This window comes from Vitis riparia, chromosome 4 (genome assembly GCF_004353265.1).
Source record: "Vitis riparia cultivar Riparia Gloire de Montpellier isolate 1030 chromosome 4, EGFV_Vit.rip_1.0, whole genome shotgun sequence".
NCBI classification, from domain to species: Eukaryota; Viridiplantae; Streptophyta; class Magnoliopsida; order Vitales; family Vitaceae; genus Vitis; species Vitis riparia.
Window position 1 is genome coordinate 22,178,263 of NC_048434.1, and position 72,089 is coordinate 22,250,351.

Genomic DNA, 72,089 nt, shown 5'->3' on the forward strand with positions numbered 1-72,089 from the left:
ATTAATTTGGGATATTTAGATTGAATCAATTGCATACTGTTTATTTGGAGTTGGGCATATTGTTAATTTGTTATTTGTTTGGGCTCATTGGATTGGGCTTAGTACATTATTATCTTTGGCTATATATATTATTAATGTGGGCTTGTTAATTGGATGCTTGTTTGAGCTTATTAGATTGAGTTTAAGATAATATTTTCTTTTGGTTATGTGTATTATTAATGTGAGCTTGTTAATTGATATGAGTTTTGGGCTTACAGCGTGAATGAGGTTTGTTGGATAACTTGAATATTTGGTGTGGACTTAGCAAATTTGGACATGGGACAATTGTGGTGTATATTAAAATTGGGCTTAGATTATGAGATATTAAATTTAGTCCTAATGAGATTTATTTTAATTTATCATGTTTTGGGTTTGATTAATTGAACTTATATTTTGGCTATTAATTTGAAAATTTTATATTAGGGCTTATGACATGTGAGATACTTTTTATTGGGTCATAGTCGTTAATTTAGGCCCATTTTTTTAAATTTATTGAACTAATTTGAAACTTGAATAATTGTTTTGGACTCCACATATTTTTTAATATTTACATTTGTACTATTCTTGTTTTTGCATGAACTCACTCTGCAATCTTGTTGGCTGAGTACGAATTGATGACACGTGGAGCTTGTTGTAAGTTTATTTGGGTACATATTTTATTTCTCACTTTTATTTGGTTTTATTTTTATTAGTTCATGTAAATATTCGTTCGTATGTATTTATTGAGTGTGTACAGAATTGAACGTCGAACAAACTAGAAATTTTGTTTAAATGAGAGGAAGAATTTAGTAAATGTGTTTTGATAAAACAATAATTTTAAAATATTATTTTTAATAAAAGAAAGTTTTTTTACTTATTTATAAAAATTCAGAAAAATGCATTTAGAAAAATCCAAAAGAATTGTTTTTAATAGAATTCAAAAAATTGTTTTTAATAACATTGTCCTAAAATTTATTTGTTTAATAAAAATTGTCCAAAAATTTTTTTGTAAATAAAGTTGTCCCAAAAATTAATTTTTAATAAAATTGTCCAAAAATATTTTTTTTAAAATAAATTCTTTTTCCTTAATTAAAATGGAATTAAAAGTATTTTTTTTGAAATAGATGATTTAAATATTTGTTTTTCTTTTTAATTAAAATTTCTTTTGCAAATAAAGTTATGTCACTTTAAATAATTTGTAAAAATCACTTTTTTTAAATGAAAATGAATCAAAATACTTTTGTAAATAAAATTATAAAAATTCATTATTTTCTAGTAAAAGCAAGTAAAAATAATTTTTGTGCCCAAATTGAAATTTTGTAATAAATTCTTTTGATATAATAAGTGTAAATAATTTTTTTTGAGAATTGAATACAAATGAAATTGAGAAAATTCTTTTTTTTTTTAAATAAATAAAGTGAAATCGTTAATTCAAAATCATTTTTAATAAAATCCTTTGAAATTTCTTTAAAACTATTTTTTAATATCTTTTATTCATTTAATTCAATAAATCATTTTGCATAATTCTCTTATTATTTATTTTGTGTATTCTTATAATTAGATTTCGTCATTATTTTTGTGTATATTAATTTTCACCATGACTTCTACATTGATTATTTTTCTCGGTATCCATAATTAATTAATTAATTGCTACAATTCCCTTAATTCGTTTAGTAGAGGCCGTATATATACGGACTTAGAGGGGTGCTACGGCTCACCACCGTACCTTCCTAAAGTAACCTGACCCCCAAACCCAAACTCGATTTTTCACATACTTGTTTTTCCTTTAGGAGTCACACTTAGGGTTTTTCTTTCTTATTTTGTTTTTCCCTTTAAAAATAAAACAAATATAAGTGGTGACTCCAAGTCTTTTTCTAAAAATCAAAATTTCATCAAATAAAATAAAAAACAAGTTTCGCTATCGAGTGGGAACGCATCGAGTAAAAATGCGGGGTCCACAGGTAGTCATGCAAAATGATAGCTTAATCAGTTGCTTGCTTAATTTTTGTGTGGTTGAAAAATTAGTTAGATTTTTCTAATTTACTTGGCTACTATAGAAGTCATTTGTCAAAAAAGATTGGAAAAAGTGCAAAGAGATGGGAACTTGAAGATACTTAGGATGATTAGTTGAATGACATGTAGCAGTAGCTAGAGATGAGTAAGCTGCTAGCCTAAAGATATATTTTTAATGGATGGTTCTTTGCATTAAAATTTGGTTTCATAAATGAGAATTTTGAATCACATGTGAATTGTGTAAAGTTAATATGCTAAAGTTATTTATTATTGAGAAAGTTTTGATCCTATGTGATGATTGAATAAATTTGGTATTATTTAAAATGTTAAAATTTTTGTATCATGGCTGATACATGCTTTTTGTTATGAAAAACTTGAATTTGCAGCATGAACAACACATAAACTACTAAAAGAACTAAAAATTTCAAAGACATCATGATGGATGACCTAAAAACAAAAAATAAGGGGGAGAGGGGAACGTTTCCATGGGAAACTAAGGTTAATTTTCCTATTTTAAGATTTTTGACTTTGTATATTTTGTAAAATAGAATATTGGTAGTTAAATTCTTGATTTATAGAGATTTGATTTAGGATAGTTTCCTCTTCTTATAATATGCCTAAAGTATATCATATATAACTTTTAATATAAAAAGTTGCTTCTTGTATTATATTGAGTGAAGTGAATAAGATTTTCTGCAGTTTTTCCATATGGTATTAAAGCCTTAAGCCCTCTTAGATTTATAGTTTTTTGCATTCTCTGTCATTCAACATTCAAGTTCAAGCTAATTCATTTTGCTTAGGTCTTCTCAGTTTTCTGCTTACCCAATCTTTCCTTTAATCTTATTTGTATTCCTTTTTGACATTTGTTATCCTTTATACCCATTTCTAATTCTTTGAACTTCATTTAACCTAAAAAAATTGACCATGTCTATGATATCTAAATCCATTATCACTCCACAACATAACAACCCTTTTGTATCAGTCCATAGGGGAACTCCAAAACATTCAAGTTGCATACCAATAGAGTGGAAAAAAAAATATTTGTAGTGGTCCCAACTTGTGAAGATGTTCTTGAAAGGGAAAGGAAAGCTCAACCACTTATTAGGCATTGGACTAAAGCAGAGTGATCCAAAATTCCAAAATTGAGACAAGAACGATTCCGTGATTATGTCATGGTTGTGGAATTCAATGCTACCCGAGATTAGTAGCACTCTTATGTTTTTGTCCACGACTAAAGAAGTTTGGGAGATGGTAAGATAGACTTACTCAAAGGTACATGATGCTACACAAATATTTGAAATCAAGACTAAGATTTCAGGCACCAAACAAGGTGAGTGATATGTGATTGAATATTCCAATATTTTGAAGAATTACTGGCAAGAGATGGATTATTATCAATGTATTCAGCTAAAGTGCAGTGATGATGTAACTATGTTGAACAATTTGTGGAAAAAGAGAGATTTTTTTATTTTAAATTTCTTATTGGTATAAACTTCGAATTCAATTAGGTTAGAGTTTAGATTTTGGGAAAAAAAGACCTGCCCTCATTAAACAAGAATTTTTCTATGATTCATGCAGAAAAAGGAAGAAGAGGGGTGATGATGAATAAAACCTTTATTGTTAAAAGTTCAATTTTACTCTCAACTACTAGAAATATGAAGAATTCAGGCATGGAACATTAGCCCAATGCTGATAACTAATGACTAGATTTTTCTCAAACCACAAATAAGAATCCTATGTGGTGCACTTCAAAAAATAGTGGCACACTAGGATATGTGCTGGAAACTACATGGTAGACCATCACAATCGAACAACAACAATAAGGGTTGGAAGCCTAACAATGGACAACAACAAAGAGGTCAAAGACATGCAAATTTGATCAATAGTAATCAATCGAACAATGAGAATGAGATTCAGGAGCATGAAGTGTTTAAGAAAGAAGATATTGAGAGGCTAAAAAGTTTGGAGTCTTTAGAAAAACCTCCTAGTGCTTTCTCTTTAGCACTCTTAGGTAAGTATTCTATTTCTCATGCATTTAATGTCTTGGACTTTTTCTTTTTAGGTTCCTGGGTCATTGGCTTAGGAGCCAAATTTGTTTCATACACACGATGTCCAAGCAACAAGAAGATTTTCACAATAAATGGTTCCTTGAAAACTAATCCTTATAAACCCATCATGTATCCTAAAAAATGTCCTTTATCTATTTCAACTAATCTTGTTTCCATACATCAAATCACCAAAGACATGAATTACAATGTGATTTTTCAACCTCCTTATTATGTTTCCCAGGACCAAGGTTTAGGAAAGATGATAAGAATTACTAAGAAAAAATATGGGTTCTACTACCTTGATGCATCAAGTGATCAAAATAAGATTGAGAATATATTTCCTTTATCATACTTCACCGAAAGCTCCATCTCAAATAAAGACAAGATTTGACTTCATCATCTTCGATTAGGACACCCTTCATTTAGCATTCTTAAAGTCTTGTTTCCTTTGTCATTCAAAGAATTGGATGTAGAAATTTTTCATTGTCAAATCTATAAATTTGAAAAGCATCATCGTGTTTCATTCCCAATTAGTAATAAAAGAGCTTTTATTTCTTTTTTCTCTCATTAATAATGAAATTTGGGGTCTCTCTATTGTTCCTAATATTTCAGGGGCTAAATGGTTTGTTTTATTTATTAATGATTGTACTCATGTGTCTTAGATTTTTCTTCTCAAGCAAAAATATGATGTGAGTAATGTCTTTCCAAACCTTCATAACATGATCAAAACCTAATTTGGTGTGAGAATAAAAAAGTTCAAATTTGACAATGCTAAATATTACTTTAATCAAGTTTTGTTTCCTTATTTTCAAAAAGAATGAATTATTCATGAATCATCTTATGTTAGTATTTTTCAACAAAATGAGGTGACTAAAAGGAAAAATGGCCATCTTTTTACAACTACTTGTACCTTTCTGTTCCAAAAAAAAAAATTTTCAAAACACTGTTGGACAAAGGTAGTTCTTACAACTGCCCATCTTATCAACATATTACCTTCTCAGGTATTAGGATTCAAAAGTCCTATGCAAGAGTTTCTCGTATTTTTTCTTGAATTTCATACTTCATATAGTCTCACTCCTAGAATCTTTAGTTGTGTCTTCTTTGTTCACAATGATGCTCACAACATGGGAAAATTAGATCCATGGGCACTTAAATGCATTTTTTTTTGGGTATTCTTTGACATAAAATGGTTATAACTTTTATCATCTACCTTTTAGGAGGTTTTTTTTGTCTACGTCGATATGACATTTGTTGAAAAAGAGGATTATCTTATTGGTCTTATCTTCAAGGGGAGATATCATTCATGGAAGAAAATGACAAAGAATTTTTTTTTTCTACTTGATTTGCCTTCCACTTCCCCATTGTAGACCCTCAGTTTTATCCTCTAGCACATGTTATTCATCATATTTGGTCATCATCACTTGTCATTTTCATGTAGTACACGTATAGGGCAATCAAACCAAATGTGGAGAATCGATTCAACTAGTCAAACCAATTGATTCAACCAATCAAACCAACCTATTCATCCTATTGAATTGGTGAAACCAACCGGTTGAGCTTATTTCAACCGGTTGAGTTGGTTCTCTTGACCAATTCATCGTGTTTTGGTTGTTTCTCCTCGTTTTAACTCAAAATCGAGTGCCACTTTTTTGTTGGTTTCCTTACATTCCTAGGAGTGTTTTGGGATTGTTTTGGTAACCTTTAACCTTGGTTTAGAAGCCCTTTGATTTTAGTTCTTATGTAAATGGTCTTTTGGTTATTTTGAGCGTAGGATGAGATAAGGATAAATGTTTAAATCTTAGCCCTCTTTTGCTTTATAAAAGGGGGGCTTAGGGGCTTGTTTTGGGGGGACTTTTTTTGGAGAAGTTCTAGAAGACTCCATAAGAGATAATTTTTTGTTTGAATAGAAGGGATAATTGACATACATGTTTTGGGAGGTGAATATTTTAGAAACTTTAGGATTCTTCAAGGGAAGCAAGCACCAACTTGGAAGAAGTGATGAACCAGTTAAGGAAGGTGGCTTTAGAGGATCACCATGGCCATGTACAATGGTGACTAAAGAAAAATCTCCAAGAACACAAGCATCATCTATATATACCAAGACCTAAGTTTTGCTAGAGAAGGTCATCAACATCACAAAATGGAGGATATAAAATAGTGAAGAGTGGAAATGTGCCATGAGTACTAAAATGGAAGCACTAGAAAAGAATAAAACATGGGATATAGTGGAGTTGCCAAAAGGAAAGAATCTAGTGGGGTGTAAGTGGGTCTTTGCTATGAAAAATATAAGGTAGATGAGTCAATCAAAAGATACAAAGCAAACCTTGTTGCTAAGGGATATGCTTAGACTTTTAGAGTGGATCATTCAGAGACCTTTGCACTTGTAGCCCAGATGAATACTTTAAGGGTACTATTATCCTTGGCTATCAACTTTGAGTGGATTTTGTACCAATTTGATGTTAAGAATGCCTTTTTTATGTAGCAATCTTGAATAGGAGATTTATATGGAAGATAGAAAAGTGTGTAAGCTCAAGAAGGACGTGTATGGCTTAAAATAATCCACTTGTGCATGGTTTGGAATATTTTGCTATAATGATGATTATTAATTGATATAAGCAAAGTGAAGGAGATCACAATTTGTTCCTCAAACAATCAACTTTTGGAAGAGTCATTGCCTTGTTATTTTATGTGGAAGATAAAATTATGATTGGGAATGACAAGGAGGAAATAGATAGTTTGAGGAAGTGTTTGGCAAGAGGATTCGAGATTAAAGAAGTTGGTAGGTTAAAGTACTTCTTACGCATTTAAGTGGCACAATCACAACAAGGATTTTTTCTATCTCAATAGAAGTATATGCTTGATTTGTTGAAGGAAACTGGGAAGTTAGGTGTAAACCAATAGACACGCTTATTGAACCCAATCGTAAGCTCAAATATAGCAATGAAAATGCTAGTGTGGATCTAGGAAATTATTAGAGATTAGTGGGTCATCTGATCTACTTGTCTCACTCAAAACCTAATATAGAATATGCTATCAGTGCAGTCCGTCAATTTATGCACAATCCCAAGGAGACTCATCACCTTCAAGCAATGCACCAAATACTACGTCATCTTAAAGGAACACTAGGAAAAAGGATTTTATTCAAGAAAAGGACTAGTTTGACACTTGAAGCCTATATGGATACCAATTAAGTAAGTTTAGTCATAGATAGAGGCTCAACGTCGGGTTATTGCATATATCTTTGTGGAAACTTGGTAACATAGAGGAGTAAAAAAATAAAATGTTGTTGTGAGATCAAGTGTTGAGATTGAGTTTAGATCAATGACATTTGGAATTTGTGAACTACATGCTATGGTTGAAAATAATTCTAGAAGATTTGAAAATTAAATGAGAGGCACCTATGAGACTCTACTACGACAACAAGTCAACCATCAACATTACACATAATCCTGTGCAACATTATTAGACTAACATGTGGAGGTAAACAAATACTTTATCAAAGAGAAGTTAGATAGTGGCCTTATTAGCACACTGTATGTCTCCATGGTGGATAACTCATAGATGTGCTTATTGAAGGATTGAATAATACCAGGTTCGAAACAATAATTGACAAGTTGGGAATGTATGACATTCACTTACCAACTTGAGGGGGAGTGTGAGAAAATAAGGTTTTCCTACTTTAGGATTTTATACTTTGTATATTCTGTAAAATAGAATATTGGTAGTAAAATCCATGATTTATAGGGATTTTATTTAGGATAGTTTCCCTTTCTTATAATATGCCTAAAGTATGGTCTATATAGTTTTTCATATAAAAAGTTGGTTCTTGTATTCTATTGAGTGAAGTGAATAAGATATATATATATATATATATATATATATATATATATATATATATATATATATATATATATATATATATATATATTTCAGTTTTTCCATTGTTCTCTAGGTAAGAGTCCCTGAAGTAAGAGTCCCTAAAGAAAGAAGAATAAAGTACTATAGGATGATCCATGAGTGGGTATAATAAGAAACACAGACATATGTCCTTGGGTAAGAGCAATGATGAAAATATCGATAATCATAGATATATCGGTAATTTGATTTTATGAATATATCAAAGATATATCAGCGAATATTATGAAAAAAAAAAATCAGTAAACCTAAAATTGATCAAAACTCATAGAAATGTAAAAAAAACCTCATATAAATGTAATTAAGAATATAATAGACATTTTAAAATTGTTTTGTTCAAGAATTTAATATATGTATGATATAATTTATCATATTTGATAATAATATCATATGCATCGATAAAAATGTGGATTTTATAAGTGTATATTTATTATTAAATTACATTTAATATTATTCCACAATAATATTGTGATATTTAATTAAAATATGTCTAATTTTAAAATATATTTAATATTAAAATTATGATCCATTTAATTCAATTGTATTAAATGATATAAAATAAATGATGATATATGTATGGTTTTTTAATATTTAATTAATATATTAATGGTATTAAAACACTATGAAGAAAATTATGTTGATAATTTTTTTTTTAATTTTTGGTAATCAATTAAATGAAACTTTTTCACTTAATTATAATTAATTTGTTCTTTAAAATATTTCTTTTATATTTTGTTTATATGATTAGTTTTAAATATGGGTGCTTCATATTTAATAAGGGGTAAAGTTGCCCTAGTGGTTAGCCTAGGTGCAATGTGAGCCTTTTGTTTGGGATTCGAGTCCTTCTATCAATAGACAACTTAAAATTTTTGGAGCTTTGACCACGTTTGACCATCCTGACACCAAAAGTTTAGAAAAAAATCCTCGATATTTCTCCACCCGATATCGTTTTCATAGGTCTCGATTCATGATATATCATCGATATATAGCGAAATTTTTGTCCTTGGGTAAGAGTTCCTAAAATACAAGTACCATAGTTGCAGAAGAAAGAAGTGCTATTCATTAAGGTACATGGAAGCCTTATGAAAGGTATATGGTGAGTTGAAAATGAGTTGTGAAAATACATGTATGTTTTTGTGAAAACTCATGTCTTTGAATGAATTCTTGTGTTCTAGTAATGAAGAATATTTGAAGACTATCTAGTAAATATTTTTATTACACTTAAACTCTTCTCAGTTGTAGCTCATCTTTTTACTATAATTGATTTTATTTGATTTGATTTTATCTTTGTTTAGACCACGTTATAGGTCTATAAGAAATGAAGAACATTTTAACATTTATGTGAAGCTTGGGGAAATTTTTGTTAGTTGTGTTTGGTGTAGTTCCTTTGTGTATTTTGAGTGTTTTCTCCCACTTGGTTGTTGTATTGTGAAAGAAACAAAGGATGGTAACCATAACTATGTCAAATACAAATATTTCTCTTATCCATAATTTCATGTTTTTGAAGTTGTATATATTTAAATTTCAATTCTATGAATTCAATTTTCAGTTGTACATTAGTTTCTAAAGTTTGAAAGTTTATAATGGAAGTTTAAGGGTGAATTTTAAAGGTTTTACATGCAAAGAATGAGTGGGGGAATAGGAAAAATTGGTGGAAAATAAGCGTGCTATAAAAGGTGTGCAATCTGCTATTATGTGTGCCTTCTTCTATTAGGTGCACTAACTTATGTGGCACATCTTTCTTCTTTTTCTTTTAAAAAGTTGTGTACCACTTTTTTTAACACTAAGTGCGCCAACTTAAGTTGCACACCTCTTCTTTGTAAGGTTTGCAAGGTGCATTACCCTTGAATGCGCCACTTAAGTCGTACACTTCTTCTTTATAGGGTGTGCAAGGTTACTATTCTCAACACTCCAGTACCCCAATATTTTTTCTGCAAGGTGGCACTACTTAAGTTGCACACACCCTACAAGGTGAGGTACCTTTGTGTGTGCCACATCCCAATTCTCAACATCCCAATACCCCAATATTTTTACTCTAGTACAATTATACTCTCAATGTTATATTTACAGTTTTACTTTAAGTAAATGTCCTCATTTATCATGTCATTTATGTATTATTTTTTTTATTTATATCTCCATCTACTTTAGTTTTACAATGTAAATAATGGAATACCTCATATTTAAATACAACAAAAAAGACTTTTCAAAAAAAAGTTTTTGCCTAATTCGAAGCAAATCAAAATCTAATTAATTCTTCAATTTTAGTTATAAATTGACCGTTTTTGCTAAACTTTCTTCAAAAAAAAGTTTGCCTAAATAAAATTAGCAAAGATAAAAATCCTAAAAAAATGATTTCAAATATTACCAACATGAAAAATAACAAAATTCGTCACTTTTTACCTTAACTTTTAAAACATTTAAAAATAAACCTAATTTTCATACTTCCTACTTCCTACTTCCTACTTTTAAACATCCCATGAACAGCATTTGAATTTACTTCCTACTTCCCTTTCCCGCTTCAACGTTTTTCTCCATTTTTCCAAATCTTTTCAATTTTAAAAATCATATTTATGTTTACTAACAATTGGCCTAATACAAAAATAAAACAGTGGCCTAATACATCATCAAAAAACACTTTCAGAAATATCTATCTTTTAGTACATATAAATACGTACAATTGATTCTTCATGAAAATATTTATGATGGAAGTATTATCAATAAAAGTGTCATATATATGCTTCTTCATAAAGATGTAGTGTAAAAATATTTACTATAGAATTGGCATGGATAAGAACATTACAAATTGGAAACATTTTTACCGAAATCATTCCAAAATGGGCATATATAAACCTAATCCATGAAGAATCAAGGTTCTTGGTCAGTGATGCCCGCCCTCCCACCCTTGTCTCCTCTAAGCAAAGCCATAAGTGAAGAAACTGCCCCATGAGTTTCGTCAATTTGCACGTGGGCATATGAGGCAATACAACATCCAAAGGCCACGATTACCTGATATATACCTTTTGAACGTCTTCCTTACTATATTAAATCATTTTCATCTTCAATATCAAATTGTACTAGTCTTTCTTTATGCATGTATGGGGCTAGTAAATGTGTTTCAAGTGGATTTAAAAAATAAAGGCAACCCAAGCCCAGCCAATTGGGGTTGGGTTTCGAGTAAAACTAGTATACATACGTCGTACGTGTCCTTTTCAGATTTTCCTCTCTGGTGACCTACCCACCGAGGACCACAATACGTCTGCACATAAGTGTGCAAAAAAACTCATTATCTAATCGTGGATTCCTCTCTCTCGCTGTTGACTCCACCACTATCTCTATGCCTATAAAATACTCACTTGGTTTGAACCAATGTCCACAGAGCAGATCGTCATTTGGTGTGAGCTTGAGAAAATTAACACAGAGGCAGCTTTTGAGTTAATTTGCAGATTACATGGCCACTGGAAAGTTGAGGAACCTTTTGGAAGGGCTGAAGCCAGCCATGACAATGGTGGTAGTTCAGATAATATTTGGAGGGCTAAATATTATGTACAAACTGGCTAGAAATGATGGCATGAGCATGAAGATTTTGGTCGCCTACCGAAATATCTTTGCAACAGCTATTATTGTTCCACTTGCTCTAATCTTTGAAGGGTGATTCTTATTAATCTTGTCTTTTTTTTTTCCGCATCTTTAATTTAGTTTCATCACTCAGGAACCAAATGATATTAGTTTTATCTTTCATTCACTCTTTTCAAATTTATGGTGAACTGTAATTAAAAGTGTATTATAATTTTAACAGGAAGAGTAGGCCAAAACTGACATGGATGATCTTCCTCCAGGGCTCATTGTGTGGATTATTTGGGTAAGTCTAATGATTAATTAGAAAATATCTTTTTATGTATATATATACACATTAAGAAATATCTTTAATTCCTTCAATGCTCTATCTTGTTTGTAAATGACTTTGCAGGGGTGCGGTTCTTATAGAGTAATTTTACTCCATGTCTTCATATTTATGATATGATATGTTTTCAATAATATTTTATCGTACCCTTCTTATAGATAAAAATTTATTAAATATTCTTATATTTTCTGACATAAACTTTGATTGCAGAGGGTCATTAGGTCAAAATTTATATGCCGAGAGCCTAAGCTTAACGTCAGCAACATTTGTAGCGGCAATGACAAACCTGGTTCCAGCTATGACATTTGTCATGGCTGTTTTCTTAAGGTATTTTTTTATTTATTTATTTCCTACTGATATTTTAGTACTAAAATTTATAGTATTACACATTTAAGTTTCTTAAGGAACAAATGCTAAACCCTAGTCGTATTTTCTTCTAGGATGGAGAGATTAGCAATTGGAACAATTGCGGGAAAAGCTAAGTTAATGGGGACTATAATGAGCCTAGGTGGTGCAATGATTCTAACATTTTACAAAGGAGTAGAGATCAAGTTATGGTCAACCAACATCAACCTACTACATCATGGTGCTGCAGCATTACAAGAGTCGTCTCCTAATCAAGTGTTGGGCTCACTATTGGCTGTGGCTAGTTGTGTCTGTATTGCAGTTTGGCTGATAGTCCAGGTGATCAAGGTTCAGGTTTTCTTTTTTCTTCAAATGATAAATTAAATACCTTTACTGATAGGGAAATTGCTCTCGTATTTTGGTTTTTCTTCTTTTATTTGGACAGACTAAGATGAGCATGGTGTATCCAAGCTACTCCGGAACTGCTCTAATGTGTGTTTGTGCATCGATTCAATCGGTTGTATATGCCATGTGCACTGAGAGGGACTGGTCCGCATGGAAACTTGGTTGGGACATTAGGCTTCTCACTGTTGTTTACTCAGTAAGATATTTCTTGAAAATTTTATATAATTCAATGAAATGTGAGAAGAATAAAGATTTTTTAACAAAGTATTGATTGACATTCAATTTCTCTTCCATTCAAACGATATTGAGAAATCGTTTATGAATATGTTAACTTAGTGGATGATTTTGAGTTATAACAAGTAGAATTTGTTGTATTGCAGGGAGTGTTGGCCTCTGGATTAATGGTTACACTAATGACCTGGGTTTCAAGGATGAGAGGCCCATTGTTTGTATCTTCTTTCTTTCCCTTAATGCTTAACCGTTGCCATACTTGGGTCGCTCTTACTCCACGAACAGCTACATATAGGAAGGTTTGAATATTCAAATTAAAACCACCTTAACTTCAAAGATTTCATTTATGCTCTGACATTAATTCCTGGTACGTATTTTTATAACAGCATAATTGCAGCAGTGTTGATTATAGTGGGCTTGTATATTGTTTTATGGGGAAAAGGCAAGGAAATGAAGCAGACCGCCCAAATCCATGCAGCACAAAGCTTTAGCGAACAAGATCTGAGACATATTGTCATAGAAAATTCAAGCAACAGTGAGTGTAAACCAGAAGCAAGTGGTATTATTGGTCATAGTGATATCTTCCATTTAAAATTGGAAGAGATAGCAGTAAACTAGAAAAGGAAATTGATTTGTGTTATTAATGTTGTTCAATGTATATTAGAAATTCATTTCAGTTAACTAAAATCTTTTACAAACAATGTTCCTCTATTTTTTTTCTCTAAATTCTGACATTTGCTGGCAGCAAATGAGTACTATATATTACTGCAATGTTCTTCACCTACATTGCTAATTCACTCTAGTTGGTGAATGAATTTTGCTGATGGAAGGACAACTTCTCCATCTGCAAATATTGAAATCCATTTACAGTGTCTTCAATGAATAAAACGTAAAAAAGATGTGTGAAAATAAAGCTAAGAATAGTGGGATCATCAAACAACTCTAATAGACCTTACATGCATGTAGTCTGGATGGTGAGAATGACGAAGGAACCTTCTAAGACTTAGGTGATACTAAGAGTGCATTTAGCACTAATTTTAGAAAACATTTTTAACTTTTTGAACACAATCATAAAAATTTATGAATGTTGGAAAGATTTCCTAAAGTCACCGTCTCTAAATCATTCACATTTGGTATCTCTGTTTCTGACAAGGGAAGCGCATATAATGAGGCAGATCTTCGGGATCACAGTATGCGGAAAATATCTAAAGGTTTTGATATGGCAACCTTTGACGTTGATTTTGGGCAATATCACAAGGTCTCTCTACCACCAGATTCATCCCGTATAGAGGGTGTGATAAAATATAGGAAAGGAAGAAGCACAGAATTAACACCTTCCATCCACTAAGCCAAGCCATGACTAATGAAACTCCCCAATCATTAATCTAGTTCCTCCACTAGTATGCATGAGGCCAACCACTGTGTGACAATTGTATGTGAGATCTTAAGGCCAATTTTGACCTAATGGACTAGGTTCCCGTAGTGGGATTGACAACTACTCAAGCCCATCGAAACTAAGGTTGCCCTTGGGGTGAAACTTTCCTTTTCAGACCTCAACACGTCTGAATTAATGTTTGTAAGCATTCGCAACTTCAATGGATGCCTCTTTCGTACTGTACTCAACATCTGCTTGGGCTACTCTTAGGAATCTTTGAGTTGCACCGGAAGTTTTAATACTATACATTAATACAATAATCCCAAGATGAAATCATTTACTCATAACCATATGTTTGTACCAACGGATGAAGCCTTGATAACTTAACTTATTGTGTAAGTAAAAGTTTTAATCCTAACATATTCGAAAAAGAAAACAAAGATAAAATAATCCTCGTACATAGATATACAAGGTTTTAATGTGATTCAATATCATGCCCAAATCTGTTGATAAGAGAAAATCATTCCAATATTCCATAAAGAATATTATATAGGATGGAAGAACACATACAATTAAGTCTTGAAACATCCTATGTTTCTACATTCCTTATGTTTATATCATGAGTCATGAGTCATGAGTTTTATAGGTAGAATCATTAATACTAATATAATAGAAAAAGAACACGAAGATGAAACAATCACACATAAAGATACGTAAGGTTTTAATGTGGATTAAGCAACCATGTCTAAATCCATGGATGAGAGAAAATAATTATACTATACCATAGAAAATATTATAAAGGACAAAAAAATAAAGCTTGAAACATTTCATGTCTCCCATTCATCTCTATGTTATTACTATTTTTTTTGTCATGAATTATAATATTTATAGAGATATTTGTAATATACTTATTAGATAAAAAAAAAACAAATAATACAATGACAGATATATATATATATATATATATATATATATAGATAGATAGATACACACGCACACACGAAATATATATACAATGTTTGTTACAAAAAGAAATATATACCATATAGAACCTCAAGTGAAAGAACATCAATTCACTACACTATAAAGATATCATAGAGAGACAATGAAATAGATACAACTTATAGATCTTGAAACAATTTCCTGTGTTCTTACTCTCAATATCTAGACCTTGAATGGAAAACTTTCACTCTATTTGGTGTTTTATTAAGATAATAAGTTGCTTGAGATCAACTTGAGTTCTATAACTTATAGTTACATCTTAAACCTAATTTTTCGACGTAGGATGGACAAAAGTCCAATGACCCACTTCAGTTTATTACTAACATTGGTTGGGCCTCATATGTAGCCTCTACTCCCTACTAGCTTAGGCTTTTTAGAGTGTATATGGTCGCACATCATTTGGTATTAGGGCGAGGTTTAACCTAGCTCACCCTATACTCTCTAATGTAGGCATCAACAAATGAGTGGGGAGTTTCTAATGTAGGATGGACAAACAATGACCCACATCGACTGATTACTAATATTGGTTAGACCTCATATGTGGGGTTGCCTCTACCCCCAACTATCTTAGATTTTTAGGAGTGTATGTCTTGCAACATGTTTGAGGCATTCTTGTTTATGTGAATCTTTTTCAACTTAGCTGCATTTTCTTCAACCATATCTCTCAACCACTTGAACACTCATTTGTTTTTTTTAATGATTTTCTTCCTTTAGGAAGTTGTACCAACTCATAGTTTTCATTTTTCTGCAAGGAATCCATCTCATCTTACATTGCTTCCTGAAAACTCTATGGCTCCCCCTCATCAATTACTAACATATACTCAAAAGAGGGATATATAGTAGAGGGACGATGCTCTCTAGTAGACCTCTTAACTTGGGATATCAAATCATCCTACTCCCCTTGCTCCTCATGCTTAACTAGCTCCTGTGCAAGTATGTCACTTGCACTATCATCTCTTGGTAGCTTATCAATTTACTCCTCTTCATTTCTGAACTGCTCTAATGATAGAGGAATAGGTACCAACTCAATAAAGTCATCACTTATACTTTTAAATTGATTAGCTCTATCAAAATCTCCCAAGGTTTGATCCTCTTAGAAGACCACATCTCTACTTCACACCAATTTCTTCTTAGTTGGATCTCACAATCTAAATTCTAGCTCTTCATCACCATACCTAACAAAGACATGTGGAACTGCCTTATCATCAAGTTTGGATCTTTATTTATTAGGAACATGCACAAAAGTTTTACACCTAAAGACCCTTAAGTAGGAATAGGAAACATCTTTTAATGTCCATGCTTTCTTTGGAACCTCAAAGTTCAATGAACCTGATGGAGATCTGTTTATCAAATAGCAAGCAGTTTGAGTAGCTTCACCCCAGAACACCTTAGGCAACTTTATAGTCTTTAGCATACACCTAACCTTCTCAATGATGGTATGATTCATCCTTTCAACCACACCATTATGTTATGGAGTGCTAAGAACTATTTTCTTATGCCTTATACCATTCTCAGTGCAATAAGTTTCAAACTCCCTTGAGGTGTACTCACCCCCATTATCAGACTTGAAACACTTCAATTTTCTTCCAATCTCTCTTTCAACCATGGCATGAAATTGTAGAAAATATTGAAAGACTTGATCCTTTGATATGAAGAAATAAATCCATACCTTCTTGGTAACATCATCAATGAAAGTTACAAAGTACATGTTTCCTCCAAGAGTTTCCATATCCATAGGGCCATAAACATCAGAGTATATGAACTCCAACTTCTCTAACTTCTTCTTAGATCTGCTACTAAAGGAAACCTTATGTTGTTTTCCAACCAGACAATGATTACAAGAAGACAATGATTCATTTTTGGCCAAGGGAATTAAGGACTTCCTTGTCAAGACTTGCAATCCTTTCTTACTCATATGCCCCAACCTTTTATGCCACAACTCCAAGGAAGTACCCTCTATAACATGTAACTCATCATTACAAACTTTCCCTTGGGTCTTGTACAAAGTGCAGCATGCTTCTCCTTTTTCAACAACCAATGAGCCTTTAGTGAGTTTCCATTTTCCTTTGCCAAAGTGGTTTCCATAACCTTGTTTGTCCGGCAAAACCTGACATCAGATTAAGTCATAAATCTGGAACATGCCTTACATCTTTTAAGGTCAACTTACACCCCATATTGGTTTCAAGGCAAACATCACCCATCCCTACAATCTTGGAGTGACTAGAGTTTCCCATTTTGACTATGCCAACGTCTCCAACTCTATAATAAAAAAACAACTCCAAATGGCGAGTAGCATGGTAGGAAGCTACAGTGTCTACAATCCACTCAACTCCTTCCTCATCCACATGCAAGCACTCATTTGAGAGCATTAAAACTTCATTATTGTTGGATATAGAGGCTATGACATTCTTGTCATCTTCTTTTTCTTGATTATGTCCTATCATGTTCCCTTTTCCAAGTCCGACATTTCATTTTCATATGTTCCTCTTTTCCACAATGGAAGCATTTGATTTTATCTCTGGATTAGGACCTTCCCTGAAACTTGTCATGACTTTTATGTCTTCTATTCCTATTTCTTCCTCTACTTTATGTGATGAGGGTCTATGCATTTTTTGTCTCATAAGCCCTTCTTCTTGTCTCTTCATTGAACAAATTTCCCTTCACAAGCTCCATAGACAATGCACCATTCAAAACAAAGTTGTTAATAGTTACAACAAAAGTTTCCCAACTGTCTGGTAGTAAACACAACAACATAGATGCTTGCATCTCATCATCGATAACCATTTTCATAGCAGCCAACTGATTAACAATACTCTAAAAAACATTCAAGTGATCTATCATTAGTGTTCTTTCCTTTAGCTTCATATTCGCCAACTTCTTTAATAAGAAAATTTTATTCCCAACAGTTTTTTGTTCAAACACTGATTCCAATTTCTTCCAGAGATTATAGGCATTTGTTTCATTTTCCATATGATGATGTGAAGATGTGTCAATCCATTGCCTAATATAGGCAATTGCCTTTTGTTCATCTTATTTCATTCCAAATCAAAAATATCTTTGGGTTTGGCTTTTTCACCCTCAAGATTATTTGATAAATCTTTAATAGTGAAAAAATCTTCCATCATGGACTTCCATATAGCCCAATTTGAATTATTAAGCTTTGTCATGGAGGTTGAGTTCCCTTCTATCTCCATTCCTTTCAAGAATAAAAGTTATGCAACCAGACTTTGATACCACTTGTTGGGAAGATAAAGGGAGAGATTTAGAGTATTAACCTGCCAAAGTTAAAAGATTCCTCCACAATAATAACCACTTCTCAAGAATAATAACCCAACAAAAATCAAGAATGACAATCAAGAACATTCAACCACAAAAGAGGACATCAATATAACATGGAAAAACCCTCTGGATAGAGGTAAAAAAACCATAGAGAAAATTTCTTCCACTTCAATAAATGGGGATACATTAATTAAGTTTTGACTTGAGGTGGGAATCCATCATCCCAAGAAACATGAACAGAAAAAAAATAAGGGGGAAAATATACCACAAGAATTCCCCAAAAGTTTGATGAAAGGAACCTGTAACTTCACCCTTGAGCCCTAGAACAATGACTAGAAAAACAACCTTGATCTTCTTTCCTTTTCTCAATCAAATGCCCTTCTCTCTCATAATACCAAAACCCTAATGCTATTTATATATCCATATTTGGGCTTAGGGAATACCCAAATATAAAATAGCCTAATATATGGGCTCATGGGCTGGACAAACATAGTCTAACAGATCATAGTGGGCTTGTATATCGTTTCATGGGGAAAAGGCAAGGAGATGAAACAGACCGCCCAAGTCCATGGAGCAAAAAGCTTTACCGAACAAGAATTGAGACATATTGTCATAGAAAATTCATTTAACAGTGAGTGTAAACCAGCAGCAAGTGGTATTATTGTTCCCATTGAATCTGCTCACCTAGGATCTGGTGTGACATCTGCAGCTGCAGTGGTGCCTGAATAATGTCGCAGTCGTAGCTTCTATACAAAATTAGCAGAGAAAAGGAAATTGATTGTGTTGTTCAATGTATATTAGAAATTCATTTCTGTTCATTAAAATCTTTTACAAACAATGTTCCTCTATTTTTTCTCTAAATTCTGACATTTACTGGTAGCAAATGAGTAATATTAATGCAACTATCGCTATTCATTAACAGTGTCTTCAATGAATAAAACGTAAAAAGATGTGTGAAAATAAATTAAGCTAAGAATGGCGGGATCATCAAACAACTCTAAGAGACAACATGGTTGAGTCAACAATAATGATGGGTACACACCTAACGGTTCCTTGGTATAATGGCCGAGAGTGTGTTTAAAGGGTGGAATATGCTTATCTTCAAAAGCTAGTTGGTTATTTTCGGCCACCAATTTTCTTAAAAGCTTAAACTTTTCGGATTTTGGCGTACAATGAATTTATATTATGCTTCTCCACCATTCCCCTCTTTCTATGATTTTAAGTTTTCAAGAAAATTGAAACTCAACATCGTATCAGTGCTCTAATTAATTAGATATATCATATTGAAGTTATTATCTCAATCTATTTATTTGTCCAATTATTTGTGATTATAAATGTACAATTTTTATGTAGCTTTTTTAATGCTCATGTCTAATTATCTATAATTAAACATGTGATTTGTATAGTGAGTAATTATCTTTAATCACATAAGTACAATGGATATAGAGTCGCACATAAAAGGTGAATATGCCTAATTATTTGTGATCACAAATGTGTGATTTAAATGGTGTTTATTTTTTTAAAACTTTTTATAAAAGGAATTTACTTTTAGATTTTATATTGTTTAATCTTTTACTTTTTGTTGACTTAATACTTATTTCAGATTTTTTTATTGAATAGAAAAAGATAAAATATTTAACTTTTTCTAAATATTAAGAAAAATATATTGATTTTTTCACTGTTTCATATTTAATAGAAATAAAATATTAAAAAAATAAATAACTTAATTATTAATATTATTAAATATTATTTAGTTTTAAATTCTATTTAAGAATTGAGTGAAAAAAGCAAAGCAACACCTTACTACTGTTAGCGGCCTGTGCACAGCTATTACTATCTAGGCCACATGTAATAGTTGTTGAGAGTTCCAACAAGAAGAATATCTTGTAGTGATTTACCTCTCTTAAAAGGGAATATCTTTGTAGTAGAGAAAAGCACTCAAGCAAATTCAAACAGATTTATGACAACCTTGTAGCCATCGACAAGCCAACATTCGAGCTTGATAAAGTAAGTCAATTTGCTAGAGCACTGGAGGCAAAGTATCAAGAATTCCAATGGACGTTTCAACCCGATGGACAGTCTTAATATTGCAAGCAAGTTCAACATGCTTGATACCCTAAAAATTCAATTCGAATGACCTGTAGTAATGGTCTGAAACCCATCTAGAAAACAATCTTCTTCCACATTCTCAATGACACTTTTCTGACTGAGCAAAGCAATAAGTGATGGAACTTCCTCGTGTGTTCTGTCCATTAGCATATGGGTATATTATGCTAGTAAATTTCGAAAGGGAACTAGAAAAATTAAGACCACATTCACACTGCTGACTTTTTTAACGTGTTCCTTAGTTTTTTGTTCTTCAAATAATTGATGTTTTAAAAAATTATATTCATGCTCAATATCAAATTGGCCTGCTCTTTCTTTGCGCATGTTAGAAAGCACAAAACTAACACCTACCATCCACTAAGCCAAGCCATGGCCAATGAAACTCCCCAGTCATTAATCCAGTTCCTCCACTAGTATGCATGAGGCCAACCAACCTGTAACAAACGTGTTTGACAAATTAATGCCAATTTTGACCTAATGGACTAAGTTCCCGTAATGGGATTGACAACTACTCCAGACCATCGAAACTAAGGTGGCCCTTGGGAGGAAACTTTCCTTGTCAGACCTCATGCAAGAACGTTTGTAGGCATGCTCAACTTCAATGGATTCCTCTTTCGTACTATACTCAACGTCTGCTTAGGCTACTCTTAGAAATCTTTGAGTTGCACCGAAGTTTTTATACCATTCATTAATACAATAATTTAAAGATGAAATCATTTACTCATAACAGTATGTTGTACCAACGGATGAAGCCTTGATAACTTATTGTGTAGGCAAAAGTTTTAATGATAACACATTAGAAAAGGAAAACAAAAATAAAATAATCTATATACAAAGATATATGAGATTTTAACATGATTCAATATCATACCTAAATTTGTTGATAAGAGAAAATCATTTCATCATTTCATAGAGAATATTTTATATGACAAAAAAACACATAATTATTAAGCCTTCAAACATCCTATGTTTTTACCCTCTTGTGTCTATACCATGAATCACGAGCTTTAATAGAATTTGTCGTGTAGGCAAAATCTTTTAATACTAACATTGTATAAAAAGAACACAAAGATGAAACAATCTACACAAAAATATGAGATTTTAATGTGATTTAACTAACCATGCTTATACCCATAGGTGACAAAATCATTCTATTATATCATAGAAAATATTATAGAGGACAAAGGAATAAAACCTTGAAACATACCATGTCTCCCATTCATCTGTACCTCATTACTGTTTTCTTGTCATGAACTATAATATTTATAGAGATATTTATAATATACTTATTCTACATAAAAAATCAACTAATACAATGATATATCAATATAGGAAATATTCTATATAATATTTGCAACAAAAAGGAATATATACACCGTATAGAACCACAAATAAAAGAACATCAATTCTCTACATTATAAAGAAATTATAGAGAAACGATAAAATAGATACAAGTTAGAGATCTTGAAACAATTTCATATTTTCTTACTCCCAATATCTACACCTTGAATGACAAGCCCTCACTCTATTAGGCATTTTCACTCTTTTTTACATCTTGACCCACTTGGTATATGCTTTATGTCTTATCCTGATCTTGTAATTAACTTTTTGTCTCCATGACTTAAAATACTTATAGATATATTCCTATCCTCTTTCTTGTTATACAAAGATATCTAGTATAACAAAGAAATATTAAGTCAGCCTTCTATCTCTTCTTGACAAACACCTCAATTGGACATAAGTTACAATTTTAAAGCAACTAGACTAAGATTTATATGGTGTTGGAAATAGCGATAAGCTTAAAACATAAAAGTATAGCATAACATATATTTCATACTTCAAGTGTTTAACAACCAAGTAAGAAGGTAGATGGATAATCCTTACTTCCTCAATCTGTGAATTCTTTTATATCATTGCATTTAATCCTATAATATACCTTTGTGATATTCACCATATCATGAAAGACAGGTTTTATGTATGGATGATTGTTTATAATTCTTTGTTGTTCAAAATAAAAAGTTTAAATTCAAAGCAACTCTAGCCAACATAAGCTAAAGAAAGTATCACTACCACTTGTATAGTACTCTAAGTATTATCCTTAAGGACTAAATTATGGATGATAATGATGTTAGGTCAAGGAGATTTACTATTACCTAAATTGTAAAGTAAAAATATTGAGAATTGATTTACTTAAATTAAGGGTAGTTGGAATAATCCTAATTACTAATAAAGTTGAATATTAATTTCTAACTCAATTGATCAAATTTGAAGGCTCCATAATCCAATTTTAGGTGTAGAGCTTTGAAGAGAACAAAAGTTTGTTATCTTTAGTGATCTTAAGGTTATTAGGATACTTGGTCACTTGAGATCAACTTGACTTCTACAACTTATAATTACAACTTAAACCTAATTCTTTGACTTAGGATGGATAAAAGTCCCATGTCCTATATCGGTTTATTACCAACATTGGTTGGGCCTTATATGTACCTCTACGTCCCACAAGCTTAAGCTTTTAAGAGTGTATGTTGTATCGCATCATTTCGTATCTTGGTGAGGTTTGGCCTGGCTCACCTTGTGCCTCGTTAACAATTGAGTGTGGGTGGGGGGTAGGGTATTTGACGTACATAAGAAGGACAAACAATGATCCTAATCAGCTGATTACCAACATTGGTTGGGCCTTGTACATGGGGTTACCTCTACCTCCCATTATCTTAGGTTTTTGGGAGTATAAGTGTCCTGCATCATTTTCCTTTTCAATTCATATTCCTAATTCCCATACGATGAATGATATCTAATTCAGGTTCAGGTCTCAGCTTTTTATCACTTATTACTTATAGATTTGTATTAAGGTGGATAGCTATAGAGATAATCATGATAACCAAGGATCAAGGGTAGCTAAGAGTCTCTGGTATGCTATAGTACTTAAGGTATCATCTTTAAAAATAAAAAAATGGAAAACAATGATGTTAGGTCAAGGAGATTTACTATTACCTAAATTGTAAAGTAAAAATGTTGAGAATTAATTTAAGTAAATTAAAAGTAGTTAGAATAAACCTAATTACTAATCAAATTAAATATTGATTTCTAACTCAGTTGATTCAAAGTTGGGGGCTCCATAATCCAATTTTACAAGTAGATCTTTATAGTGAACAATAGTTTCTTATTTTCAATAATCTTAAGGTTATTAAAATACTTGGTGGCTAGAGATGAAATTGAGTTCTATAACTCATAATTACATCTTTTTCTTTCTTTTTCTAACAAGATTAGTTGTATTAAGAATTATTCTCCTGTTTTATGTATGTTTCCAAAAGCAGCTTAGGGCTTTGACTGCATGCAGATGGCCCTCCAAGTAGCCTAGCTGTTCATCCTGATCATTAAGATGTCTTGGGGACATTTTCGAAAATGAGGCAAGCTTGAAATTAGAAAAGGGCAGTTCAAGCTCCATATAACAATATAAATTACTACTCTAGCAACATTTTGGAACAATTCCTTTCTCTTTTCTCTCTTAAGACTTTATTGCATGTGTGATGATCTTAATTAGGAAAATCTAGTTCTCATTTCATTGCATTGAATGTTCCAATGCAATTGATAATGTTGAGTCTTATATAATTAAAATAAAATTGTTTTATTTGGAATCATGGGCTCTAGCGTGAGTCGTAATTATGAAAATACCATCTTTGTCGGATGGCATTGGGACAAGGTCACATGCATCAAGCTTTAAAATGTGAAAATAAACAAAGATGGGACAAGGTCACATGCATCTAATTTTAAAATATGAAAATAAAAGTGTATTTCACAAGGATTTCTAGCATTTCTAATATTTGAAAGATAACATTTTCAAGTGTTAAAAAAGTTAGAAATACTTCCTAAAATTGCCATTAGATGAATTACTATCAAATGAATTATAAATAAATAATATAAAACCCGCACTATCCACTCACAAAAAATAAAAATTAAATCATAAATATTTTTATCAATATAGGTTAGATATGTACCATTTATATATATATATTCTTATTTTTTTCTTTTAAATATAAAAAATAATGGTAATTTTTATATAAAATATAGAAACTCTTATATAAGATTTGATTTTAATAAAGTAGTGATGAAAAAAATTGTTAATGTTATGTTAGGAAAAGTAAACAGAAAGAAAATATAAAATAGATTTGATTCGTAAGGAAATTTGAGAGAAAGAAAAAGTGGAAGTCAAACAAAGTAAAAAGGAAAATGAAAAGAAAAAAAGAAGGAAGTAAAAAATAGATTTAACTTTTTAGGACGGCAAACATGGAGTATGAGTCGTGTCATGACACTTCCACTAAACTCTTAGCCCATATTCTTTATCTTTCATATGAATGAATGTTTTGAGAAATTCAAGATTTCAATTAGAGAACAACAATATTTTACAGGTGACTATCAAGGATGTGGACTCCAATGCAAGGCAGTTATATTCATCTTTATTCTATTATTCTCACGCAACCATTGTTCCTTGATTCAAATTCAATATATGGTAGATGATGCAAACTATATTCCATTATTCTCGTGTAAAAATTAACAAAGCATTTTCTATATATAGAAAATGATACTCTCCTCAAATAAGGTAACATTTGATTCATCAAACAAGAAAATGGTACAGGATATCATTAATATTAAAAGACAACCAGATATCGTCCACTCTTTTATTTTATATCCATTATTCCCCAAATCTGAAAATCCTTGCAGAATCTCAAAGTCAAATGTTTGACCATTCAAATAAGTTAGAATTTTTTTCCTAAATTCTACTTTATTTTAGCACACCCAAAATTTCATGCAATTCATTCTAATCTTCAATAGTAGCTCAGTTTGTACGTCATTAGCTTCCAAGGGACTTCCAAGCTAAAACTAGTGTTTTTCCTCGGTTTATAAACCTGTACAACCGGGGTATTATGAAAACAATAATATTTTAAATATCATATCTATCCAAATCTAAATCGGGAACTTTGAATATAAATGAGCACATAAATAAATAAGATTAAGTTATACAGGCGTAAATATATTTGATGTATAAATAATAAGTATACTTGGTTGTCCTAAAGCACCGAGATAAAATTGTATGCCATATTAGACATGGCCGCCTCCCACCATCTTTGAAATTAGTGAACTCACCATGACCAAAGCAACATGCCCATGACTTTTCTCCACTTGCGTGTATGAGGTTCCCGTAATCAAATTGGCAATCCAAGACCATACATGGTGGTTGTTGACATGATTTGACTTGGAGGAAACTTTCTGCCAGCCAAGCTGCCTTTTTAAGAGTTTGCCCTTTTAAGAGTTTTGCCTACGATAGACCGCAATACGCCTGCAAGGAAGTCAGCAAAAGGACCCCGACACATCACTTTGGAAAGCATGATCTAATTGTGGATTGTGGATTGCTCTATCTGACATGATTCCAGCAGCCGGCAGCTCCACTATTATGAGGGCGCCTCTCTCAGAAATCCCTTTTTGTCTATAAATACTCATATGGTTTGAACCAGAGAGCATCCAAACAGCCTCCCCAACAGCTTCATTTGCTTCATAGATAGTCATTGGCTTGAGCTATAAACAGCTTTTCAGTTGGTATATTACATGGCTAGTGGGAAGTTTTCGAATGTCATGACAGGGCTGAAGCCAGCCCTGGCAATGGTGGTGGTTCAAGTGTCACTGGGAGGAATTAATATTATGTACAAATTAGCTAAGAATGACGGCATGAGCATGAAGGTTTTAATCGCCTACAGATATATATTCGCTGCAGCTTTTATGTTTCCACTTGCTTTGATATTTGATCGGTAACTTTCATTATTTCTTAGTTTTGTTTTGTAGCTTGTGTTTACTTAATTTCAGTGTTTCTTCTCTCTCCCTTCTCTTTCTTGCTTTCTCTCTTTCCTTTTTGTATGGGGTGAACTTGTCCCTTGTGTGGCCTGTATCACAACTGGGCTAAAGAAAAATTATTATATCTGCTATCTTAAATTTCATTTTTAAAAATGGGAGTCTATAGTGATGCTTTCTTTACTGACATTTCTCACAAATAAGAAATAAATTATCATGGTTTTATCTCTGTTTCTCTTTCTCAATTGCACAAAGAGCATTTACTAATATTTGCCTCATGTATGGTAAACAGGAAGAGTAGGCAAAAAATGACATGGATGATCTTCTTGCAAGGTTCCTTATGTGGTTTATTTGGGTAAGTTTCAAAAAATATTTTATTCTTGTATTTTATATTAAAGGTGTTCAATTTTGGCCAAAAATGGTTTAGATAGGTGAGTTTTCCTGTAATGAATCTATACTTTCTCAATGAACTCTTTCATACACATGATGAATAGTATTCTCAATTTTGCCAAAGCTTAGATAGGGTGATGCCATGGTAGTTGTCATATAAACAGTTGAAAGGATCTATGACTAAAAGATGTCATTTTCTGCAAGACAAACACTGTTGAGAATCGAGCTTAGTTACTACAAATTTTGTTTTCTTCGATTCAATATTTTGTTTGCCCTTGATCTAGTTACAATAACAGTATTTGTAACACATAAGAACAACTTCTAACCTAAAGTTTGATTTCAGGGGGTCATTAGGTCAAAACTTATATGCTGAGAGCTTGACTCTAACGTCCGCAACTTTTGCAGCAGCAATGACTAACATTATTCCAGCCATGGCATTTGTCCTGGCAATTGTCTTGAGGTAATCCTCCTTTTCTTACCAAAATTTTAATCCTATCAAATTAACATGGTTTCAATATATGTTAAAGTTCCAGTTTAATGAAAAATAAATCCTAAATCCTAGCCATCTTATCTCATAGGATGGAAAGATTAGCAATAGGCACGGTTGCTGGAAAGGCTAAGGTGTTGGGCACTCTATTAAGCATAAGTGGTGCACTGGTTCTCACATTTTACAAAGGAGTAGAGCTCAATTTGTGGTCAACTAACATCAACTTGCTGCATCATGGTGCAGCAACCTCACAGCAATCATCTAATGATCAAGTCTTGGGCTCAATCTTAGCTGTTGTTGCTTGTATGTGCTTTGCAGTTTGGTTGATAATCCAGGTGATTTTGCTTATTTATTTATTTATTTTCTCTTCAGATACAGAAATGAATTAAGTGTACACCTTTCACTAATCTCATAATTGCTTTTGTGTTTTCCTATTTCCTCTTTTATATGGACAGGCCAAGATTAGTATGGTGTATCCAAGCTACTCTGGAACTGCTCTTACTTGTGTCTGTGCAGCGATTCAGTCAGTTGTATATGCCATGTGTGCTGAGAAGGAATGGTCAGCATGGAAACTTGGTTGGAACATAAGACTTCTCACTGTTGTTTACACGGTAAGATATTTCTTGAAAATTTGTGTATAATTCAATGAATTTGGGGAGTATTTAAGATTTGTTTAATTGGAATGATTTTATTAATAAAATGTCATAAATATTATTTTAACCATATTCTTATTTTTTATAAAGTATATATTGCATTATTTCAAAATTTTGCACAAATTGAAAAACACACATCTTGATTTTATAAATTAGGTTGACTTTTTCAAAATTTTCTCCAAAAAGAATGCTACCATATGAAATTCGACATTCAATAAAACAAGTCTTAGGTGGTGTTTTTTTTTTTTGCTTTTTGTCGAAAGCAATTTGTTTTTAGAATTTAGATTGTTTGTTTTTTTACTTTTTCATAACTTATTATAAACTTTTTACTAAATAGAAAAAATCAAAATATGTAATTTTTTCTAAATAGAAAAAATAACATATTAATTAGTTTTTTTTTTTTTTTTTTACTTCTTAATACTTAATATAAATAAAATACTATAAAAACAAATAACCTAATATTTAACACTATTAAACATTAAAGTTTTATTTAGACTTAAGTAAAAAAATAAACATTACCTTAGTTGAAAAGCATAACTGCTAATTAACATATGAAAGGCATTCAATATTAAAAATCGTATTCAGTTTCAATCAATAAATGGTGTTGAGTTATAACAAAGTTTTGCTGTGTTGCAGGGAGTGTGGGCCACTGGATTGATGGTTGCAATAATGAGCTGGGCTGCAAGGCTGAGGGGGCCATTGTTTGTATCTTCTTTCTATCCCTTAATGCTTGTAACTGTTGCAATACTGGGGTCTCTCTTACTCGGCGAGCAACTATACTTGGGAAGGTTTGGATCAAAACTACTCTTCTACTTCAACTTAAAAAGGTTTCATTTATTCTGATATTAATTCATTATTCATTTATGGAACAGCATAATAGCAGTAGTGTTGATCGTAGTGGGCTTGTATGGTGTTTTGTGGGGAAAAGGCAAGGAGATGAAGCAGAACGCCCAAATAGATGGAGCAAAAAGCTCTACGGAGCCAGAATTGAGAGGCATTGTCATAGAAACCTCATCCAGTACTAAGGGTAAACCGACCGCAACAAGTACTATTTGTCCCATCCAAGCTGCTGACCGAGGATCTGGTGCGGTTTCTCCTGCTGCAGTGGTGCATGAATAGCATCAATATATCGTACTGATATCTTTTATTTGGAAGAAAATTTTGAAGAAATTCTTGTATGTATATACAAAATTCATTTCTACGCAACCAAATATCTTAAAAACAGTGTACCCGGCCCGTATTTCCTTTGCCTAAATTGTAATATTTTCCAATAATAAATGATTAATGTTTCATGCAATTTTTATTTATGTCACAGTTTGCTAAGTTATTATGGTGGTGTAGCAAGTCCTACAGCTACTGCTATGCATGAGAATAGCTCTATCTTCTTACCCTATCTTATATGTGTATCGTTTTCTATGAAATTGGAATTCCAAATTATAGAAAATTGATACCTACATTGGCATTAGAATTACAAATTAATATAATCATCATATAAACTAACGATGCATGTTTTGGTCATACATCTTACATACATATTTTCAAACATATATTGATTGATTAAGAGTCAGTGGGGGAATGATTGTTGGAAGTTGGAAGTGTTTGGCAATAGTAAAAATGATTTTTCTTAGAAAGTTGGGAGGCATGACAAAGTATTGTAAATGAATTTTAAAAGTCTAGCTAATCACTTCTATAAGTTTTGAAATAACGTTGGATGCTGGTGTATAAAAATGACTTTTTACAAGTTAGTTTTACTATGAAAAATAGTAAAGAAAGTGAAATATAATTAAAATTATTAAAAATTTATATATTTTTAAATTATTTACTCTTTATATAGAACAATTGAATAAGTGAAAAAAGTTTGAAATGATGTATAAAAATAATTTATTAACTTTAAATCTTTTTTATTTTTTCTCTTTGTTCCCTTTCTCTTGCATTTTTCTTCAAACTTTTCGATAATAAAACATAACCTCGAGGTTTGAAAAATATTTAAAAATTATATTTGTAAATCAAGAAAATCACTTCAAGTGATTCTTGAATTAGCACTTTGATATGTGCTACTTCATCTAAAAATCATTTTTTATTATATAATACATTATCCAAAAATACTTAATTATATAGGAATACTATTTCTATGCACATCCAACACCAATTAATTCTTCATAAAAAGATTTAATAGAAGTGTAATCAACAAAAGCATTATAAGTTTCTTCATAAAAATATAGTATTAAAATATTTACTATGGAAGTGATGCTGATAAAAACATTATAAATTAAAAACATTTTTACCAAAATCATTCTGAAATCAGCCTAAACCTACTCATGCTTCCAAATGAAACATCTCATGAGTTTTGTGCATGTTGGCATATCCTCTCTCCAGACAACTTCACCATCAATTAATTTTCAGTTAATGATAAGAATTTTTTTTTTAAAAAAATATTTTTAGATTACATCATTTTATGAACATACTTTGTACAATTGAAGTACAATTTATCACATTTCTTACAATCTAATAAAATTTTTAAATAATAATACTAAAAAAAATAAAACTATTTTCATATTCTAAAATACACAAACTCTTCATTTTAATTTCCTCTACTAGGTGCAAGATTATCTTAATTTACATATTAGATAGAATGCTAGGACACACGATGAAAATGGTAAAAGTAATGCACAAAAGAAGGATAAGACTCCACTTCAACCAATATTTCTATAAATAAAGAGTAATTAAATATTAATAGTATTTTATTATCTTAATTTAGGAAATAATATTTATTTTCCTTAATTTTAAGACATTTTTTATTTGTTTATTTTTTATAACTTACAATATACTATTGTATAAATTTTTTAAAAGAAATAATAAAATTCAAGTCTTTCATTGCAAAAATTATCAAATTTTTTATAGTATTAGAGGAAGAGACTTAAACTTGATTCTTCTCCAAAAGTGATGGAATGTCATAAAAGTATTGGTCAAAATACTTGAATAGGTAGAGATTTTCAATTTGGAGGGAAAAAGTTTTACCCTTACTACGTATTACAATTCTCGACAAAAACTAAAAAATAAGATTTCTAAGTATTACAATTCTTAACAAAAACTAAAAAATAGAAATGATAATAATAATTTAATATTTATATGATGTCTTTGTTTGATATTTTTATCAATCCTTTGATATGCCTTCACCAAGTTTCAAGGTAAGATGGACATTCATATACATTCTCACTCCAGAGAATATATTAAAAAAAATAAAAATTTGAAAAAGCATATTAAGGAAAAGAATAAACAAAGACAAAAAATGACATATACAATAGTAAATCAAAAGCAACATTTTCATAAATAAAAAGCAATCAAATATTAATAATATTATATTCTCTTAATTTAAAAAATAATATTTATTTATTTATTTTAAGATATTTATAATTTCTTTTTTTCTATAATTCGCAATACATTCTTTTGAAAACAAATTATGAAATTCATCAAACTCTTCAATTAGAAAACGGAAAATGAAGAAAGAAAATTCAAGGTTTTTAGTCAGTGATGTCTACCCTCCCGCCCATGGCTCCTCTAAGCAAAGCCAAAAGCGAAGAAATTACCCCTTTGAGTTTTGTCCATTTGCACGTGGGCATATGACTCTAGAAAACATCCAAAAACTATTTGACGACTAAGGCCACAATCACTTGATACATACTTTTTGAACGTCTTCCGTACTGTTATATTAAACAATTTTCATCTTCAACATCAAATTGTAAACATGTCTTAAGTGGATTAAAAAATCATCAAGGCAACCCAAGCACAGCCAATTAGGGTTGGGTTTCGAGTAAAACTTGTATACGTACGTCCCAAGCGCCCTTTTCATCTTCAATATCAAACTGGTGACCAAGGATTACACTACGTCTGCACAGATGTCTGCGAATATCTTTGTGTTCCACATCCCAATTCTCAACATCCCAACACCCCAATATTTTTACTCTAGTACAATTATACTCTCAATGTTATATTTATAGTTTTACTTCAAGTAAATCTCCTCATTTATTATGTCATTTATGTATTATTTTTTCATTTATATCTCCATCTATTTTAATTTTATAATGTAAATAATGGAATACCTCATATTTAAATACAACAAAAAATAATTTTCAAAAGCTAATTCTAAGTAAATCAAAATCTTATTTTTCAAATTTAGTTATAAATTGATAGTTTTTGCTAAATTTTCTTCGAAAAAAAGTTTGCCTAACTAAAATTAGCAAAGATAAAAATCCTAAAAAAAAATTATTTCGAATATTACCAACATGAAAAATAACAAAATTCGTCACTTTTTACCTTAAATTTTGAAACATTTAAAAATAAACCAATTTCTCATACTTGGTAAAATTTTTACACAACTAAGACAACAAATAAGGTGAATATGAAAGTTTTCAATCCATTATAGCATTTTATCTATTCTCTTAAACAAAATAAAATTTAAAATTGGAAATTTGTAAAATAAAGTTTTATGCTATTGTTATTATTTGAAAATATATATTTAATAATAATCATAAAAAATCTAGTAGTTACGTGTACATTAGAACTAAAATTCCTAGAAATGAGAGTAAATGCTTAGCATATGACATATTATAATTAAACCATAGTTTTAGAATTTGAGATGTAACAAATTCAATATTAATTGATTTTTTTTTTCATCTAGCTTTAGGTTATTAGATAGCTTCTAGCTATAAGAGTAGATAGGAATATATATATACTCGTAGACCACCTAAGAATGAATATTTATTATTTGATTCTTATCCTAACATAAGAAGTCCAATGGGAACAATACTTGAAATAGTGATCCATAAAAAAAACGCCGATATTGAATTTGGATGGAACGAGGTTAGAGCCAAAAGGAATTATCAAATAACTTAGTAGAATTTATATGACTACTATGTATGGTCCAATACTTAATAAACAAGTATATCCTCTAGATGGAAGAAGATTCTCTTTGAAAGGTAGTTTTGTGCCATCTACTAGAGCTTGAAGAATTCCCAAAGAAAATATTTTCTTGTGAATGAACAAAATATTAAGAAATTGTCCATATGTAAAATTAGAATTATTGATACGGGCCTTTTCCATTCCTAGAAATGAGAGTAAATGTTTAACATATAACTTATTATATTATAAACATTATATCATTATCCATTAATTTACATTTCAAATTCTATAATCTTAGACTGACCATTTAATATTATAATTAAACTATAATTTTAGAATTTAGAATGTGACAAATTCAATATTAATTGATTTATTTTTTCTTATGTAGCTTTGGTTATTGGATAGCTTCTGGCTATAATAGTAGTCAGGAATATATATATATATATATATCCAATTTTCTGCTATAAAATTGTGCAAGATGGTTAAATTTCAATTTTGTTATACATAACTTTTTATTTATACAATAAAATTATAATTTATCTATGTATATCTTTTGGCTATAGACTTGTTGATTGTCAATTTTGTTCTATATATATTTCGTTATATAACATAATTAGAATTTTTTTGTATAGTTTGTAACTATAGAATTGTTGTTTGATAATAAATTTGTTCTCTATAACTTCTAATTATTATAAAAAAAATTATAAATTTTCTTTATAGCTTTTGGTTACAATATTTTAAATTGATAATTTTGTTTTGTATGACTTCTGATTACACAAAATACTAAAAAATTGTCTACATAGTTTCTAACTATAAAATAATTGGTAACAAAAAATTGTGTTCATAACTTCTAGTTATGAGTAAAGTAAATAAACATTTTAGTAATAAAATAAGAATACCATAAGATACTGTTTTTCATATATCTTTTTCAAATTAAATTGTTTGAAGAAAGAAAAAGTGCATACTTTTCTAGATATGAATGAGTGTTACAAGTAGGCAAAACCTTTTATGGATGAAATCCTCTGTTTTTTTGAACTAGAGTGTCGTGCTAGTAATGTATTGTACAAGTAAAAATGAAAAAGAAAATTAGAGTGAATTATTTAGAGAAAAAATTCAAAGAAATTGAACCTTGAAATTATCTAACCTTAGCCTTATTTCAAAGGTTATAATTATAATGACTAAAGAAATGCTTTTCTAATAACTGGGAACATTAATTACAGGCATATTTGAAAGGTTTATTATGCGAAATTGTGACATTGATAAATATCTTCACCTATTTATAACAAAAATATACTTTTTCCAAACAATTTCCAAATATTCAAACTGTCGAGAATGTTTGAAATTTCTGTGGGAATTTGAACCATGCCCTTTTGGACATTTGAACCATTCTTGGCCATTCAAATGCTGAACCTGGGAGCATTTGAATTTACTTCTTACTTCCCTTTCCCGCTTCAACGTTTTTTTCCATTTTTCCAAATCTTTTCAATTTTAAAAATCATATTTATGTTTACTAACAATTGGCCTAATACAAAAATAAAACAGTCGCCTAATACATTATCAAAAAACACTTTCAGAAATATCTATCTTTTGGTACATATAAATACGTACAATTGATTCTTCATGAAAATATTTATGATGGAAGCATTATCAATAAAAGGGTCATATGCTTCTTCACAAAGATGTAGTGTAAAAATATTTACTATGAAATTGGCATGGATAAAAACATTACAAATTCGAAACATTTTACCGAAATCATTCCAAAATGGGCATAAACCTACTCATGCTCCCCTAAATAATTAAATCCATGAAAAAAATGAAACATCTCTTGAGTTTGGTCCATTTGCTTGTTGGGATATTCTTTCAGCAAACAACTTCGTCACAAATTAATTTTCAATTCATGATAAGAAAGAATTAAGTTATTTTTTTCTGAAGATTTCTAGATGACATGATTTAATGAATATACTTATATAATTGAATAATAATAATATTATTATTATAAAAACTATTTTTCATATTTTAAAATATGCACCCTCTTCATTTTCATTTCCACCGCCGGGTGCCTGATTTCCCAAACTCACATGCTAGAAAGAAGAAAATCAAGGTTTTTAGTCAGTGATGCCCACCCTCCCACCCTTGTCTCCTCTAAGCAAAGCCGTAAGTGAAGAAACTACCCCATGAGTTTCGTCAATTTGCACGTGGGCATATGAGGCAAGAAAACATCCAAAGGCCACGATTACCTGATATATACCTTTTGAACGTCTTCCTTACCATTATATTAAACCATTTTCATCTTCAATATCAAATTGTACTAGTCTTTCTTTATGCATGTATGGGGCTAGTAAATGTCTCAGGTGGATTTTAAAAATGAAGGCAACCCAAGCCCAGCCAATTGGGGTTGGGTTTCGAGTAAAACTCGTACACATATGTCGTACGTGTCCTTTTCAGATTTTCCTCACTGGTCACCCACCCACCGAGGAGCACAATACGTCTGCACATACGTGTGCAAAAAAACTCATCATCTAACCGTGGATTCCTGTCGCTGTTGACTCCACCACTATCTCTATGCCTATAAAATACTCACTTGGTTTGAACCAATGTCCACAGAGCAGATCGTCATTTGGTGTGAGCTTGAGAAAATTAACAGAGAGGCAGCTTTTGAGTTAATTTGCAGATTACATGGCCACTGGAAAGTTGAGGAACCATTTGGAAGGGCTGAAGCCAGCCATGACAATGGTGATAGTTCAGATAATATTTGGAGGGCTAAATATTATGTACAAACTGGCTAGAAATGATGGCATGAGCATGAAGATTTTGGTCGCCTACCGAAATATCTTTGCAACAGCTATTATGGTTCCACTTGCTCTAATCTTTGAAGGGTGATTTTTATTAATCTTGTCTTTTTTTTTTCCGCATCTTTAATTTAGTTTCATCACTCAGGAACCAAATGATATTAGTTTTATCTTTCATTCACTCTTTTCAAATTTATGGTGAACTGTAATTAAAAGTGTATTATAATTTTAACAGGAAGAGTAGGCCAAAACTGACATGGATGATCTTCCTCCAGGGCTCATTGTGTGGATTATTTGGGTAAGTCTAATGATTAATTAGAAAATATCTTTTTATGTATATATATACACATTAAGAAATATCTTTAATTCCTTCAATGCTCTATCTTGTTTGTAAATGACTTTGCAGGGGTGCGGTTCTTATAGAGTAATTTTACTCCATGTCTTCATATTTATGATATGATATGTTTTCAATAATATTTTATCGTACCCTTCTTATACATAAAAATTTATTAAATATTCTTATATTTTCTGACATAAACTTTGATTGCAGAGGGTCACTAGGTCAAAATTTATATGCCGAGAGCCTAAGCTTAACGTCAGCAACATTTGTAGCGGCAATGACAAACCTGGTTCCAGCTATGACATTTGTCATGGCTGTTTTCTTAAGGTATTTTTTTTTTTTTATTTCCTACTGATATTTTAGTACTAAAATTTATAGTATTACACATTTAAGTTTCTTAAGGAACAAATGCTAAACCCTAGTCGTATTTTCTTCTAGGATGGAGAGATTAGCAATTGGAACAATTGCGGGAAAAGCTAAGTTAATGGGGACGATAATGAGCCTAGGTGGTGCAATGATTCTAACATTTTACAAAGGAGTAGAGATCAAGTTATGGTCAACCAACATCAACCTACTACATCATGGTGCTGCAGCATTACAAGAGTCGTCTCCTAATCAAGTGTTGGGCTCACTATTGGCTGTGGCTAGTTGTGTCTGTATTGCAGTTTGGTTGATAGTCCAGGTGATCAAGGTTCAGGTTTTCTTTTTTCTTCAAATGATAAATTAAATACCTTTACTGATAGGGAAATTGCTCTCGTATTTTGGTTTTTCTTCTTTTATTTGGACAGACTAGGATGAGCATGGTGTATCCAAGCTACTCCGGAACTGCTCTAATGTGTGTTTGTGCATCAATTCAATCGGTTGTATATGCCATGTGCACTGAGAGGGACTGGTCCGCATGGAAACTTGGTTGGGACATTAGGCTTCTCACTGTTGTTTACTCAGTAAGATATTTCTTGAAAATTTTATATAATTCAATGAAATGTGAGAAGAATAAGGATTTTTTAACGAAGTATTGATTGACATTCAATTTCTCTTCCATTCAAACATATTGAGAAATCGTTTATGAATATGTCAACTTAGTGGATGATTTTGAGTTATAACAAGTAGAATTTGTTGTATTGCAGGGAGTGTTGGCCTCTGGATTAATGGTTACACTAATGACCTGGGTTTCAAGGATGAGAGGCCCATTGTTTGTATCTTCTTTCTTTCCCTTAATGCTTGTAACCGTTGCCATACTTGGGTCGCTCTTACTCCACGAACAGCTACATATAGGAAGGTTTGAATATTCAAATTAAAACCACCTTAACTTCAAAGATTTCATTTATGCTCTGACATTAATTCCTGGTACGTATTTTTATAACAGCATAATTGCAGCAGTGTTGATTATAGTGGGCTTGTATATTGTTTTATGGGGAAAAGGCAAGGAAATGAAGCAGACCGCCCAAATCCATGCAGCACAAAGCTTTAGCGAACAAGATCTGAGACATATTGTCATAGAAAATTCAAGTAACAGTGAGTGTAAACCAGAAGCAAGTGGTATTATTGGTCCCATTGAACCTGCTGACCTAGGATCTGGAGTGCCATCTGCAGCTGCAGTGGTGAACAAATAATGTCATAGTGATATCTTCCATATAAAATTGGAAGAGATAGCAGTAAACTAGAAAAGGAAATTGATTTGTGTCATTAATGTTGTTCAATGTATATTAGAAATTCATTTCAGTTAACTAAAATCTTTTACAAACAATGTTCCTCTATTTTTTTTCTCTAAATTCTGACATTTGCTGGCAGCAAATGAGTACTATTACTGCAATGTTCTTCACCTACTTTGCTAATTCACTCTAGTTGGTGAATGAATTGTGCTGATGGAAGGACAACTTCTCCATCTGCAAATATTGAAATCCATTTACGGTGTCTTCAATGAATAAAACGTAAAAAAGATGTGTGAAAATAAAGCTAAGAATAGTGGGATCATCAAACAACTCTAATAGACCTTACATGCATGTAGTCTGGATGGTGAGAATGACGAAGGAACCTTCTAAGACTTAGGTGATACTAAGAGTGCATTTGGCACTAATTTTAGAAAACATTTTTAACTTTTTGAACACAATGATAAAAATTTATGAATGTTGGAAAGATTTCCTAAAATCACCGGCTCTAAATCATTCACATTTGGTATCTCTGTTTCTGACAAGGGAAGCGCATATAATGAGGCAGATCTTCGGGATCACAGTATGCGGAAAATATCTAAAGGTTTTGATGTGGCAACCTTTGACGTTGATTTTGGGCAATATCACAAGGTCTCTCTACCACCAGATTCATCCCGTATAGAGGGTGTGATAAAATATAGGAAAGGAAGAAGCACAGAATTAACACCTACCATCCACTAAGCCAAGCCATGACTAATGAAACTCCCCAATCATTAATCTAGTTCCTCCACTAGTATGCATGAGGCCAACCACTGTGTGACAATTGTATGTGAGATCTTAAGGCCAATTTTGACCTAATGGACTAGGTTCCCGTAGTGGGATTGACAACTACTCAAGCCCATCGAAACTAAGGTTGCCCTTGGGGGGAAACTTTCCTTTTCAGACCTCAACACGTCTGAATTAATGTTTGTAAGCATTCGCAACTTCAATGGATGCCTCTTTCGTACTGTACTCAACATCTGCTTGGGCTACTCTTAGGAATCTTTGAGTTGCACCGGAAGTTTTAATACTATACATTAATACAATAATCCAAAGATGAAATCATTTACTCATAACCATATGTTTGTACCAACGGATGAAGCCTTGATCACTTATTGTGTAAGTAAAAGTTTTAATCCTCACATACTCAAAAAAGAAAACAAAGATAAAATAATCCTCGTACATAGATATACAAGGTTTTAATGTGATTCAATATCATGCCCAAATTTGTTGATAAGTGAAAATCATTCCAATATTCCATAAAGATTATTATATAGGATGGAAGAACACATATAATTAAGTTTTGAAACATCCTATGTTTCTACATTCCTTATGTCTATACCATGAGTCATGACTTTTATAGGTAGAATCATTAATACTAATATAATAGAAAAAGAACACGAAGATGAAACAATCACACATAAAGATACGTAAGGTTTTAATGTGGATCAAGCAACCATGTCTAAATCCATGGATGAGAGAAAATAATTATACTATACCATAGAAAATATTATAAAGGACAAAAAAATAAAGCTTGAAACATTTCATGTCTCCCATTCATCTCTATGTTATTACTATGCATTTTTTGTCTCATAAGCCCTTCTTCTTGTCTCTTCATTGAACAAATTTCCCTTCACAAGGTCCATAGACAATGCACCATTCATAACAAAGTTGCTAATAGTTACAACAAAAGTTTCCCAATTGTTTGGTAGTAAACACAACATAGATGCTTGCATCTCATAATCGATAACCATTTTCATAGTAGCCAACTGATTAACAATACTCTGAAAAACATTCAAGTGATCTATCATTAGTGTTCTTTCCTTTAGCTTCATATTCGTCAACTTCTTTAATAAGAAAATTTTATTCCCAACAATTTTTTGTTCAAACACTCATTCCAATTTCTTCCAGAGATTATAGACATTTGTTTCATTTGCCACATGATGATGTGAAGATGTGTCAATCCATTGCCTAATATAGGCAATTGCCTTTTTGTTCATCTTATTCCATTCCAAATCAGAAATATCTTTGGGTCTGGCTTCTTCACCCTCAAGATTATTTGAAAAATCTTTAATGGTGAAAAAATCTTCCTTCATGGACTTCCATATAGCCCAATTTGAATTATTAAGTTTTATTATGGAGGTTGAGTTCCCTTCTATCTCCATTCCTTTCAAGAATAAAAGTTTCGCAACCAGACTTTGATACCACTTGTTGGGAAGATAAAGGGAGAGATTTAGAGTATTAACCTGTCAAGGTTAAAAGATTCCTCCACAATAATAACCACCTTTCAAGAATAATAACCCAACAAAAATCAAGAATGACAATCAAGAACATTCAACCACAAAAGAGGACATCAAATATAACGTGGAAAAACCTTCTGGATAGAGGTAAAAAAACCATAGAGAAAATTTCTTCCACTTCAATAAATGGGGATACAATAATTAAGTTCTGACTTGAGGTGGGAATCCATCACCCTAGGAAACATGAACAGAAAAAAGAAATCAGGGAGAAAATATACCACAAGAATTCCCCAAAAGTTTGATGAAAAGAACTTGTAACTTTACCCTTGAGCCCTAGAACAATGACTAGAAAAACCACCTTGATTTTCTTTCATTTTCTCAATCAAATGCCCTTCTCTCTCATAATACCAAAACCCTAATGCTATTTATATATCCATATTTGGCCTTAGGGAATACCCAAATATAAAATAGCCTAATATATGGGCTCATGGGCTGGACAAACATAGTCCAACAGATCATAGTGGGCTTGTATATCGTTTCATGGGGAAAAGGCAAGGAGATGAAACAGACCGCCCAAGTCCATGGAGCAAAAAGCTTTAGCGAACAAGAATTGAGACATATTGTCATAGAAAATTCATTTAACAGTGAGTGTAAACCAGCAGCAAGTGGTATTATTGTTCCCATTGAATCTGCGGACCTAGGATCTGGTGTGCCATCTGCAGCTGCAGTGGTGCCTGAATAATGTCGCAGTCGTAGCTTCTATACAAAATTGGCAGAGAAAAGGAAATTGATTGTGTTGTTGATGTTGTTCAATGTATATTAGAAATTCATTTCTGTTCATTAAAATCTTTTACAACCATTGTTCCTCTATTTTTTTCTTAACTTCTGACATTTACTGGTAGCAAATGAGTAATATTAATGCAACTATCGCTATTCATTAACAGTGTCTTCAATGAATAAAACGTAAAAAGATGTGTGAAAATAAATTAAGCTAAGAATAGCGGGATCATCAAACAACTCTAATAGACAACATGGTCGAGTCAACAATAATGATGGGTACACACCTAACGGTTCCTTGGTATAATGGCCGAGAGTGTGTTTAAAGGGTGGAATATGCTTATCTTCAAAAGCTAGTTGGTTATTTTTGGCCATCAATTTTCTTAAAAGCTTAAACTTTTCGGATTTTGGCGTACAATGTATTTATATTATGCTTCTCCACCATTCCCCTCTTTCTATGATTTTAAGTTTTAAAGAAAATTGAAACTCAACATGGTATCGGTGCTCTAATTAATTAGATATATCATATTGAAGTTATTATCTCAATCTATTTATTTGTCCAATTATTTGTGATTATAAATGTACAATTTTTATGTAGCTTTTTTAATACTCATGTCTAATTATCTATAATTAAACATGTGATTTGTATAGTGAGTAATTATCTTTAATCACATATGTACAAACATATGTACAATGGATATAGAGTCGCACATAAAAGAAGGCGAATATGCCTAATTATTTGTGATCACAAATGTGTGATTTAAGTGGTGTTTAGTTTTTTAAACTTTTTTTAAAAGCAATTTACTTTTAGATTTTATATTGTTTATTCTTTTACTTTTGTTGACTTAATACTTATTTCAGATTTTTTATATTGAATAGAAAAAGATAAAATATTTAACTTTTTCTAAATATTAAGAAAAATATGTTGATTTTTTTTTTACTGTCTTATATTTAATAGAAATAAAATATTAAAAAAATAAATAACTTAATTATTAACATTATTAAATATTATTTAATTTTAAATTCTATTTAAGAATTGAGTGAAAAAAGCAAACCAACACCTTACTATTGTTAGCGGCCGGTGCACAGCTATTACTATCTAGGCCACATGTAATAGTTGTTGAGAGTTCCAACAAGAAGAATATCTTGTAGTGATATACCTCTCTTAAAAGGGAATATCTTTGTAGTAGAGAAAAGTACTCAAGCAAATTCAAACAGATTTATGACAACCTTGTAGCCATCGACAAGCCAACATTCGAGCTTGATAAAGTAAGTCAATTTGCTAGAGCACTGGAGGCAAAGTATCAACATACTTGATACTCCTAAAAATTCAATTCGAATGACCTGTAGTAATGGTCTGAAACCCATCTAGAAAACAATCTTCATCCACATTCTCAATGACACTTTTCTGACTGAGCAAAGCAATCAGTGATGGAACTTCCTCGTGTGTTCTGTTCATTAGCATATGGGTATATTATGCTAGTAAATTTCGAAAGGGAACTAGAAAAATTAAGACCACATTCACACTGCCGACTTTTTAAACGTGTTCCTTAGTTTTTTATTCTTTAAATAATTGATGTTTTAAAAAATTATATTCATGCTCAATATCAAATTGGCCTGCTCTTTCTTTGCGCATGTTAGAAATCACAAAACTAACACCTACCATCCACTAAGCCAAGCCATGGCCAATGAAACTCCCCAGTCATTAATCCAGTTCCTCCACTAGTATGCATGAGGCCAACCAACCTGTAACAAATGTGTTTGAGAAATTAATGCCAATTTTGACCTAATGGACTAAGTTCCCGTAATGGGATTGACAACTACTCCAGACCATCGAAACTAAGGTGGCCCTTGGGAGGAAACTTTCCTTTTCAGACCTCATGCAAGAACGTTTGTAGGCATGCTCAACTTCAATGGATTCCTCTTTCGTACTATACTCAACGTCTGCTTAGGCTACTCTTAGAAATCTTTGAGTTGCACCGAAGTTTTTATACCATACATTAATACAATAATTTAAAGATGAAATCATTTACTCATATCGGTATGTTGTACCAACGGATGAAGCGTTGATAACTTATTGTGTAGGCAAAAGTTTTAATACTAACACATTAGAAAAGGAAAACACAAATAAAATAATCTATATACAAAGATATATGAGATTTTAGCATGATTCAATATCATACCTAAATTTGTTGATAAGAGAAAATCATTTCATTATTCCATAGAGAATATTTTATAAGACAAAAAAACACATATAATTATTAAGCCTTCAAACATCCTATGTTTTTACACTCTTGTGTCTATACCATGAATCAAGAGCTATAATAGAATTTGTTGTGTAGGCAAAATATTTTAATACTAACATTGTATAAAAAGAACACGAAGATGAAACAATCTACACAAAGATAATTGAGATTTTAATGTGATTTAAGCAACCATGCTTATACCCATAAGCGATAGAAAATCATTCTATTATAACATAGAAAATATTATAGAAGACAAAAGAATAAAACCTTGAAACATACCATGTCTCCCATTCATCTTTACCTCATTACTGTTTTCTCATCATGAATTATAATATTTATAGAGATATTTCTAATGTACTAATTCTACATAAAAAAAATCAAATAATACAATGATATATCAATATAGGAAATATTCTATATAATATTTGCAACAAAAAGGAATATATACCATATAGAACCACAAATGAAAGAACATCAATTCTCTACATTATAAAGAAATTATAGAGAAACGATAAAATAGACACAAGTTATAGATCTTGACACAATTTCATGTTTTCTTACCCCCAATATCTACACCTTGAACGACAAGCCCTCACTCTATTAGGTGTTTTCACTCTTCTTTACATCTTGACCCACTCGGTATATGCTTTATAGGTCTTATCCTAATCTTGTAATTAACTTTTTGTCTCCATGACTTAAAGTACTTATAGATATATTCATAACCTCTTTCTTATTATACAAAGATATCTAGTATAACAAAGAAATATTCAGTCAATCTTCTATCTCTTCATGACAAACACCTCAATTGTACACAAGTTAGAATTTTAAAGCAACTAGACTAAGATTTATATGGTATTGGAAATAGAGATAAGCTTAAAACATAAAAGTATAGCACAACATATATTTCATACTTCAAGTGCTTAACAACCAAGTAAGAAGGTAAATGGATAATCTTTACTTCCTCAATCTGTGAATTCTTTTATATCATTGCATTTAATCCTATAATATACCTTTGTGATATTCGCCACATCATGAAAGACAAGTTTTATGTATTGATGATTGTCCATAATTCTTTGTTGTTCAAAATAATAAGTTTAAATTCAAAGCAACTCTAGCCGACAAAAACTAAAAAAAGTATCACTACCACTTGTATGGTACTTTGGGTATTATCCTTAAGGACTAAATTATGGATGATAATGATGTTAGGTCAAGGAGATTTACTATTACCTAAATTGTAAAGTAAAAATATTGAGAATTGATTTTCTTAAATTAAGGGTAGTTGGAATAATCCTAATTACTAATAAAATTGAATGTTAATTTCTAACTCAATTGATCAAATTTGGAGGCTCCGTAATCCAATTTTAGGAGTAGAGCTTTGAAGAGAACAAAAGTTTGTTATCTTCAATGATCTTAAGGTTATTAGGATACTTGGTCACTCAAGATCAACTTAACTTCTATAACTTATAGTTATAACTTAAACCTAATTCTTTGGCTTAGGATGAATAAAAGTCCCATGTCTCACATCCGTTTATTACCAACATTTGTTAGGCCTTATATGTAGCCTCTACTCACCACAAGATTAAGCTTTTAAGAGTGTATGTTGTATCGCATCATTTGGTATCATGGTGAGGTTTGGCCTGGCTCACCTTGTGCTCGTTAACATGGGCGTTAACATTGAGTAAGGGGGTGTTTGAAGTACATAGGAGGGACAAACAATGACCCAAATCAGCTGATTACCAACATTGGTTGGGCCTTATACATGGGGTTACCTTTTCTTCCCATTATCTTAGGTTTTTAGGAGTGTAAATGTCTTGCATCATTTTCCTTTTCAATTCATATTTCTAATTCCCATATGATGAATGATATCTAATTCAGGTTCAAGTCAACTTTTTATCACTTACTACTTATAGATTTGTATTAAGGTGGATAGCTATAAAGATAATCATGATAACAAAGGATCAAGGGTAGCTAAGAGTCTCTAGTATCTTGTAGTACTTTAGGCATCATCTTTAAAAACTAAAATATGGATAACAATGATGTTAGGTCAAGGAGATTTACTATTACCTAAATTGTAAAGTAAAAATGTTGAGAATTAATTTAAGTAAATTAAAAGTAGTTAGAATAAACCTAATTACTAATCAAATTAAATATTGATTTCTAACTCAGTTGATTCAAAGTTGGGGGCTCCATAATCCAATTTTACAAGTAGATATTTACAGTGAACAAAAGTTTCTTATTTTCAATGATCTTAAGGTTATTAAAATACTTGGTGGCTAGAGATGAAATTGAGTTCTATAACTCAGAATTACATCTTTTTCTTTCTTTTTCTAACAAGATTAGTTGTATTAAGAATTATTCTCCTGTTTTATGCATGTTTCCAAAAGCAACTTAGGGCTTAGACTGCATGCAGATGGCCCTCCAAGTAGCCTAGCTGTTCATCCTGATCATTAAGATGTCTTGAGGACATTTTCGAAAATGAGGGAAGCTTGAAATTAGAAAAGGGCAGTTCAAGCTCCATATGACAATATAAATTACTACTCTAGCAACATTTTGGAACAATTCCTTTCTCTGTTCTCTCTTAAGACTTTATTGCATGTGTGATGATCTTAATTAGGAAAATCCAGTTCTCATTTCATTGCATTAAATGTTCCGATGCAATTGATAATGTTGAGGCTTATATAATTAAAATAAAATTGCTTTAAATGGAATCATGGGCTGTAGCGTGAGTCGTAATTATGAAAATACCATCTCTGTCTGATGGCATTGGGACAAGGTCACATGCATCAAGCTTTAAAATGTGAAAATAAACAAGGTAACATTTTGTATATATAGAAAATGATACTCTCCTCAAATAAGGTAACATTTGATTAATCAAACAAGAAAATGGTATAGGATATCATTAATATTTGTTTCACTAGAAAAGGACAATCGTTCACTCTTTTATTTTATATCCATTATTCCCCAAATCTGAAAATCTTTGTAGAATCTCAAAGTCAAATGTTTGACCACTCAAATAAGTTATATATATATATATATATATATATATATATATATATATATCTTTAATCAAATTTTTTCCTAAATTCTACTTTATTTTAGCACTCCCAAGATTTCATGCAATTCATTCTAGTCTTCAATGGTAGCTCAGTTTGTAAGTCATTAGCTTCCAAGGGACTTCCAAGCTAAAACTAGTGTTTTTCCTCGGTTTATAAACCTCTACAACCAGGGTATTATGAAAACAATAATATTTTAAATATCACTGTTACGATATCAAATGTATATATAAATTATTTTTAAAATTTTTGAAAAAACAACAAAAGTCATGATTCAAGATCATGTTCATTTACATTAGAGGAAAATGTGAAGATATTGAAGTGATATCTATCGAAATCTAAATTGGGAACTTTGAATATAAATGAGCACATAAATAAATTAGATTAAGTTATACAGGCGTAAAGATTTGATGTATAAATAATAAGTATACTTGGTTGTCCTAAAGCACAGAGATAAAATTGTATGCCATATTAGACATGGCCGCCTCCCACCATCTTTGAAATTAATGAACTCGCCATGACCAAAGCAACATGCCCATGACTTTTCTCCACTTGCGTGTATGAGGTTCCCGTAATCGAATTGGCAATCCAAGACCATACATGGTGGTTGTCGACATGATTTGGGCTTGGACTTAGAGGAAACTTTTCGCCAGCCAAGCTGCCTTTTTAAGAGTTTGTCCTTTTAAGAGTTTTGCCTACGATAGACCGCAATACGCCTGCAAGGACGTCAGCAAAAGGACCCCCCCACATCACTCTGGAAAGCATGATCTAAGTGTGGATTCTGGATTGCTCTATCTGACATGATTCCAACAGCCGGCAGCTCCACTATTATGAGGGCGCCTCTCTCAGAAATCCCTTTTTGTCTATAAATACTCAGATGGTTTGAACCAGAGAGTATCCAAACAGCCTCCCCAACAGCTTCATTTGCTTCATATATAGTCATTGGCTTGAGCTATAAACAGCTTTTCAGTTGGTATATTACATGGCTAGTGGGAAGTTTTGGAATGTCATGACAGGGCTGAAGCCAGTCCTGGCAATGGTGGTGGTTCAAGTGTCACTGGGAGGAATTAATATTATGTACAAGTTGGCTAAGAGTGACGGCATGAGCATGAAGGTTTTAATCGCCTACAGATATATATTCGCTGCAGCTTTTACGGTTCCACTTGCTTTGATATTTGATCGGTAACTTCTATTATTTCTTAGTTTTGTTTTGTAGCTTGTGTTTATTTAATTTCAGTGTTTCTTCTCTCTCCCTTCTCTTTCTTGCCTTCTCTCTTTCCTTTTTGTATGGGGTGAACTTGTCCCTTGTGTGGCCTGTATCACAACTGGGCTAAAGAAAAATTATTATATCTGCTATCTTAAATTTCATTTTTAAAAATGGGAGTCTATAGTGATGCTTTCTTTACTGACATTTCTCACAAATAAGAAATAAATTATCATGGTTTTATCTCTGTTTCTCTTTCTCAATTGCACAAAGAGCATTTACTAATATTTGCCTCATGTATGGTAAACAGGAAGAGTAGGCAAAAAATGACATGGATGATCTTCTTGCAAGGTTCCTTATGTGGTTTATTTGGGTAAGTTTCAAAAAATATTTTATTCTTGTATTTTATATTAAAGGTGTTCAATTTTGGCCAAAAATGGTTTAGATAGGTGAGTTTTCCTGTAATGAATCTATACTTTCTCAATGAACTTTTTCATACACATGATGATTAGTATTCTCAATTTTGCCAAAGCTTAGATAGGGTGATGCCATGGTAGTTGCCATATAAACAGTTGAAAGGATCTATGACTAAAAGATGTCATTTTCTGCAAGACATACACTGTTGAGAATCTAGCTTAGTTACTACAAATTTTGTTTTCTTCCATTCAATGTTTTGTTTGCCCTTCATCTAGTTACAATAACAGTATTTGTAACACATAAGAACAACTTCTAACCTAAAGTTCGATTTCAGGGGGTCATTAGGTCAAAACTTATATGCTGAGAGCTTGACTCTAACGTCCGCAACTTTTGCAGCAGCAATGACTAACATTATTCCAGCCATGGCATTTGTCCTGGCAATTGTCTTGAGGTAATCCTCCTTTTCTTACCAAAATTTTAATTCTATCAAATTAACATGGTTTCAATATATGTTAAAGTTCCAGTTAATGAAAAATAAATCCTAAATCCTAGCCATCTTATCTCATAGGATGGAAAGATTAGCAATTGGCACGGTTGCTGGAAAGGCTAAGGTGTTGGGCACTCTATTAAGCATAAGTGGTGCACTGGTTCTCACATTTTACAAAGGAGTAGAGCTCAATTTGTGGTCAACTAACATCAACTTGCTGCATCATGGTGCAGCAACCTCACAGCAATCATCTAATGATCAAGTATTGGGCTCAATCTTAGCTGTTGTTGCTTGTATGTGCTTTGCAGTTTGGTTGATAATCCAGGTGATTTTGCTTATTTATTTATTTATTTTCTCTTCAGATACAGAAATTAATTAAGTATACACCTTTCACTAATCTCATAATTGCTTTTGTGTTTTCCTATTTCCTCTTTTATATGGACAGGCCAAGATTAGTATGGTGTATCCAAGCTACTCTGGAACTGCTCTTACTTGTGTCTGTGCAGCGATTCAGTCAGTTGTATATGCCATGTGTGCTGAGAAGGAATGGTCAGCATGGAAACTTGGTTGGAACATAAGACTTCTCACTGTTGTTTACACGGTAAGATATTTCTTGAAAATTTGTGTATAATTCAATGAATTTGGGGAGTATTTAAGATTTGTTTGGAATGATTGTATTAATAAAATGTCATAAATATTATTTTAACCATATTCTTATTTTTTATAAAGTATATATTGCATTAGTTCAAAATTTTGCACAAATTGAACAACACACATCTTAATTTTATAAATTAGGTTGACTTTTTCAAAATTTTCTCCAAAAAGGATGCTACCATATGAAGTTCGACATTCAATAAAACAAGTCTTAGTTGGAAAGCATAACTACTAATTAACATATGAAAAACATTCAATAAAAATCGTATTCAGTTTCAATCAATAAATGGTGTTGAGTTGTAACAAAGTTTTGCTGTGTTGCAGGGAGTGTGGGCCACTGGATTGATGGTTGCAATAATGAGCTGGGCTGCAAGGCTGAGGGGGCCATTGTTTGTATCTTCTTTCTATCCCTTAATGCTTGTAACTGTTGCAATACTGGGGTCTCTCTTACTCGACGAGCAACTATACTTGGGAAGGTTTGGATCAAAATTACTCTTCTACTTCAACTTAAAAAGGTTTCATTTATTCTGATATTAATTCATTATTCATTTATGCATGGTACAGCATAATAGCAGTAGTGTTGATCGTAGTGGGCTTGTATGGTGTTTTGTGGGGAAAAGGCAAGGAGATGAAGCAGAACGCCCAAGTAGATGGAGCAAAAAGCTCTACGGAGCCAGAATTGAGAGGCATTGTCATAGAAACCTCATCCAGTACTAAGGGTAAACCGACCGCAACAAGTACTATTTGTCCCATCCAAGCTACTGACCGAGGATCTGGTGCGGTTTCTCCTGCTGCAGTGGTGCATGAATAGCATCAATATATCATACTGATATCTTTTATTTGGAAGAAATTTTGAAGAAATTCTTGTATGTATATACAAAATTTATTTCTATGCAACCAAATATCTTAAAAACAGTGTACCCGGCCCGTATTTCCTTTGCCTAGATTGTAATATTTTCAGATAATAAATGATTAATGTTTCATGCAATCTATTCATGTCACAGTATGCTAAGTTATTCTGGTGGTGTAACAAGTCCTACAGCTGCTGCTATGCATGAGAATAGCTCTTATCTTCTTACCCCATCTTATATGTGTATAGTTTTCTATGAAATTGGAATTCCAAATTATAGAAAATTGATACCTACATTGGCATTAGAATTACAAATTAATATAATCATCATATAAACTAACGATGAATGGTTTGGTCATACATCTGCGGTCTCCATCTTACATGTACATATTTTCAAACATATACTGATTGCTTAAAAGTCTGTGGGAATGATTGTTGGAAGTTTGAAGTGTTTGGCAATAGTAAAAATGATTTTTCTTAGAAAGTAAGGAGGCATGACAAAGTATTATAAATGAATTTTAAAAGTCTAGCTAATCACTTCTATAAGTTTTGAAATAACATTGGATGCTGGTGTATAAAAATGACTTTTTACGGGTTAGTTTTACTATGAAAAATAGTAAAGAAAGTCAAATATAATTAAAATTATTAAAATTTTATATATTTTAAAATTATTTAATCTTTATACATAACAATTGAATAAATAAAAAAATTTTTAAAATGGTGTATAAAAATAATTTATTAACTTTAATTATTTTTTTTTCTCGTTACTTCTATTTTTTCTCTTTATTCCTTTTCTCTCGCATTTTTCTTCAAACTTTTCAATGATAAGACATAACCTCGAGGTTTGACAAATATTTAAAAATTATATTTATAAATCAAGAAAATTACTTCAAGTGATTCTTGAATTAGCACTTTGATATGTGCTACTTCATCTAAAAATAATTTTTTATTATATAATACATTATCCAAAAATACTTAATTATATAGGAATATTATCTTCTATACACATCCAACACCAATTGATTCTTCATAAAAAGATTTAATAGAAGTGTTATCAACAAAAGCATTATAAGTTTCTTCATAAAAATATAGTATTAAAATATTTACTATGGAAGTGATGCTGATAAAAACATTACAAATTAAAAACATTTTTACCAAAATCATTCTGAAATCATCCTAAACCTACTCATGCTTCCAAATGAAACATCTCATGAGTTTTGTCCATTTGCATGTTGGCATATCCTCTCTACAAACAACTTCACCATCAATTAATTTTCAGTTAATGATAAGAAAAAAATTATTTTTTAAAAAAGATTTTTAGATTACATCATTTTATGAACATACTTGTACAATTGAAGTACAATTTATCACATTTCTTACAATCTAATAAAAATTTTAAATCATAATAATAATAATACTCAAAGAAAATAAAACTATTTTTCATATTCTAAAATACACAAACTCTTCATTTTAATTTCCTCTACTAGGTGCAAGATTACCTTAATTTACATATTAGATAGAATGATAGGACACACTATGAAAATGGTAAAAGTAGTGCACAAAAGAAGGATAAGAATCCACTTCAACCAATATTTCTATAAATAAAGAGTAATTAAATATTAATAATATTTTATTATCTTAATTTAGAAATAATATTTATTTTCCTTAATTTTAAGACATTTATTATTTGTTTATTTTTTATAATTTACAATACACTATTGTATAAATTTTTTAAAAGAAATAATAAAATTCAAGTCTTTCATTACAAAAATTATCAAATTTTTTATGGTATTAGAGGAAGAGACTTAAACTTGATTCTTCTCTAAAAGTGATCGAATGTCATAAAAGTATTGGTCAAAATACTTGAATAGGTAGAAATTTTCAATTTGGGGGGAAAAAGTTTTACCCTTACTATGTATTGCAATTCTCGACAAAAACTAAAATATAACATTTCTAAGTATTACAATTCTTAACAAAAACTAAAAAATAGAAATAATAATAAGAATTTAATATTTATATGATGTCTTTGTTTGATATTTTTATCAATCCTTTGTATGCCTTCTCCAAGTTTCAAGGTAAGATGGACATTCATATACATTCTCACTTTGACTTGAGAATATATTAAGAAAAAAAATATTTGAAAGAGCATTTTAAAAAAAAGAATAAACAAAGACCAAAAATGACATACACGCAGAATAAATAGTAAATCGAAAGCAATATTTTCATAAATAAAAAACAATCAAATATTAATAATATTTGATTATCTTAATTTAAAAAATAATATTCATTTTTTTAATTTAAGATATTTATTATTATTATTATTATTATTATTTTTTATAATTCGCAATACATTCTTTTGAAAACAAATTATAAAATCCATCAACCTCTTCAATTAGAAAACGGAAAATGAAGAAAGAAAATTCAAGGTTTTTAGTCGGTGATGTCTCTAGAAAACGTCCAAAAACTATTTGACGACTAAGGCCACAATCACTTGATACATACTTTTTGAACGTCTTCCGTACTGTTATATTAAACTATTTTCATCTTCAATATCAAATTGTACTGAACTCTCTTTGTCAGTATGTGGGGCTAATAAACGTGTCTTAAGTGGATTAAAAAATCATCAAGGCAACCCAAGCACAGCCAATTAGGGTTGGGTTTCGAGTAAAACTTGTATACGCACGTCCCAAGCGCCCTTTTCATCTTCAATATCAAACTGGTGACCAAGGACTACACTGCGTCTGCACAGACGTCTGCGAAAATCATCATCTCACAGTATGATTCCTCTCTCTAGCAGTTGACTAATCAGGCCTCTCCCGCGATAAGTCTTTATGCCTATAAAGTACTCAATGTTTTGAATTTTGCAAAAACTTACAATTGTATTATCATACTTTTCATAGATAGAAATATATTATATATTCTTTCTTATAATTTCTGAAATTAACTTTGATCTCAGAGGATCATTAGTTCAAAATTTATACGTCGAAGCTAAATTTCAAAAGGGGACTCGAAAATTAAGGCAACAGTCACCTAATGCTAACTCTTTAAAATTATATTCATGATCAATATCAAATTGGCCTGCTCTTTCTTTGCGCATGTTACAAAGCACAAAATTAAGACCTACCATCCACTAAGTCAAGCCATGATCCGTGAAACTCCTGAGTGATTAATTTGACGACTCCACTAGTATGCACGAGGCCAACCAATATGTAACAAGTATATTTGAGAAATTAAGGGCATTTGACCTAATGGGCTAAGTTTCCCGCAATAGGATTGACAACTCGAGCCCATTGAAGCCAAGGTTGCCCTTTGGAGGAAACTTTTAGACGCCCCAAGTGCCTATTCAGACCTCAACACGTCTACAAGAACGTTCACAAACATGCTCAACTTCAATGGATTCCTCTTTTGTACTGTACTCCACTACTACTTAAGCTACTCTTGGAAATCTTCGATTAATATGAGCTGTCTCTGAAACCAGCTGGCCGGTATCTTGAATTTCATGGTCTAAAGGAAAGTTCAATATTGGACGTCGTCGTCAATCCCTTGCAACAATGCATTTCCAAATCTAACAATATGGCCCCATTGTTTGGATAGATGGGTATTTTGAGAGTTAAATAAACTGTGGTGAGAGTTTTGGAAGGGCAGGGTGTATGGCCACGTGTAAAGTGGCCACGTGTAAAGTAGAAAAAAGAAAAAGAAAAAAAGAGAGAACTGATGAGAGTGAGCAGTAAAATAAGACAAAGAAAAAGCTAAAGTGGGAAATGAGATAAGGCTAATGGGAACCATGATGAAACAAATGAGAGAGAAACAATGGAAACATGAGAGCTGACTAAATACAATAATAATAATAATAATAATAATAATTAAAATAAGACAAAGAAAAAACTAAAGTGGGAAATGAGATAAGGCTAATGGGAACCATGAAGAAACAAATGAGAGAGAAACAATGGAAACATGAGAGCTGACTAAATACAATAATAATAATAATAATGAAAGAGAATAAAAATAAAAACAATAACAAAGGAATAAAGTGAAAGAAAAGAATAGGAAAAATAATAATATATAAAAAAAATATGTAAATGAGTTTATGCTATATTCATTGGGACAGATTTACAAGACTATTAAAGAAACCTAAATTAGTCTGTGATATGATACGTTAAAGAATGAATAGTTACAATTTCATAATGACCTCTTTTAGGCCTTTTCTCTTGTTGAGCAGCTGAAGAAAAGTACAACTCTTGATTAGGGTTTTGATTAACTAAATTTAGAGACCCCATTTTCTAATCTAGATCTATCTGTCTAGCTAGAAGGTTAAAATAAGAATTGCAAATGAAATTGAAGGTTGCAACTCCCAGGTTATGAATAGAAAGAAGGCCCCAGATGGCACACAAGCAGGCAACACCTAGTACTTATCCCAACAGCCAATAATATGAGCCAAAAAAAAAAAAAAAAAGTAAGCTGATCAAATCAATGCAGCTGTCTAAAGCATAAGCTTTATCCTGAACCATCCAAGATTCTTTGTTACGATGACTAGAAATTAGCTAAAATGATTGATTTGATTTCACAAATAGTTTGAAAGTACATTAGCCTTTTTCTTTTTCTTGCCTTCTTAATTGGTTTGTATATCATTTTTTGTTTGCTTTGACAAATATGTCATCCTTGTTGTTGGTTTTGAGCTAATTGGAGTCAGGTTCGTCCAGCTTAATGGAAGTTAGATAACCTTCCTCCCTTCTTTGTGCCTCTCAGAGAATCGGCCCAGCAGTAATGAGATTGGGTGAACTCCTTTCTTGCACAAAAGGATGTTCGGACAAGTGGTCTGAGCACATCCCTTCGAAGCTTAAATTAGACAAAGATAGCCCAAACAACTTAATGAGAGAGAGTGGATAGGTGAATATGCGCCTGCCTCATTTGTGCTTTTTGGAGGGTTTATATAGCGCTAATAAGAATGTCACTGTAGTGCTAACTAGGCACTTTAACTTTCTTCTGTAATGATGATTGTCCTATAAACGGTTGGGCAATCATCACATTTTTGGATGGTAGGCAAGTGCCATCAATTGACGTGCCATGAGCTTGGACTGTGCAGTTGCTTGTTCCCTTAGCCTGTTGATGGCTTGGAACTATGTGCAGTCATTAATTGACATGGACTTGAGGGCTAGAATAGGTCCCATTGGCCATTCACATGTTAGGTGTGAATGATCACGCATGCCAGTGGGTCTTGAAGACTTGACTAGATAGTCCTACCTGTTTGGGAGGGTTCAACCTCCCCTTGCCATTTAGCCTTCTAGGGGAAAAAAGTATTCTCATGCTTGGTGTCAGACGGAACTGGTCATGATTTGGACGGGTTGCATACCTGTGCTAGTCGGTCAAGGTGTTCGAGTTGGAAAAGTGACACGTGGAGGGGAGCCCCCACACTTGTGTCCTCAAGAAAATAAAAAATGTACAAAGTGGTTTGCTTACTTGGACTTTGAAGGGAAAATCACATGTTTATACTTCCACTCCAATGAAGACTTACATCCATGCCAAGGTTGTCATCCCTAATTAAATTTACTCCTTATACCAAACAAAGTAAAAAAATTAAATCCAATTATTCTTGGTTTTGTGGGTGTTGATGTTGTTCATAGGTTTGGTTGGGACACTGAAGTAGCTACTACATCAAAAGTGTGAAACAAGGGACAGTTATACATAGAGAAGGGTTTTCTTGCTAGAAAATGAAAAATCATATAGAATGATTATATAAACTAATCATCTAGATAATAAATATGTCAAAATCTCATGTTAAATCTATAGGATAATAATATTGGAAGACATACCTAAATTCATTGAGATTATGTACTTGAGTCTTGTCTTCCACGTTTGAAACGAGTATTGCAACTTTTAATCACTCATTGATGGGGTGTGAATTATAAGTAATTTTCCTATCTCCTCTCATTTAGACAGGGGACAATAACCTTATTTATACCCCTTATTATTTTATTTTATGTAGTGGCTTATCATTAATAAATAAAATAAAATTGGTCTCTACACATTGCAAAACTCATATAGTAGTCTATATATAGAGAGATGCTTTAAAAACCCATCATTAACTTAATTGATCACACTCAATTAAGCCCAAAAATAAGATAGCTTAATGTACAATGTTTTAATATGTAGGCCTATAATTACCTAAATATCCAATAATTTCCCATTTGGGCCAAATTTGTCATTAAACAATTGAACATTACAAGAATGAGCTCAATATTTGCTATCTTAATTATAAGTATCTCAAAACAATTTGGTCCATCAATTATACCAATATAGAATCAAAGCGAACTTCGTTACATATTTCACAACTAGACCCATCAATGATCACCACATTAATACAATCAATGAATGAGGCTATCTATGTTTGAGTTCCTCTTAACTTTGTAAATGCGTTTTAAAGTTATGAAAACCTCTTTAGGCTCAGAGCAGATAATATCTATACTGTTAGGCATGAGTTGTTACAAATAGTCTTAAAATTTTCTAATTGAAGGATATTTATTAATAGGGTCTCTGCTAGAGGATCCTCATGCATATTGCTATAAATTAGTATTAGGCACCTAAATTTTCCTTACATGTGAAGTGGATACAAAATTATCCTTGATGGCAATGTAGTATGAGTCCAATTAGGTAATGTATTTCTTAATTAGAACTATGAGTATTATGTCATAACACCACCATTCAGTCAGTAAAATTTTTTCATGAATTTGTTGTCAATTGTGATGATATTTTACCTATAGGCATGGACTAGATTGACTTATATATAATAAAAGCATTAGGGAAAAAAAAAACCTGAATTCAAAATCTCATAAAAAGATTAGGGTTATCTTCCACCAATTAGACAAAAGAGAGAAACTAAAATATTTACACAAAACTCAAGATATGCTAAAGATGAATATAATACAATCATGATGAGCAAAACTTCTAAATGAATTGGACACGATCATTATGATTGAAATCACTAAAGATGAACTAAAGATGATTGCAATGTGGTCATGATTATCAAAATTTCTAAATTAATTGGATGTGATCACTATGACCAAAATCACTAAAGATGGAATGAAGATGACTTAGGACGTGGTTGTGATGACCATGACCTAAATACTCAAACAAATTGGATGCAATAACCATGACCAAAATCACATAAGATGGAAAGAAGATTACTAGGACATGTTTGTGATGACCAAAATCTCTAAATGAATTCGTTGTGGCTGTAATTTAAAAAATTAGTAAAGATGAATTGAAGATGATGGGACATGGTTGCAATGATGGAAATCTCTAAATGACTTAGAAGTAGTCACCATTACTGAAATTACTAAAAGATGACTAGGATGTAGTTGTAATGTTTGAAATCACTAGAAATAAACTGATAGTAGGTGGGTCATGGTCACAATAACCAAAATCACTAAGAATGAATTGAAAATAGTTTACACCTAGCCGTGATAGTTGAAATCTCCAAGAATAGACAAAAGATGATGAAAATGTTGCCATGATGACTAAAATTAGTAAGGATAGAATGAAGATCTAGATTGAAATATTTAAGGATGAACTAAAAGTAACTAGGACATGGTCACCATGTGGATTTTTATTTTTAAGGTTTCTCCCTAAACCTTCTTAAGATGAAAACCTTTTATGGTTTAATAACTACGAGTGCAAGTGTTACACCCGGAGTTCCTTCAAAGAATGCAAGGTATCTATTACTAAGTCAAAACCCCTACCAAACACTAACATGATGTGAGCTTTTCTAGGAAAGACTTATCTCAAAATATGTGGGTTTTTCTCCTATGTAGTAAAGAAAAGTTATTCATAACCAATAAAGGGTGACATAATTAAATATAGGTTCTCACTAAGAGATGTTTTAAAGAACCTAAACATCAAACCCACCATTATGCATACCTTATTTAAGAAGATTAAAGAACTCTAGAAAATATCATAAATTTTAGGATAACAAAATAGAAAACATGCTTTTTAAGTCACATTGAAAAAAATGTTTAAAGTACAAACATCATTTTGACTTTGATAAATAAACATACAATCAATATTAGAATATTCAAACAACACTTTAATAATAAATCTAAACTTACGAGTGTTTTTTTTATTACAATAACTAAGTTATTTTAAAAAACTTTTTTCAAACCAGTTCGACACTAAACATAGGACTAATGATTTGAGCACCATTATTTGTTTTTAAATGAGGCATCACTTCTATCAAATAAAAAAGATGAAATGGTTAGTTAGGGCAACCCACATTTATTAAAGGGAGTATCAAGGTCATTAACCAAATATTTTGCTAATAATTCTATAGTGACCTAAATATTATTAAAAATCTAATATTGGTTTGTTTAATCTATTAATGAAGATTAATGTTTTAATTAGTGAATCGATTATTTAATTAAAGAACATGATTACTCAGGTAAGTAGCATGTTAAACTAACTAGGAGGTAGTTTAAAGGTGATTTAACAATATTGAAGTTTCTTTGTAATATAGTAGTCATGCAAAATGATAGCTTAATCAGTTGCTTGCTTAATTTTTGTGTGGTTGAAAAATCAGTTAGATTTTTCTAATTTACTTGGCTACTATGGAAGTCATTTGTCAAAAAAGATTGGAAAAAGTGCAAAGAGAGGGGAACTTGGAGATACTTAGGATGACTAGTTGAATGACATGTGGCAGTAGCTAGATATGAGTAAGTTGCTAGCCTGAAGATATATTTTTAATGGATGGTTCTTTGCATTAAAATTTGGTTTCATAAATGAGAATTTTGAATCACATGTGAATTGTGTAATGTTAATATGCTAAAGTTATTTATCATTGAGAAAGTTTTGATCCTATGTGATGATTGAATAAATTTGGTATTATTTAAAATGTTAAAATTTTTGTATCATGGCTGATATATGCTTTTTGTTGGGATATACTTTGTTTTGTTGTGACAAACTTGAATTTGCAGCATGAACAACACATAAACTACTAAAAGCACTAAAAAATTTCAAAGGCATCATGATGGGCAGCTTAAAAACAAAAAATAAGGGGGAGAGGGGAACGTTCCCATGGGAAAATAAGGTTAATTTTCCTATTTTAGGATTTTTGACTTTGTATATCTTGTAAAATAGAATATTGGCAGTTAAATTCTTGATATATAATGATGTGATTTAGGATAGTTTCCTCTTCTTATAATATGCCTAAAGTATATCATATATAACTTTTAATATAAAAAGTTGGCTATTGTATTCTATTGAGTGAAGTGAATAAGATTTTCTTCAATTTTTCCATATGGTATCAAAGCCTTAGGCTCTCTCAGATTTTTAGTTTTTGGCTTTCTCTATCATTCAAGATTCAAGTTCAAGCTTTATTTTGCTTAGGTTTTCTCAATTTTTTGCCTACCCAATCTTTCCTTTAATCTTATTTGTATTCCTTTTTTACATTTGTTCTCCTTTATACCCATTTCTAGTTCTTTGAACTTCATTTAACCTAACAAAATCGACCATGTCTATGATATCTAAATCCATTATCACTTCACAACATAACTAATTGAAACCCTTTCATATCAGTCCATAGGGAAACTCCAAAACATTCAAGTTGCATACCAATTGAATGGAAAAAAATTATTTGTAGTGGTCCCAACTGGTGAAGATGTTCTTGAAGGGAAAAGGAAAACTCAACCACTTATTGGGCATTGGATCAAAGCAAAGTGATACAAAATTCCAAAATTGAGACGAGGAGAATTCTGTGATTATGTCATGGTTGTGGAATTCAATGCTACCTGAGATTAGTAGCACTCTTATGTTTTTGTCCATGGTTAAAGAAGTTTGGGAGACAGAGAGATAGACTTACTCAAAGGTACATGATGCTGCACAAATATTTGAAATCAAGACTAAGATTTCAAGCACCAAACAAGGTGAGTCATATGCGATTGAATATTCCAATATTTTGAAGAATTGGTGGCAAGAAATGGATTATTATCGATGTATTTAGCTAAAGTGTAGTGATGATGCAACTATGTTGAAAAGGTTTGTGGAAAAAGAGAGATTTTTTTTTTTTAATTTCTTATTGGTATAAACTTGGAATTAGATTAGGTTAAAGTTTAAAAAGATGTGCAATTGTTAAACGATACTTTTTCTACGATTCGTGCAAAGGAAGGAAGAAGAGTGGTGATGATGAATGAAACCTCTACTATGGAAAGTTCAATTTTACTCTCAATTGCTAGAAATATGAAGAATTCAGGCATGAAACATTAGCCCAGTGTTGATAACTAATTATTAGATTTTTCTCAAACCACAAATAAGAATCCTATACAGTGCACTTACTACAAAAAATAGTGGCACACTAGGATATGTGCTGGAAACTACATTTTATACCATCACAATCGAACAACAACAATAGGGGTTGGAAGCCTAACAATGGACAACAACAAAAAGGTCAAAGACATGCGAATTTGATCAAAAGTAATCAATCGAACAATGAGAATGAGATTCAGGAGCATGGAGTGTTTAAGAAAGAAGATATTGAGAGGCTAAAAAGTTTGTTGGACTCTTTAGAAAAACCTCCTAGTGCTTGCTTCTTAGCACTCTTAGGTAAGTATTCTATTTCTCATGCATTTAATGTCTTGGACTTTTTCTTTTTAGGTTCCTAGGTCATTTGGCTTAGGAGCCAAATTTGTTTCATACACACCATGTCTAAGCAACAAGAAAATTTTCACAATAAATGGTTCCTTGACAACTAATCCATATAAACCCATCGTGTATCCTAAAAAATGTCCTTCATCTATTTCAACTAATCTTGTTTCTATACATCAACTCACCAAAGACATGAATTGCAATGTGATTTTTCAACCTTCTTATTTTGTTGCTTAGGACCAAGGTTTAGGAAAGATGATTAGACTTGCTAAGAAAAAAGATGGGTTCTACTACCTTGACGCATCAAGTGATCAAAATAAGATTGAGAATAAATTTCCTTTATCATACTTCACTGAAAGCTCCATCTCAAATAAAGACAAGATTTGACTTCATCATCTTCGATTAGGACACCCTTCATTTAGCATTCTTAAAGTCTTGTTTTCTTCGTAATTCAAAGAATTTGATGTAGAAAATTTTCATTGTGAAATTTGTAAATTTTCAAAACATCATCGTGTTTCATTCCCAATTAGTAATAAAAGAGCTTTTATTTCTTTTTTCTTTCATTCATAATGAAATTTGGGGCCCCTCTATAGTTCCTAATACTTTAAGGGCTAGATGGTTTGTTTTATTTATTGATGATTGTACTCATGTGTCTTAGATCTTTCTTCTCAAGCAAAAATCTGATGTAAGAAATGTCTTTCCAAACCTTCATAACATGATCAAAACCTAATTTGGTGAGAGTTCAAATCTGACAATGCTAAATATTACTTTAATCAAGTTTTGTTTCTTTATTTTTTTAAAAAATGAATTATTCAGGAGTTATCTTATGTTAGTACTCTTCAACAAAATAAGGTGACTAAAAAGAAAGATAGCCATCTTCTTACAACTTCCTGTGCCTTTTTGTTCCAAAAAAAATTTCAAAACATTATTGGATGGAGACAGTTCTTACAACTGCCCATCTTATCAATAGATTACCTTCTCGAGTATTAGGATTCAAAAGTCTTATGCAAGAGTTTCTCATTTTTTTTCTTGACTTTCATGCTTCATATAGTCTCGTTCCTAGAATATTTGGTTGTCTCCTTTATTCACAATGATGCTCACAATATGAGATAATTAGATCCATGGGCACTTAAATGCATTTTTGTTGGGTATTCTTTGACATAAAGTGGTCATAACTTTTATCATCTACCTTTTAGGAGAATTTTTGTCTATGTTGATATGACTTTTGTTGAAAAAAATGATTATCTTATTGGTCATATCTTCAAGGGGTGATATCATTCATGGAAGAAAATGACATAGATTTTTTTTTTCTACTTGATTTGCCCTCCACTTTGCCATTGTAGACACTCCATTTTATCCTCTAGCACATGTTATTCATCATATTTGGTCCTCCTCACCTTGCATTTTCATGTAGTACACGTGTAGGATCCCCTTTTTACTTAGTCATTCATCATGTTCCATAATGGTTCACCTGTTACTCAGTTTTTCACTGCCTCTCAAGTCACTTTTGAAGACCTTTTGGAGGGATTTTTTGGATCTATCACATGACCTTAGAGGTACCCTAGGCAATTCTAAATTTTTGATGTGTTTGGAGCTTGATCAGACTCTTTTTGGTGACTTGAGACCTTTTTGAGGTCAAACTAGATGTGGAGAACCAATTCAACTAGTCAAATCAACCGATTCAGCCAATCAAACCAACCTGTTCATCCTGTTGGACTAGTTCAACCAATCGGTTGAGCTTGTTTCAACCGATTGAACTGGTTTTCTCCACTAATTCATTATGTTATGGTTGTTTCTCCTCAATTTAACTTGAATTTGAGCACCACTTTTTTGTTGGTTTCCTTACATTCCTAGGAGTGTTTTTGGATTGTTTTGGTAACCTTTAACCTTGGTTTAGAAGCCCCTTGATTTTAGTTCTTATGTAAGTGGGTTTTTGGTTATTTTGAGCATAGGATGAGATAAGGACAAGTTTTAAATCTTAGCCTTCCTTTGCTTTATAAAAAGGGGCTTAGGGGCTGGTTTTGGGGAGACTTTTTTTGGAGAAGTTCTAGAAGACTCCATAAGAGGTAATTTTTTGTTTGAATAGAAGGGATAACAGACATATCATGTTTTGGGAGGTGAATATTTTAGAAACTTTAGGATTCTTCAAGGGGAGCAAACACCAACTTGGAAGGAAAAATGAACTAGATGAGGAAGGTGGCTTTAGAGGATCACCATGACCAGGCCATGTACAATGGTGACTAAAGAAAAATCTCCAACAACACAAGCATCATCCATATATACCAAGACCTAAGTTTTGCTAGAGAAGATCATCGACATCATGAAATGAAGGATATAAAATAGTGAAGAGTGGAAATGTGCCATGAGTATTGAAATGGAAGCATTAGAAAAAAAAAATAAAATGTGGGATATAGTGGAGTTGCCAAAAGGAAAGAATATGGTGGGGTATAAGTAGGTATTTACTTTGAAATATAAGGTAGATAAGTCAATCAAAAGGTACAAAGCAAGCCTTGTTGCTAAAGGATATGTTTAGACTTTTAGAGTGGATCATTTAGAGACCTTTCCACTTGTAGGCCAGATGAATACAATAAGGGTGCTGTTATCCTTGGCTATTAACTTTGAGTGGATTTTGTACTAATTTGATGTTAAGAATGCTTTTTTACATAGCAATCTTGAATAGGAGATTTATATGGAAGATATAAAAGTGTGTAAGCTCAAGAAGGTTGTGTATGGCTTAAAACAATGCACTTATGCATGGTTTGGAAGATTTTGCTACAATGATGATTATTAATGGATATAAGCAAAGTGAAGGTGATCACAATTTGTTCATCAAGCACTCAACTTTACAAGGAGTCATTGTCTTGTTAATTTATGTGGAAGATATAATTATGATTGGGAATGACAAAGAGGAAATAGATAGTTTGAGGAAGTATTTGGCAAGAGAATTCAAGATTAAAAAACTTGGTAAGTTAAACTACTTCTTAGGCATTTAAGTGGCACGATCACAACAAGGAATTTTTCTATCTCAATAAAAGTATGTGCTTGATTTGTTGAAGAAAACTGGGAAGTTATCGTGTAAACCAATAGACACGCTTATTGAACCCAATCATAAGCTCGAAGATAGTAATGAAATGCAAGCGTGGATCTAAGAAACTATTAGAGATTAGTAGGTCAATTGATCTACTTGTCTCGCGCAAAACCCAAGATAGAATATGTTGTTAGTGCGATCAGTCAATTTATGCACAATCCCAAGGAGACTCATCACCTTCAAGCAATGCACTGAATACTACGTTATCTCAAAGGAACACTAGGGAAAGGGATTTTAGTCAAGAAGAGGATGAGTTTGACACTTGAAGCCTATATAGATGCCAATTAAGTAGGTTTAGTCATAGATAGATGCTCAACGTCGGGTTATTGCATATATCTTTGTGGAAACCTGGTAACATGGAGGAGCAAAAAACAAAATGTTGCTGCTAGATCAAACGCTGAGATTGAGTTTAGATCGATGACACTTGGAATTTGTGAACTGCATACTATGGTTGAAAATAATTCTAGAAGATTTGAAGATTAAATGAGAGGCACTTATGAGACTCTACTACAACAAGAAGTCAACCATCAACATTGCACATAATCTTGTGCAACATTATTAGACTAAACATGTGAAGGTAAACAAATACTTTATCAAAGAGAAGTTAGATAGTGGCCTAATTTGCACACTGTATGTCTCCATGGTGAATAACTCATAGATGTGCTTATTGAAGGATTGAATAATACCAGGTTTGAAACAATAATTGACAAGTTGGGAATGTATGACATTCACTTACCAACTTGAGGGGGGGTGTGGGAAAATAAGGTTTTCCTACTTTAGGATTTTTTTTTTTTGTATATTCTGTAAAATAGAATATTGGTAGTAAAATCCCTTATTTATAGGGATTTTATTTAGGATAGTTTCCTCTTCTTATAATATGCCTGAAGTATAGTCTATATAGTTTTTAATATAAAAAGTTGATTCTTGTATTCTATTGAGTGAAGTAAATAAGATTTTTTATTTTATTTTATTTTATTTTGTTTTTTCTATTTTTTCATTGTTTTCTAGGTAAGAGTCCCCAAAGTAAGAGTCCCTAAAGAAAGAAGAATAAAATACCATAGGGTAAAAGACTCAAAACAACCTTAGGATGATCCATGAGTGGATATAATAAGGAATATAGACATATGCCCTTGGGTAAGAGCAAGGATGGAAATATCAGTAATCACAAATATATCAGTAATTTTATTTTACGGATTTATCAGAGATATATTGGCAAATATTATGGAAAAAAATATCGGTAAACCTAAAATTGATCAAAACTCATGGAAATGTAAGAAAAACCTCATAGAAATGTAATTAGAAGTATAATAGACATTTTAAAGTTGTTTTGTTCAAGAATTTAATATATGTATGATATAATTTATCATTTTTTATAATAATATCATATGTGTCGATAAAAATATATGGGTTTTATAAGTGTACATTTAATATTAAATTACATTAAATATCATTCCACAATAATATTGTGATATTTAATTATAATATGTCTAATTTTAAAATATATTTAATATTAAAATTATGATCCATTTAATTCAATTGTATTAAATGATATAAAATAAATGATGATATATATATATATATATATGATTTCTTAATATTTAATTAATATATTAATGGTATTAAAACACTATGAAGAAAATTATCATGATAATTTTTTTTTTAATTTTTGGTAATCAATTAAATGAAAGTTTTTCACTTAATTATAAAATAATTATAATTAATTTATTCTTTAAAACATTCCTTTTATATTTTGTTTATATGATTGGTTTTAAATATGGGTGTTTCATATTTAATAAGGGGTAAAATTGGCCTAGTGGTTGGCCTAGGTACAATGTGAGCTTTTTGTTTGGGATTCGAGTCCCCTTATCAACAGAAAGCTTAAATTTTTAGGAGCTTTGACCATGTTTGACAGTGTTGATGCCAAAATTTTGGGAAAAATCGTAGATATTTTTTCACCCAATATCATTTATATAGGTCCCGATACATGATATATCATCGATATCTAGCGAAATTTTCGTCATTGGGTAAGAGTCCCTAAGATACAAGTACCATGGTTGCAGAAGAAAGAAGTGCTACTCATTAAGGTACATGGAAGCCTTATGAAAGGTATATGGTGAGTTGAAAATGACTTGTTGTGAAAATACATGTATGTTTTAGTGAAAAGTCATGTCTTTGAATGAATTCTTGTGTTCTAGTAATGAAGAATATTTGAAGACTGTCTAGTGAATATTTTTATTACACTTAAACTCTTCTAAGTTGTACCTCATCTTTTTATTACAATTGATTTTATTTTTTTATGTTTTATATTTGTTTAGACCACGCTATTGGTGTGTAAGAAGTGAAGAACATTGTAACATTTATGTGAAGCTTGAGGAAATTTTGGTTAGTTGTGTGTGGTGTAGTTCCTTTGTGTATTTTGAGTGTTTTCTTCCACTTGGTTGTTGTATTGTGAAAGAAACAAAGGATGGTAACCATAACTATGTAAAATACAAATATTGCTCTTATCCATAATTTCATGTTTTTGAATTTGTATATATTTAAATTTCAATTCTATAAATTCAATTTTCAGTTGTACATTAGTTTCTAAAGTTTGAAAGTCTGCAATGGAAGTTTAAGAGTGAATTTTAAAGGTTTTAGATGCAAAGAATGAGTGGGGGAATAGGAAAAATTGCCGGAAAATAAGTGTGCTATAAAAGGTGTGCAATCTACTAATATGTGTGCCTTCTTCTATTAGGTGCACCAACTTATGTGGCACATTTCTCTTATTTTTCTTTTAAAAAGTTGTGTACGCCTTTTTTAACACTAAGTGCACCAACTTTAGTTGCATACCTCTTCTTTGTAAGGTTTTACCCTTGAATGCGCCACTTAAGTTGTACACCTCTTCTTGTGTAAGGTTATTATTCTCAACACTCCATTACCCCAACATTTTTTCTGCAAGGTGGCACTACTTAAGTTGCACACCTCTTCCCTATAAGGTGAGGTATCTCTGTGTGTGCCACATCCCAATTCTCAACATCCTAAGACCCCAATATTTTTACTCTAGTACAATTATACTCTCAAGGTTATATTTATAGTTTTACTTTCAGTAAATGTCCACATTTATTATGTCATTTATGTATTATTTTTTCATTCATATCTCCATCTACTTAAATTTTATAATGTAAATAATGGAATACCTCATATTTAAATACAACAAAAAACAATTTTCAAAAGCTAATTCTAAGTAAATCAAAATCTAATTTTTCAAAGTTAGTTATAAATTGATCGTTTTTGCTACATTTTCTTCGAAAAAAAGTTTGCCTAACTAAAATTAGCAAAGATAAAAATCCTAAAAAAATTATTTCGAATATTACCAACATGAAAAATAACAAAATTTGTCACTTTTTACCTTAAATTTTGAAACATTTAAAAATAAACCTATTTCTCATACTTGGTAAAATTTTTACACAACTAAGACAACAAATAAGGTGAATATGAAAGTTTTCAATCCATTATACCATTTTATCTATTCTCTTAAACAAAATAAAATTTAAAATTGGAAATTTGTAAAATAAAGTTTTATGCTATTGTTATTATTTGGAAATATATATTAAATAATAATCATAAAAAATCTAGTAGTTACGTGTACATTAGAACTAAAATTCCTAGAAATGAGAGTAAATGCTTAGCATATGACATATTATAATTGAACCATAGTTTTAGAATTTGAGATGTAACAAATTCAATATTAATTGATTTTTTTTTTTCATCTAGCTTTTAGGTTATTAGATAGCTTCTAGCGATAAGAGTGGGTAGGAATATATATATATATATATATATATATATATCTATATACTCGTAGACCACCTAAAAAGGAATATTTATTATTTGATTCTTATCCTAACATAAGAAGTCCAATGGGAACAATACTTGAAATAGTGATCCATAAAAATAACGCCAATATTGAGATCGGATAGAACGAGGTTAGAGCCAAAAGGAATTATCAAATATCTTAGTAGAATTTATATGACTACTATGGATGGTCCAATACTTAATAAACAAGTATATCCTCTAGATGGAAGAAGATTCTCTTTGAAAGGTAGTTTTGTGCCATCTACTAGAGCTTGAAGAATTCCCAAAGGGTCAACATGCTCTACAAATGAATGGATTGGATCAAATTGGAAAATGGAAAGATTTGTACAAGTTATATGTTTCATCACCACTTTGTGGAAAATCGTTAAGTATAAATATGTTAGATACTTGTGACTCGATTGGTGAAATAGTTTCTATCTCACACAAAGAAAATATTTTCTTGTGAATGAACAAAATATTAAGAAATTATCCATATGTAAAATCAGAATTATTGATACGAGCCTTTTCCATTCCTAGAAATGAGAGTAAATGTTTAACATATAACATATTATATTATAAACATTATATCATTATCCATTAATTTACATTTCAAATTCTACAATCTTAGACTGACCATTTAATATTATAATTAAACCATAGTTTTAGAATTTAGAATGTGACAAATTCAATATTAATTAATTTATTTTTTATTTATGTAGCTTTGGTTATTGGATAGCTTCTAGCTATAACAGTATATATATATATATATATATATATATATATATATATATATATATATATATATATATATATATATATATATATATATATATATATATATATATCCAATTTTCTGCTATAAAATTGTGCAAAATAGTTTCAATTTTGTTCTACATAACTTTTTATTTATACAATAAAATTATAATTTATCTATATGTATATCTTTTGGCTATAGACTTGTTGATTGTCAATTTTGTTTTATATATATTTCGTTATATAACATAATTAGAATTTTTTATTTTATTTTTTGTATAGTTTGTAACTATAGAATTGTTGTTTGATAATAAATTTGTTCTCTATAACTTCTAATTATTATAAAAAAAATTATAAATTTTCTTTATAAGTTTTGGTTACAATATTTTAAATTGACAATTTTGTTTTGTACGACTTCTGATTACACAATAGAATAAAAAATTGTCTAAATAGCTTCTAACTATAGGATAATTGGTAATAAAAAATTGTGTTCATAACTTCCAATTATGAGATAAAGTAAACAGACATTTTAGTAATAAAATAAGAATACCATAAGATACTGCTTTTCATATATCTTTTTCAAATTAAATTGTTTGAAGAAAGAAAGAGTGCATACTTTTCTAGATATGAATGAGTGTTACAGGTAGGCAAAACCTTTTATGGATGAAATCCTCCGTTTTTTTCAACTAGAGTGTCGCGCTAGTAATGTATTGTACAAGTAAAAAAGAAAAAGAAAATGAGAGCGAATTATTTAGAGAAAAAAATTCAAAGAAATTGAACCTTGAAATTATCTAACCTTAGCCTTATTTCAAAGGTTACAATTATAATGACTAAAGAAATGCTTTTCTAATAACTGGGAACATTAATTACAGGCATAAATATCTTCACCTATTTATAACAAAAATATACTTTTTCCAAACAATTTCCAAATATTCAAACTGTCGAGAATGTTTGAAATTTCTGTGGGAATTTGAACCATGCCCTTTTGGACATTTGAACCATTCTTGGCCATTCAAATGCTGAACCTGGGAGCATTTGAATTTACTTCCTACTTCCCTTTCCCGCTTCAACGTTTTTCTCCATTTTTCCAAATCTTTTCAATTTTAAAAATCATATTTATGTTTACTAACAATTGGCCTAATACAAAAATAAAACAGTGGCCTAATACATTATCATAAAACACTTTCAGAAATATCTATCTTTTGGTACATATAAATACGTACAATTGATTCTTCATGAAAATATTTATGATGGAAGTATTATCAATAAAAGTGTCATATGCTTCTTCATAAAGATGTAGTGTAAAAATATTTACTATAGAATTGGGATGGATAAGAACATGACAAATTGGAAACATTTTTACCGAAATCATTCCAAAATGGGCATATATAAACCTAATCCATGAAGAATCAAGGTTCTTGGTCAGTGATGCCCGCCCTCCCACCCTTGTCTCCTCTAATCAAAGCCATAAGTGAAGAAACTACCCATGAGTTTCGTCAATTTGCACGTGGGCATATGAGGCAAGAAAACATCCAAAGGCCACGATTACCTGATATATACCTTTTGAACGTCTTCCTTACCATTATATTAAACCATTTTCATCTTCAATATCAAATTGTACTAGTCTTTCTTTATGCATGTATGGGGCTAGTAAATGTGTTTCAAGTGGATTTAAAAAATAAAGGCAACCCAAGCCCAGCCAATTGGGGTTGGGTTTCGAGTAAAACTCGTATACATACGTCGTACGTGTCTTTTTCAGATTTTCCTCACTGGTGACCCACCCACCGAGGAGCACAATACGTCTGCACATACGTGTGCAAAAAAACTCATCATCTAACCGTGGATTCCTCTCGCTGTTGACTCCACCACTATCTCTATGCCTATAAAATACTCACTTGGTTTGAACCAATGTCCACAGAGCAGATCGTCATTTGGTGTGAGCTTGAGAAAATTAACACAGAGGCAGCTTTTGAGTTAATTTGCAGATTACATGGCCACTGGAAAGTTGAGGAACCTTTTGGAAGGGCTGAAGCCAGCCATGACAATGGTGATAGTTCAGATAATATTTGGAGGGCTAAATATTATGTACAAACTGGCTAGAAATGATGGCATGAGCATGAAGATTTTGGTCGTCTACCGAAATATCTTTGCAACAGCTACTTTTTATGTATATATATACACATTAAGAAATATCTTTAATTCCTTCAATGCTCTATCTTGTTTGTAAATGATTTTGCAGGGGTGCGGTTCTTATAGAGTAATTTTGCTCCATGTCTTCAAATTTATGATATGAAATGTTTTCAATAATATTTTATCGTACACTTCTTATACATAAAAATTTATTAAATATTCTTATATTTTCTGACATAAACTTTGATTGCAGAGGGTCATTAGGTCAATTTATATGCCGAGAGCCTAAGCTTAACGTCAGCAACATTTGTAGCGGCAATGACAAACCTGGTTCCAGCTATGACATTTGTCATGGCTGTTTTCTTAAGGTATTTTTTATTTTATTTTTTATTTCCTACTGATATTTTAGTACTAAAATTTATAGTATTACACATTTAAGTTTCTTACGGAACAAATGCTAAACCCTAGTCGTATTTTCTTCTAGGATGGAGAGATTAGCAAAGTATGCGGAAAATATCTAAAGGTTTTGATGTGGCAACCTTTGACGTTGATTTTGGGCAATATCACAAGGCCTCTCTACCACCAGATTCATCCCGTATAGAGGGTGTGATAAAATATAGGAAAGGAAGAAGCACAAAATTAACACCTACCATCCACTAAGCCAAGCCATGACTAATGAAACTCCTCAATCATTAATCTAGTTCCTCCACTAGTATGCATGAGGCCAACCACTGTGTGACAATTGTATGTGAGATCTTAAGGCCAACTTTGACCTAATGGACTAGTTCCTGTAATGGGATTGACAACTACTCAAGCCCATCGAAACTAAGGTTGCCCTTGGGGGGAAACTTTCCTTTTCAGACCTCAACACGTCTGAATTGATGTTTGTAAGCATTCGCAACTTCAATGGATGCCTCTTTCGTACTGTACTCAACATCTGCTTGGTCTACTCTTAGGAATCTTTGAGTTGCACCGGAAGTTTTAATACTATACATTAATACAATAATCCAAAGATGAAATCATTTTACTCATAACCATATGTTTGTACCAACGGATGAAGCCTTGATAACTTATTGTGTAAGTAAAAGTTTTAATCCTAACATATTCGAAAAAGAAAACAAAGATAAAATAATTATCGTACATAGATATACAAGGTTTTAATGTGATTCAATATCATGCCCAAATCTATTCATAAGAGAAAAACATTCTAATATTCCACAAAGAATATTATATAGGATGGAAGAACACATACAATTAAGTCTTGAAACATCCTATGTTTCTACATTCCTTATGTCTATACCATGAGTCATGAGTTTTATAGGTAGAATCATTAATACTAATATAATAGAAAAAGAACACAAAGATAAAACAATCACATATAAAGATACGTAAGGTTTTAATGTGGATCAACCAACCATGTCTAAATCCATGGATTAGAGAAAATAATTATACTATACCATAGAAAATATTATAAAGGAAAAAAAAAAATAAAGCCTGAAACATTTCATGTCTCCCATTAATCTCTATGTTATTACTATTTTTTTGTCATGAACTATAATATTTATAGAGATATTCATAATATACTTATTAGATAAAAAAAAAATCAAATAATACAATGATATATATATATATACACACACACATATGAAATATATATACAATATTTGTTACAAAAAGAAATATATACCATATAGAACCTCAAATGAAAGAACATCGATCAATTCACTACACTATAAAGATATCATAGAGAGACAATAAAATAGATACAACTCATAGATCTTGAAACAATTTCCTGTGTCCTTACTCTCAATATCTAGACCTTGAATGGAAAACTCTCACTCTATTAGGTGTTTTATTAAGATGCTTGGTTGCTTGAGATCAACTTGAGTTCTATAACTTATAGTTACATCTTAAACCTAATTTTTCGATGTAGGATGGACAAAAGTCCAATGACCCGCATCAATTTATTACTAACACTGGTTGGGCCTTATATGTAGCCTCTACT

General features: G+C 31.4%; 3 protein-coding genes and 1 pseudogene across 3 annotated transcripts; all 4 read left to right on the top strand.

Moving 5' to 3' along the window:
• Nucleotides 1–11,442: 11,442 nt before the first annotated feature.
• On the top strand, nucleotides 11,443–13,494 carry LOC117913334 (annotated as a pseudogene).
• A 12,745-nt stretch (nucleotides 13,495–26,239) lies between these two features.
• LOC117913335 (WAT1-related protein At1g68170-like) lies at nucleotides 26,240–29,140 on the top strand. Its single transcript, XM_034828273.1, has 7 exons — nucleotides 26,240–26,439; nucleotides 26,772–26,834; nucleotides 27,213–27,329; nucleotides 27,448–27,691; nucleotides 27,812–27,967; nucleotides 28,646–28,797; nucleotides 28,882–29,140. The coding sequence occupies exons 1-7, from the start codon at nucleotides 26,240–26,242 to the stop codon at nucleotides 29,126–29,128; spliced, it is 1,179 nt and encodes a 392-aa protein (XP_034684164.1). The 3' UTR covers nucleotides 29,129–29,140.
• Nucleotides 29,141–35,584: 6,444 nt separating this feature from the next.
• LOC117913336 (WAT1-related protein At1g68170-like) lies at nucleotides 35,585–40,707 on the top strand. The gene is made up of 9 exons (XM_034828274.1): nucleotides 35,585–35,784; nucleotides 35,933–35,995; nucleotides 36,248–36,364; nucleotides 36,476–36,719; nucleotides 36,826–36,981; nucleotides 37,165–37,316; nucleotides 37,404–37,638; nucleotides 38,233–38,337; nucleotides 40,480–40,707. The coding sequence occupies exons 1-9, from the start codon at nucleotides 35,585–35,587 to the stop codon at nucleotides 40,705–40,707; spliced, it is 1,500 nt and encodes a 499-aa protein (XP_034684165.1).
• A 6,316-nt stretch (nucleotides 40,708–47,023) lies between these two features.
• On the top strand, nucleotides 47,024–49,644 carry LOC117913337 (WAT1-related protein At1g68170-like). The gene is made up of 7 exons (XM_034828276.1): nucleotides 47,024–47,223; nucleotides 47,556–47,618; nucleotides 47,997–48,113; nucleotides 48,231–48,474; nucleotides 48,595–48,750; nucleotides 49,128–49,279; nucleotides 49,368–49,644. The coding sequence occupies exons 1-7, from the start codon at nucleotides 47,024–47,026 to the stop codon at nucleotides 49,612–49,614; spliced, it is 1,179 nt and encodes a 392-aa protein (XP_034684167.1). The 3' UTR covers nucleotides 49,615–49,644.
• Nucleotides 49,645–72,089: the final 22,445 nt, after the last annotated feature.

Excerpts from the sequence above, each read along its gene's own strand:
- LOC117913337 (XM_034828276.1), top strand. The coding sequence starts at position 47,024 with ATGGCTAGTGGGAAGTTTTGGAATGTCATGACAGGGCTGAAGCCAGTC. Across the intron at positions 47,619-47,996 it reads TCCTTATGTGGTTTATTTGG|GGGGTCATTAGGTCAAAACT; the intron begins GTAAGTTTCAAA and ends GTTCGATTTCAG. Across the intron at positions 48,751-49,127 it reads TTCTCACTGTTGTTTACACG|GGAGTGTGGGCCACTGGATT; the intron begins GTAAGATATTTC and ends GCTGTGTTGCAG.
- LOC117913336 (XM_034828274.1), top strand. The coding sequence starts at position 35,585 with ATGGCCACTGGAAAGTTGAGGAACCATTTGGAAGGGCTGAAGCCAGCC. Across the intron at positions 35,996-36,247 it reads TCATTGTGTGGATTATTTGG|AGGGTCACTAGGTCAAAATT; the intron begins GTAAGTCTAATG and ends CTTTGATTGCAG. Across the intron at positions 38,338-40,479 it reads ATTTTGGGCAATATCACAAG|ATCATAGTGGGCTTGTATAT; the intron begins GTCTCTCTACCA and ends ATAGTCCAACAG.
- LOC117913335 (XM_034828273.1), top strand. The coding sequence starts at position 26,240 with ATGGCTAGTGGGAAGTTTTCGAATGTCATGACAGGGCTGAAGCCAGCC. Across the intron at positions 27,330-27,447 it reads GTCCTGGCAATTGTCTTGAG|GATGGAAAGATTAGCAATAG; the intron begins GTAATCCTCCTT and ends CTTATCTCATAG. Across the intron at positions 27,692-27,811 it reads CAGTTTGGTTGATAATCCAG|GCCAAGATTAGTATGGTGTA; the intron begins GTGATTTTGCTT and ends TTATATGGACAG.